General features: G+C 38.6%; 2 protein-coding genes across 2 annotated transcripts in view; both read right to left on the bottom strand.

Annotated features, from left to right (window-relative positions):
- LMOD2 (leiomodin 2) overlaps positions 1-6,105 on the bottom strand; it is a gene marked incomplete at both ends in the record, with an annotated part of 8,184 nt that extends 2,079 nt beyond the window's left edge. The window contains 2 exons of the mRNA XM_080701789.1: positions 1-101; positions 5,833-6,105. The exon at positions 1-101 is cut by the window's left edge and continues 1,252 nt beyond it. Coding sequence (XP_080557915.1) covers positions 1-101; positions 5,833-6,105 — 374 coding nt within the window. The remainder of the gene's footprint in view (positions 102-5,832) is intronic.
- A 19,890-nt stretch (positions 6,106-25,995) lies between these two features.
- On the bottom strand, positions 25,996-53,590 carry ASB15 (ankyrin repeat and SOCS box containing 15; the record flags this gene model as incomplete). The annotated part of the gene is made up of 9 exons (XM_080701441.1): positions 53,466-53,590; positions 51,912-51,964; positions 51,695-51,826; positions 50,270-50,428; positions 36,086-36,331; positions 34,340-34,511; positions 32,273-32,843; positions 30,911-31,064; positions 25,996-26,168 (listed from the first exon to the last, which is right to left on the bottom strand). The coding sequence occupies exons 1-9, from the start codon at positions 53,570-53,572 to the stop codon at positions 25,996-25,998; spliced, it is 1,767 nt and encodes a 588-aa protein (XP_080557567.1). The 5' UTR covers positions 53,573-53,590.
- Between the last annotated feature and the right edge of the window lie 18,499 nt (positions 53,591-72,089).

Genomic DNA, 72,089 nt, shown 5'->3' with positions numbered 1-72,089 from the left:
TCCTCCTCCTCCTCTTCCGTGTACACCTCCTCCGAGACCTCGCTGTTACTCTCCGTGAAGATCAGCTCCTCCTCGCTCTCCTCTTTGTCCTCTTCTGCAACCTAAGGAGTTTTTAAGCACATTTTATTAATTTACAAAAGTAACACGTGGTAAGAGAAGTTGATCATGAAAAAAAGAGTTAACAATTCCCTGCGCCCGATTCTTCTTTTGGGGTGAACAAGGCTAACATTTAGTTGCATAACCGTCAATGGCTTTATCTATAAGCATTTCCTCTGTACAGAATACCCAGCATTCCGCTTATTGAGTGACCATGCATTATCATTTTGCCAATCTGAATAAATACGTTGGAACTTCAGCTTTGGAAACCCCCTGATAATTTATGTCATCTCTTGATTATGGATTTCCGAGCCACTTGACTCTTTGCCTATTTACAATGTAGTAATTCTAAGCTTCCTTTCTGAAATTAGTCTTTCTGTCTGTCTGTCTGTCTGTCTGTCTTCTTTCTCTCTTTCTCAGTGGGAATTGAACCCCAGGGACATTCTACCTCAGCATTACAATCTCAGCCCTTTTATTTTTTATTTTTAAATTAAAAAAAAAATTGTGCTGCTGGAGATTGAACCCAAGGGCATTCTACCTCTGAGCTACTCACCCAGCCCGATTTTTTTATTCTTTATTTTTTGAAACAGGGTCTCACTAAGTTGCAGAGGGCCTCACTAAGTAGCTGAAGCTGGCCGAGAACCCGGATCCTCCTGTCTTAGCCTCCAAAGTACTGGGATTACAAATGTGTGCCACCACACCTGGCTTATCATTATTATTTTTTATACAGAGTCTTTCTAAGTTGCAGGGGCTGGTCTCAAACCTGCAATCTTCTTGTCTCAGCCTCTCAAATACTGGGATTGCAGGCATATGCCACGGCTCCCAGTTTCCTCTGTCCTTTCTTATTTCTCCATCTCAAGCAATCAAATGATAATAAAATGTGCACCGTGGTAATACATTTCCTTTATCTAATATTCAAACCTTCCTTCCCAGATTTGCTGTCAAGAGCAGAAGCTACACACTCTGCCTGCTTATTTCAGCGTAGACAGGAGCGTTTGCTCCTGTAGACAGGGCGTCATTTGCCCCTCCACATTTCTCTGTGTCTGTCTAGAGCCTGGTCAGGGGGTCAGAGGCTCCACATCACCTGCAAACCACTGCTCAGAGCGATAGGAGGTCAAAACCAAGCTGTACGCAGAAAAGCATTCAGGTCATCTTTTCAGCAAATCAGTGAAACCTCCAGCTAGCTCCGGGTTAAATGAGACAGTCTGAAGAAGACCAGGTGGCAGGTTAATCACCCCAGCACTTCCTAGCTGCTAACCAGCAATGCGGATCAGCAGAGAACAGTAGAAAAGCCTCCAAGTCCTCACCCAGCCTGGTGGTTTTAAATTATTTGGCATGTATCAATTATGAAAGGCTTTCAGGTTAATACAATTTCATCCTGTCTTTGTCTTTCCTGTTTACAAGATTCACTGCACAAAGAAGCCCAAGTTACCTCTTCTTACTCTTTTTCTTGTTATCTTTTATGATTAAACGGGAGGGGGGAAAAAAGCCTGGAAAATGCTGACAGAGTCCAATTTCCCCTCCTGCTATCTTTTTAGTCCTTTATCTTTCCTGAAGCCCTTGAAACCTCCCCATCCCCAAAGCCCTGGTTCTCCCCTGGCCAATGGAAAGTTATTATTGTTTTATATTGCTCCAAGGAACTGCTGCTGCCTGAGGCATGTGGACAAGGCTTTGAAAAACATAACACTTGCCTTCAGGTTTGTTTGCCCAGTTGCTAGCACAAAATAGCTTCCAGTTATCCACTTGCTAGAGTGGCAGGCACCAAGTGACGGCCTGGGGAAGGGGTCAGGCTCCTGGGATGACTTGTCCACTCACTGGCTTCTCCAGGAGGGGGAGGGGCATGTGCCTGTGTGTGTGTGTGTGTGTGTGTGTGTGTGTGTGAGAGAGAGAGAGAGAGAGAGAGAGAGAGAGAGAGAGAGAGAGAGAGAGACCTGCAAGGCACACAAAAGAAAGAGCTGCTCTTGCTAAGACTCCCAGCCTGTTTGAGTAGAGAGGGGAGCCCTACAGTGGAGCAAATGGCTCAGCTGGAGGATGAAGAATTGTAGACAGAGTTCTTCTCACTAATACCCCAAGTACCTTTGGATATAGCCCATATCCGCAATGTATTTATAAGTGTGTGCTTTTTATGTTTTCTGTATTTTGGGGAAAGGAACCTGTCTCAAATTCCAAAGCATATTGGCTTTCACACAATCATTATATTTTATTCCCTTTGGTTTCTTTCCTTTCTTTCTTTCTTTCTTTCTTTCTTTCTTTCATTTTTTGCAGTATTGCAGATGGAACCCAGGGGGATTCTACCTTCAAGCTACACCCCCAATCCTGTTTTTTATTCTTTACTTTGAAACAGGGTCTCACTGAGTTGCAAAGGGCCTCACTAAGTAGCTGAGGCTGTCTGTGAACTGCGATCCTCCTGTCTCAGCCTCCCAAATGCTGGGAGTGCAAGCATGCGCCACCATGCCTGGCTCCCCTTTGGTTTTCTAAAGACCTTTAGGCTTCATGTGCAAAGGCTATTTTCCTCTGAAATGTACCTGGGGAGATAATATCAGAACCTGTGTATCTAGCATTGTGAATTGTCACGTAACACCTGAATGACACCTCTTCTAGAAATCCTTCTATGATTCCCTCCCAAGTATCCTCCACAGCATTTTACTTCCCACAATAAACTGCCTATCACACTTCATTTAATTTTCTTGTGTGTCATTTTTCCCAATACATTGTTATGTGGGTGAAAGCAGGGACCACGTTGGTTTTGCTCACTTAGCACAGAGTTTAGCAGGTAGTAGAGACTGGACAAATACTTGCTTACTGAACAGATCTAAGATGATATTGGCTAACAGCTGCCCTCAGTCAGAGAAGACCTAGGAGAAAGTACTGATCCAGCCAGGTGGAGATCAGAGGCCAACTGTTCCTCTTCATTTGCCTGAGCCCGAGGGTTTTCCAGGAACTTTAGTTCTAAAATCTAGATAGTCTTGGGCAATCTGAGAGGGTTGGTCATCCCTGGTGGGGAATACCTGGAAGAACTTCATAGAGGAGCAGAAGATCTAGAGAAAAGAGGCAGGGGGCGTAATAACCAAACTTAGCCTCAATAACTAAACTCGGGCTCTGTTCTAAATAATTCAGTCAGTGGAGGAGGGGCACATAGATCTCCTATATCCTATGGCTTTGGAGTTAACCCGGATCCTTTGGGGGAGTGGAGGTGGGAAGGTGGGAGTGAGGTGGTGAGGGGCTGTATATGGAGAAGTTGAATACTTGTACATTTAGAAAATAAAGCAATGAGAAGGAGGTATTGGCCGCCATGTCTCCTGACTCCTTCCCTGGGACCATAAATAACATGAACAAGGAGGCAAGAGGCTTAGTTTTCAGTTCTGGTTCTCTTTACGCCTGGTTGACTTTACATGAGCCACTAAACTTCTCTGGGTCTCAAAGAAACTACAGAAGAGTAGTGATTCTTGGTGTTGTAATTTTGGCACGGGATAGCCACCGGGAAGTCTTGCTAGACGACAAACCACTGGGCCTTTTCCCCAGAGTTTCTTATTCAGAAGATATAGGAGAGCCCTAGAATTCACAGCTCTGTGAAGTTCCCAGGTGCTGCCTGTCAGGCATCCGCAATTTTGAGATCTTTGGGCCAATGGAGCTTAATTTGAATTCCATTGCTACTTATAAGCTGTTAATCTCAAATAAGTTTCTTAACCTGTCCTAGTCTCAGTTCTTACATGCAGAAAGGTAAGAGTGAAATGAGATAATGTGCGAAAATTCACTGGAACCTGTGCTGAAATCAGGCTGCTGCTCGAGCTAGGGGAGCTGGGCAATTGCATATCCCAGGCCCTGGAGCTCTCAAACAGCACACAACTATGTGAACCCAGAGGGACAGGGGTCCGCTGTTGCACAGCAGTTTCACAAGTTCTTACAGACCCAATAACTCAGTCCCTAAGACCCCAGCTCCTCTTGGTCCCCACCACATAGCGCTTTGCTTATGCAGCTGCCGGTTCCCCCAACCCCCTGAGTTGGGCGGAGTCTCTCCCTGTGGTGGGAATGGATTTACACCCTCCATCAGCAAGCTTCTGCTCAGCACTCCTTGTGAGGAGAGAGACAGCTGGCCAGAGGGAAAAGCGGGGTGGGAGAAAAGTTAACTAGCCGAGAAAGGAATCAAAGTTCATAAACAAGACAGCCTCTCTAATTGGGCTGATAAGCCACTGGCAGGGATCAGCAAAACCCTTGGCAGGATGCGATGGGCTTCGTCAACAGCTGACAGCAGGCTTTGCCCTTCGGTTCCCACCATTGTCATGACATTATGACATTAAAATGCCTTTGTCAGGTTATTGCTGTAGTTGGCTGCATGTCCTGGACATTGGGAGATAACAGTAATCTTTTTATGAGAGGAATTTTTTAATGACTATAATAACATGCCATTTTTACTTTATTAGACTTTTTAACACTCATTTCCACATGAAAAATGATGATCATCGGGGAAGAGACTGGCCCAAATTCTGGCTCGTCATCTGTGTTCCTTCTCATTTCCCTTCTAGTTTCTTAATACAGGTGGCCACAGTGGCCTTGGCAGACCCTACCCTGGTCCCAGGGGCCCTTCCTGCAATGATTGACATGAACAAAGCTCACACACATATATATATCTTGCTGCAATGTGGCCCCACACCTATCATCACGATCATCTAATGGCACCCGGATTAGTCCTGGGGGAAGGCTTGGTGTTGGCTTGAAGCCATTTGGATTTTAGATTATTTCACTGGAGTTCAGGCTTTTCAAACTGTTGCTCCTAACCTGTATTATTCCACAAATCCAGGAATTTCTTTTTATATTAACATGTTTTTCCTGTAAAGACTGTTCCAGAGCATAGTCTTCTGAATTTCTTTCTGATAATGACTCACTGGCAAATTCCAAGTAACTATTTACTGGGCAGAACACCAGGGCTTAACAGACCTGAGCTCTCTGATACGAGCACATTTCCTGGCCTCAGAATCACCATCGTAAAGTAGGAAGGACTCAGATATCATTGGCGCAAGCCTACTCAACCAAGGTCCTTGCATGGGTTTTGTTGTTTTGAAATTGTATGCAAAAGTGTGTGTATGTTTTTGCATGCATATGTACACATTCTTGAAGAGAAGATCTGGAACTTGTCAAAATCATAAAGAGGTTCTTGATTCACAAAAGAAACACTATATGGAGTTCTCTCCATGGACAGATGGAAAGAGAATTTTGAAGAAATTCAAAATTTAGATAGATTTTATCTAAATAAAGTCTAAGAGTAGAGAAACAGGGCAGGACTGGAAATATGTCCCTGACGCAGTCCTAGGTACTTCCCACCGCTTGGGGCTGGAAACAGAACTATTCTTACTATAGCCATTACTGCAATCAAAGCAAAATAAAATAAATGTATTTAACTGAACAGATTATATCAGAAGTAATTATTACATTACCTCACCAACTTATAGCTCAGATAAAACTTATATCTGAAAAAATACTTAAACCCATACCTTGGTTGTGAATTATTTTACTCTTGAGGTTCCCATGTTTAGTTAATACATAATAAAAATAATAAAAATCTAAGAATTTTACCTATTGGGTCACAGAAGTTATAGGATTATTTTAGCCTAGGACATGTTTAGTAGCTGGCAAGAAAGTTAGAGTAATGAGGACTAAGAAGGTGGGGGTCTGAGTTTGGGGTGGAGGAATTCCAAGTAGCCAAGTGGAAATAGCCAAGGAAAGACCCCAGAAGCCTACCTTTCCACACTCCCCCAGCCTCTCCTTCTCCAGGAGCTTTTGGGATTCCTTTTCCCAATAGGCCATCAGGGCCTCTCTGCTGAAGTTCCCTGTGGGGGTCTTCTCGGTCAGGCTCTTTTGCCTGAGCCCCACAGGAAGGTTTCGATCTGGTTCGATGTCTTCCAGTTCCCTCTCTAGCTCCTTCAGCTCCTCAGCTGACAGGGAGGCCAGGAGCTCATCCTCATCGATGGATTCATATTTACTAAGTCCTCTTCTGTAGCCAAAGGTAGACATGGTCCCCACTTCGTCAGACCCCCAAGGAGCTGGAAGAAGCAGGCATTCAGGGTGGCTGGAGGCAGGCGGGGAGGCAAGTGGGCAGGCTGGGCGGCAACTGGAGCTAGGAATGGCTGCAGTAGCCTTTTAAGAGTGGTGATACAGGGCTGTGACAATGTGGAGAGGGTGAAAGCATGGGCTGTTTTAAGCATCAGACGTCAGCTAGACATTTGAACACAAAGAATGTCACATCGGTGGTGGATGGAGGTCTCAGACCCAGCCGGGATTATTAACATAGTGGCCAGGGCCATATTTAGCTGAGCCTGATAGCTCATGAGGACAGGGAGAGAGAGAGCAAGAACGAGAGAGGGAGAGAGAGAGAGAGAGGGAGAGAGAGAGAGAGAGAGAGAGAGAGAGAGAGAGAGAGAGAGAGAGAGAGAGAGAGAGAGAGATTGTTCCAGATAGACAGTGACACATTTCTTCTCACTTTGTGTTTAAGCAAGGGAATAACATTTATTTTGAAAATGTCTCGCCACTACCACCATGACCATAACAAGATTCTTTCATTTTAATCTTGGTCTCTGAGAAATGGATTCCACAATACCCCATGAGCAGTTACTCTAGTTTCCTATAAACATGCTGTGGGTGGTGTGGATGGAACAGAGGCCGTGATCATAGAGTGCTTTACAGTCTTATTGTGCTTTGTAACTTACAAAGCATGTTCATGTAGCTATCCTAGTCAATAGTCCTATGAGATGATTAACATGATCCTCATTTACAGATTTTGGCAACAGAGACTCTGAGAGATTAAGTGAAAAATTTAGAGCCAGACAGCTGGGAGGGCAGAAGAAACTTTCTCCACTGCACCAAATGGCTTCCTTCCCTTCCCCAGGAGTGTTGGTAAAAAACTAGATCTTCAAATAAAACACCTAAACAAGAAATAAGAACACTGGGTGTGATGTATTCAGAATTGACATGGTGCCAGCTCAGTCCTGAGCATTTACGTATTTTGTCTCACTTAATCTCACAACCCATTGTCTATTCTTGCCCATAATTTACCAATATAAACCCAGAACAGTTAAGTAACTGGTTTGGGAGAACAGAACTAAGAAGTGGAAGAGCTAGAATTTGTACTCAGATTTGCTAATTACACACACACACACACACACACACACACACACACACATACATGCTTTTGTGAATGTGTTAAAATACATACATTGTTTATAAGAATTCATATTAACAATGCCATTTAGCATAGAGAAGTATGAGAATCTATTAAATAAAGTTTCATAAACAGAAGCTATAGAAATAGTAGCCATAGACATAAATAATATAGAAATAAATAGCAGAAATAAATAATAGCCATAGAAATATACATTTTAATACGTTTATAATATATATTTCAATTATATATATTTAACAGTTGGTGAATATTTGGGTCGTTAATAGATTTAAGTTACACATAATGCTTCCATGAACTTTTGGACATACAAGTCTTCAAGTGGTCATTAGTTTTTATTTCTCATGGGTAGCTACGTAGGAGTAGAATTACTGGGTTATAGGGTAAGTTCACTTTTTAAGAAACTGCAAAGGTTATTTTTCAAAATAGCGGCATCAGCTGACATTCCCATTAGCAATGGAGGATATTTCTAGTTTCTCTACATCTTTACTCGTTATTATTTAGTCATTTTAGTGGGTAAAGTGGTAGTTTCAAGTTTTTTACAAAAATTTCTGGTGACTAAGAATGCTAAGCATCATCTCATGTATTTATTGGCCAGCTTATATCTTCTTCAGTAAAATATTCAAGTTTTATGTTTTTTTTTTAATTGAGTTTTCTTATTATTGAGTCATATATTATTTCTGTATTCTGGACACAAAATTTTATCAGATAAATGATTTGTATATATTTTGTCCCATTTTGTGATTTATGTTTTAATGTCCTTTAAAAAAAACAAATGTTTAGCTGGGTGTGATGGCACAAGCTGGCAATCCTAGTATTTGGGAGGCTGAGACAGGAGGATCCAAAGGTTTACAGCTAGCCACAGCTATTTAATAATGCCATCCTCAATTTAGTTAGACCTTGTTTCAGAATACAGAATAAAAAATCGGGCCAGGCGTGGTGGCGCAGGCTTGTAATCCCCACGCTTGGGAGACAGAGACAGGAGGATCGCGCAGGTTCAAAGCCAGCCGCGCGCGCTGGCTTAGGAGACCCTGTTTCCAAATTAAAATGTAAAAATAGGTCTGGGAGTGTAGCCCAGAGGTAGAAGGGCTTCCAGGAACCCCAGTACCACAAAAAAAAAAAAAAATGGGCTGAGGGTGTAGCCCAGAGGTAGAATCCCCAGTACTGAAAATAAAAACTTTTAATTTTGGTTGAGTCTAGTGTACCATTTTTTTTCTTCTATTGTTTGTGTTTTGGTGTTGTAGTTAAATAATTTCCTAGGCAGGCACAGGGATGGGATGTCTCTAATCCTAGTTATTTAGGATTATAAGACAGGAGAATCACAAATATGAGGCCAGCCTGGGCAACTTAACTAGACCTGCATCAACATTAAATATTTAAAAGGCCAAGGACCTACCTCCTGGGTTCAATTCTTATTACCACAAATATAACCTATTGCCTAGCCCAAGGCCACAGATGTTTGTTTACTCCTGTTTTTCTTTTATAAGAGTTTCATATTATTGATTTTTTATATTTAGGCTCATAACCTATTTTGACTGAATTTTTAGTATGTGTTAGGTGAAGGTATAAGTTATTTTCTGCAAGCAGATATACAGTCATCGTAGCACTATTTATTGAAGTGACCACCTTTTCTCCTATTGAGTTTTCTTGTATTTTGTGGGAAAACAATTGACCATAAATATCAGGATTTTTCTGGATAGTTATTTCTGTTCTACTGATGTATATGTCAATCCTTCTGTCAATGCCATATGGTTTTAATGGCTATAGATTTGTAGTATGTTTTTAAATAAGGAAATGTCACTCCTCAAAAAAATTTTTGCAGCAATGTTTTAGCTAAGTATTTTGACTTTAACATGATATTCTGCTTCTAAAAAATATAATGATGCTACAGAGAGAGAGATAAAAATGAAATAAGAATGAGTTCATTTTTTAAATCATGTTTTTTGTTTATTTAAGAAAAAATTTATGAAGTACAATGTGATATTTTGATTCATTTATACATTGGTAATGATCAAATCAGGGTAATGAGCACGTTGTTTTTTTTAACTTTTAATTTTTTTTTTTTTTTTTTAGTTTGTAGCTTCAGTGGAGACAAAACATTTTTTATTTGAAAATGGGTTCTTGACAATCACATCAAGGCAGGACTGCTGAATCCAACAAATAAAATGAGCTATTCAGCTTTTAATGGCATTTTAGATACAAATAATGAATACAGTTATGTAAAAAATAACCTTTGGAAAAAGAGAAGAAAGCACACATAAAAGATAGCACAAATTCATTCTTTCAATTATGTATTAGGCACAAAGATTATGTTGACCACTGTACACGTTTGGGGCTATATGCATTAAAATAGTGAAATTGTGTTTTACCCTCTCTCTCATGTTTGTAATATATAATACATATCTATATATAATATATATAATTTAATATATATATAATATATATATAATAAAATATATAATACATATCTATACACCTATGGTTAATTTTTATTTTACAGCTTACTACACACTACCTGCCAGGTTGTGTGTGTGTGTGTGTGTGTGTGTGTGTGTGTGTGTGTGTGGTACTTACTGGGGATTGAACCCAGGGGCATTCTACTTCTGAGCTAGCCCTATGCTCTATTTTATTTTGTATTTTGAAACAGTGTCTCACTAAGTTGGTAAGGGCCTCACTAAATTGCTGAGGCTGGCCAAAACCTGCTATTCTCCTGTCTCAGCCTCTTAAGAATGGTGATTACAAGCATACCTCACCATGCTCAGCTCAGATTCTCATTAACTGGCTGGAGTTAGAGCAGGGAACAACACTAACAAAGTTCCTTCCTTCATGGCACTTATATTCTTGTTAGGAGAGACAGACAATATATAAATATACATGCAGATACAGAACATATTAGATAGAAATTCTCTGGAGAAAAACAAAATAGATGAAGGGGGCAGCAAGAAGATTGTGGGAGTCATATTTCATACAGAAAGATTTCTGCAATATGGCAGCATTTGAAAGCAGACTTGGACAAGTAAGGATTTGATGCATGAAGAGTTTACTACATATATAATACATATGGTCACATTGAGTGAATATAAAACAATGCTCAGATATTCTTGGAATCACAAACTCTCAGATCTCAAAGGACCTCTGAAACACATCAATCCCCTCTTGATCACTTCTATAAGTCATGGTCTACTGTTTGAACATTGTTAGTGAAAACAGCACATCCCAAATATTCACTCTTTTGTTGAATGGCTCAAATCTGTAGTAAAGCTTTCTTTATATTGTGTTGAAACTTAATGGAAAATCAGTCTATATATTTTTAGTTTTCTCATTGGAACAACCCAAAATAAATACAATGACATATGGCCAGGCGTCGGGGAACACATTTGTAATCTCAGTACTTGGGAGGCTGAGACTGGAGGATCACAAGTTTAAGGCCTGTGCACAGTGATTTAGCAAGACCTTGTTTCAAAATAAAACATAAGCCGGGCATGGTGGCGCATGCTTGTAATCCCCAAGGTTGGGAGGCGGAGACAGGAGGATCGTGCAGGTTCGAAGCCACCCCTGTTTAAAAAATTAAAAAAAAAATATATATGGTCTGAGAGTGTATCCTGAAGGTAGAAGGGTTTCCAGGAACCCCAGTACCATCAAAATAAAACAAAATAAAATAAAAAGGTCTGAGGGGAGAACATAGCTCAGAGGAGAATGCTTCTGGTTTAATCCCCAGTTCCACAAAAAAATATAGTGACATGTGAGTTTCTTCTGACAAATACTGGATGTCCATTGAATGATTCTGAAAGGGACTCCAGGAAAGGAGGCATTCAAGGGTTTCACTGAGTAGCCACATCTCACACACACACACACACACACACACACACACACACACACACACACACACAATGCTTCCCAAGAACACTACCTTGAGAGCAATGGTTATTTGGAGATCATAATATATTTGTTATAAATCACTCTGATCAGGATAATAATCACAATGGACACACAATGCTGGTTCACGGGATCTTCTTTTTAAGATCTATTAGATTTAAATAAAAATCTGGCCAAGTGACCAAACACTGCCATCTGACCCTGGCTAGATTTAAATCTGATGAGTAATTTTGATTTCCTGAGAACCTCTACATCAAGAAAAAAAATCAATCGTTATATATCTCATGCATCAGCATTTTATATTTTGGGATTTTTACTTGGTCACACTTTTTTTTTTAACCTAGAATTGTTTTTAGTGTTGGTGACTGTAAGCCTTCAAAAATTATCATCTTTCATTAAAAAAAAAACATTATCTTGGGGAGAATTTTTTATAGTTCTTGATTCTCAATTAGATACACTTAGGTACACATTCTCAATATATTGGTAATTTCCTTTTTAAGGAAAAATTAAACTTTCAATTTCAACCTGATTTTTTCTTTTAATTTCCTCTTGAATATTGTTTGTTTGTTTAACACACATTTTCCAGCTACTTGCTATGGGCTAGGTCTGTGTTGGAAGCTAGGATTACAAACCCAAACAGAACCCGATCCAGCCACTGCCCTCAAGAAGTTCATACTCGTGTGTGTGAGAGTGCAGACAGCTGATCTCTGCACAGTGCTGAGCCACCTCCAGCCAGGCACCCTGGAGAGGGGAAGAGAGCCCTGCCAGCACCCGAGAAGGTGATGGGAGTGGAGTCCAAGAAGGTGCAGAAGCAGGCAAAGAGTTTTAAGGCAGCAAAAAGGCCTCTTAGCAAATACAAAACAGTGCAAAAACAAAAGCAAAACCTGGACTTTGTTTGGCCTAGGAGTGAGAAAGTAGATGGAGATGCGGCAGAAACTGGCCCTGATTCATTTTGGTACCTTACCCCCAGCTCTATTTAATAGCTACCAACAGTATGGCCTGCACATGCTAAGTGTGTGCAATGATGGATATTTGACGTGACAGGATCTCTAGGTCATGTTGAGGAGTTTGAGGCTTTATTATCATCTAGGTGGTTATCTCTAACGCTACCTCCTAGTTGCCATCTGTAGGCATGGCTTGCCACAGTTGACTAACAGGCATCTGTTTGCCCTAGCAAGTGTCATGGCACTAATGGAGACTCCAGGAGACAGTGAGCAAAACTCAGGACACCCCAACCTGCAAGACCAGCCCTGTGAGCAGGCAGGCACTGCAGTGAGTAGTGCTGAAGGGCAGTAGTCAGAGACCCCCCAGCCACTTGGGTACACTGCACCCAATTCAGGTTAACACGTAACATGGAGGGAAAGCCTGCTTCCTAAAAATTAACAACTTTGCTTATGGTTAATTTATTTTTGGACAGTTAATATTTAGGAGTGTTAAGAGACCCTACTAATTATTTCTTTGTTTTCTTCTGTTAACAACTCCCAAATTTCAGGTAAAATTTGGTAAATGTATTTCCAGACTATCTGCATCAAGCTGGACCTTGGTGGTGTGTGACTGCGATCCCAGTACTCAGCTGGAGGATCACAGGTTGGAGGACAGCCTCAGCAAAGTAACAAGACTCACAACAGCCTAGCAAGAATGTGTTTCAAAACAAAAAACAAAAAATAAATAAATAAAAAAAATAAAAAGAGCTGGTACCTCAGAGGTAGAATGCCCCTTAGTTGGTAGAATGCCCCTTAGTTAAATAAGTAAATAAGTAAATTGAGTTTAATTTTAAATTATATTTAATAGTAATTTGTTGTATAAAATTGTATATATAATATTTTATTTTTATACCTTTATTGGTGTGCTATCTACAGTCTCACATTATAAGTAAGATTTTATTTCAAACTTCATTTCTATAGATCATCTGCTTTATTATACCGTTTTTGTTCTTAGACTTAATATACCATATTTAGTTATTTAGTTTTAGGGATTTTTAAGAAATCTAAAGCCAACACTTACTGTGAGTGTCATTTTACCCAGCTCAAACTTATATCCTTAAGCTCAAGAATGTTTCATGAAACTACACAGAAAATCCCTACCTGAGTGCCCCAGTAGCACCGAAACTCAACCCGCCCTAAACCAGCATCTTACGTTTTCTCCGTTCAGCTTCCTCGTTCAGGCTTCCACACGTCAAAGAATGGCATCCTCATCCCACAGTTGCTGGAGCCTGTGTGTTTTCTTTGGCTTCTTCTCACGCAGCATCACCGCATTCAATCAGAAGGCCCTGGCTCCATGTGTTAACACCTCTTGAACTCCGACCTCATTTCTGGCTAGTTCCCTTGTCTCAGCTTGATCTTAACAGCTGTCCTCATGTTCTTGGCTGATGTAACAATGGACCAGCAGTCATCTCCCCGTCTCCCCGAGGCTTTGTGGCTTAATTCTTCCCCCTCTTCCACTGTATAGCCAGAGTCACCTCTTAAAAACACACATTGCATCAGGTCATTCTCTGCCTAAACCCCTTGCAAGGCTTCCATTGTTCTTCAGACAGAACCTTTAGTGGGGTATCTTGCTCCTCAGGATGGGGCCCTGCTCATCGATTCAGCTTCAGCTTGGGCCACCTCCCCTGCCTTTCACACTTGAACCACCCTGGGCAGAACTTGAGCTGTCCTGGTCCCCCTTTCCACACCTGCTTCACCTCTTATCCCTGCCCAGCCGGGCCAGTGACTTCTTCTACAGTGCTCACACCTGCATTTTTTTGGTCACAAAATATTTAATTTTAGGAAAAATATAAACACTTTTTTTTTATAAGTTCAATTAATGTTAATTCACCAAATGGGAAATTGGGGAAGAGATATATGTTTTCTTATTATTAAATATTATTATTTATTTCTTATTATATAAATATTATTTCTCATTATTAGATATATGTTTTCTTATCATTAAAATATATGACAGGATAGATAATGTCATTATAAAGTCATCAACAATGTCACACACCTAGGCAATGGTTTAAATAAATACATTTTTTCTTCAAAAAATTTCATTTCTTACATTTTATAGTAATTATCTTCTTATTTTTCCTAACGGTTTGACCTCATACTCCCCTTTAATTTTCTTTAAAATTTTTTTTTTATTGGTGCATTGTAGACATACATCTTAATGGGATAAAAGACTTGTGGAGCGTGGATGTGGTGGCACACGCTTGTAATCCCCGCGCTTGGGAAGCAGAGACAGGAGGATCACGCAGGTTCAAAGCCAGCCGCACTGGCTTAAGAGACCCTGTTTCCAAATAATATAAAAAAAAATAGGTCTGGGAGTGTAGCCTGGAGGTAGAAAGGCTTCCAGGAACCCCAGTACCACACACACACACACACACACACACACACACACACACACACACACACACAAACTAGCATAATTAAGTGTTCAGGAAGTAATTAAGAAAAAACAAAATAGAGGAGTTGGAATGCAGACAGGAATAGATCCGAGCCGAGAGATGATTGGGAACCTCTTTAAGAATAATACTACAGCCGGGCATGGTGGTGCACACTTGTAATCCCTGCACTTGGGAGACTGAGACAGGAGGGTCGTGCAGGTTCAAAGCCAGCCTTAGCAACTTAGCGAGACTGTTTCCAAATAAAATATAAAATACGTCTGGGAGTGTAGCCCAGAGTTAGAAGGCCCCTGGGTTCCATCTCCAGTACCACCAAAAAAAAAAAAAAGAAAAGAATAATACTACAAAATTATAAACATAACATTAGTTATGGAAGGAAAAAATGTATTTGAAACAATAACAGAATTCATGACAAATGAATGGGCCTTAGGTGATTGGGGATTCTTTCTTCTTAGATCTTATTATTCTTAGATATTATTATTTTTTTAAACTGAGGCCTCACATGTGCTAGGCAACTGTTTTCCAACTGAAACACACCCTAGCCCTGAGATCTTAAAGTGTTCACAAGAAATGCTTTCATAGAAAGTCTCCCTAATTGTAACTAACTCAGCTTCTCCTGTCTCCTGAAAATTCTCTACTACTTCTGAATTTCGCAGTACTTGACAGAGGCCTGGAATCTCATGCCTTTTGGTTAGTCTGTCTCTGAGTGTGATCCCCAAACTAACATACCAACCGAACTGGCCACTAAGCATTTCAATTTCACCGTGGAGTTTGTGTTCATTTCATGGACTCCTGTGTCGTTTGAATTGTTCTCAGCTTACTGAAGCAATGTGGAAATCACACTATTGCCATTAGCAAAGTTAGGAAACAAGAAATGCTTTTATTCTTACAAATGTCAAGGATCGATCAACTGTTAACAAGCTATTCCTGACTTTCCCCTCTCTCATTTTTTCAAGTTGTTTCTATTCTCCCTCACTGTCCAGGTGCAAGGTTCTGCTCTGAAACAGAGCTAACATGCTTCTCACTTACATAGAAGGGCTTGGGTTTTCAACATTTCTTACAGATGGTTTGGAAGGAGCTGCTGAGCAAATGTACTGGCTCTGAAGGAAGTTAAGCTTCCGACTTTACTCGGCTTGTTTGCTGGGGCTTCTCAGATCGCTAGGGAGAGGCTCCCAGGGGAGAATGTCAGGCAAAGGTCAGGCTCTGGACAACAACAACCTAACAGGCCACGGGGATCAGAGGAGAACTGGCAATTCCCTTATCAAGTCTTCTCTCTCTCGGGCTTGGCAGCCAAGCAAATCTCTCAGCTATGCCAGCTTGTGGTAGAGAGCATGAGTCAAATTTAAAATTATTAGAGCTATTTATAATCACAACTCACAATTGTATAACATTTATAGGTTACAAAATACTTTTTGAGCCAGTCTGCATGGCAGGCAGTATACTATAATAACCAGCTTCATTTAATAATTGTGTATACTATCACCTACTCTGAGTGTAGCAATACTGGCTGAAATAAATACTATTAACTCCATTTTACAAAGGACACAAACAGGTCAGGGGAGGTTAAAACGTCTCTTTACAGAAAGCCAACTAGTAAGTGGTTGAATAGTTGGGTCCCATAAGCCCAAGATGGTTCTCACATTGAAGTCTGCTCGTTTGTCATTTACAAATGTATTAAGATGAAAGAAAGACGTGATGAAAGAGAGATTTAGACCTTAGCATCCAATGGTTGGTCATGTGTATGGTAGGTCCAGCGATCATCTGTTGATCTGATTCCAAACATGTAGAAAGGAATCCTACACACGTGAAATGATGAGTTGATGATATTAAAGCTATAAAGAAAAAAGTAGGATTTCCAAGAAAAAAAAAATCCAAAAATGGGAGAGAAAAAACTGACTTTCATCTGTGAAGCCTTTCATCTTTTACAATAGATGATGAGTGTAGAATTCTACTTATGAGATAGGAAACAGGTTTCTCATACATCACCTGAAGTTCTAATAAAGGAAATATTACATGGGGTGGAAGGCAGGATCTTCCTTCTTTTCAGCAGCTAGTTTATCTTCACCCCCTAAGTACTGTTATCACTATTTTGGATTAATTTTCTCAGTCTGGTATTAGGAAGAATGATGTGAAGAGTGGGCACCCCATGCATGGATTTTTCTTTTTTGGGGGATGGCTCACTCCTCATGTTCATGACAACTTGGAGCTAGAGAACTCCAAGTTCTGCGGGGAAATGATACCTTAAAGGAGAAGAGCTGAGTTCCTGCAGTGAGGAGGGGTAGAAAGGCCAAGTCTATGTCAAAGAACAGGAATATTGAGACTCAGTGTGCCCAGTAAGGGGGCACTTAGTGGTTAAAAGCTGGCAAGGGTTTTTGAACATTTTCAACTGCAAAGGCAGTGTCTTTTCCTGCAGACTCACAGCTCCTAGTGATCTTTGTGTCCGTCTGAGGTTCTCCTGTGCCCTTGAGAGCCACATTTGCATGTTGGCCTTCTCTGGTTTTCTCCAGATGCTTATTTCTGCAGTTCTGCCTTTCTTCTTCTTCTTCTTCTTTTTTTCCCTGCAACTGGTTTTCAAGGATGTGACCAAAGATCCATCTTGCTGGCATCATGATCCTGTGCTGTTTGATGCCCTTCACAGGACAGGAAACTTTCACGTATAGCTCTTCAATTCATATGATTTAGTGCATTTTTTAACTTAAAAAAAGGAAAAAAGTGCAAAAGTCACATCAGAACCAGTGTGGAAATGTCTGAGGCTGGCAGAATGAGCTGTGTGAGTCTGTGTCCGAGGCCCATGAGACTGGTGGAAGGAGCAAGCACCGTGCAGCTCTGGGAGACTGTCATTTTCTGCTTTCAATGGTCGTACTTATTAGCAAACCCAGTAAGTCTCCTGCTGCCAGCACAAGAACCAAGTGCTTTTCTCCAGCCAGAAAATGCTGCTGTTTAGCTGGGCTACCTTATGAGGCTGTAAATACAGCATTGCCTGGCAGAGATGTGCTTTTTTTTTTTTTTAGACTTGTTCTATGGCACACTCCTGTAATCTCAGCTACTTGGGAAGCTGAGGCAAGAGGATTGCAGGTTCAAAGCCAGCCTGAGCAACTTAATGAGACACTGTCTGAAAAGTAAAATAAAAAACCAGGTATGGTGGCACACCCTTGTAATCCCAGAAAATAGGAGGCTGAGACAGGAGGATAGCAGCCAGCCTCAGCAACTTAGTGAGCCCCTGTTTCAAAAGAAAGAATAAAAAATTAGGGCTGGTGCCAGGCATGTTGGTGCATGCTTGTAATCCCAGCATTTGGGAGGCAGAAAACTCACGGTTCGCAGGTAGCCTCTGCTACTTAGTGAGGCCCTTTGCAACTCAGTGGGAAAAAGAAAGTAGGGCTGGTGGCATAGCTCAGAGGTAGAATTCGGAGGTAGAATGCCCCTGGGTTCAATCTCCAGTAGTGCAAAAGAAAAAAAAAAGTAAAATAAAAAAGGCTAGAGATGTGTTGCTCAGTGGTTGATCACCTGCTTAGCATGCTTGAGGCCCTGGTTTCAATTCCCAGCACCACAAACAACAACTAAAGGGATACTTTGAGGTGTGATTTATATAGTATAAAATTCACCTACCAGAAGCATAATGTTCAATTTTATTTTTTAATAAACTCACCAAGTTGTGCCACCATCACCAATAACCGGTTTTAGAACACTTCGATTGCCCTCAAAAGATCTCTTGCCATTGACCCTCGTTCCCAAGCTCTAGCCCCAAACAACCACTAATCTTCTTTTTATCTATCTGCTATCCTTGTGCGAGTATGGTAAAGAAACTGGGATCATTTGGTTTGTGGTCGTTTATGCCTGGCTTCTTTCACTTAACCTAGTGTGTCTCAAGTCCATGCATGTTGTGGCATGTTCATTCATCATATTTTATCGCAAGGCTATGCCACACTGGCTTATCCTAATGGATGGGTATTTCTTTCTTTTTTTCCCCTAGTATGTATGTTACTGCCCTGAACTAAAAATAATGAGACTTTTGGAAAGAGTTTGGGACTCACTGCCTTACTTAGTTTTAAGTTTTATTTTCTTGTATAGAGAGTGGTGATAATAAATCCCTTCTCTTCTCTGCTCCCAGAGTAGTTATAAGAAAAAAGTGAGGTTATATATTAGTTAGCTTTTTTGTTGCTGTGACAAAAATACCTGACACAAACAACTTCAAGAAGAAAAAGGTTATTTGAGCTCATGGTTTCAAAGGTACAGTCCATGGTTGGCCCACTTCAAGGCAGAAATGTCAAAGGTGGGGCAGCTGAATGTGGCTTAAGAAAGCTACTCAGGGCACAAAGCATCTGGGAAGGGGTGGGGAGGGAGGGAGGGAGGAAGGAAGGGAGAGAGAGGGGGGGAGGAAAGAAGAAGAAGAAGAAGAAGAAGAAGAAGAAGAAGAAGAAGAAGAAGAGGAGGAGGAGGAGGAGGAGGAGGAGGAGGAGGAGGAGGAGGAGGAGGAGAAGGGAAGAGAAGAGAGTGCACACAGGGACAGATATGGTCCCCAAGGCTATACCCCAGTGACTTACCTCCCCCAGCCGTGCTCCACCTGCCTACAATTACCACCCAGTAAATCCACTCAAATCATGAATCCATCAATGGGCTTATCCACTGATGAGGGTAGAACCCTAATTCAGTCATTTCTCCTCTAGACATTTCTGCATTGTTAACACTTGAGCTTTTCTGAAGGACATCCCATAATCACACCATAACAGATGATATATAGAAAGCTCTTGGTAGATTGTAACATGCAGGACAAATGAATGGCCTTGCTACTGAATAAAGTGGTTTCCTACATATGTTGAAACAAACTATTTATTTATTTTTATTTTTTGGTGGTACTGGGGTTCCTGGAAACCCTTCTACCTCTGAGCTGCTTTCCCAGACACCTATTTTTTATATTTTTATTTGGAAACAGGGTCTCTTAAGCCAGTGAGGCTGGCTTTGAACCTGTGAGATCCTCCTGTCTCCATCTCCCAAGGGCGGGGATTACAAGCGTGCACCATCACACCCGGCCTCAAACCATTTATTTTTTATTCTACGTTCATGGAGCAAGTGATGAAACTTTCAGGCTGTAGGAAATAACTTACACTTTTGTGTGTGTGTGTGTGAACTTTGGGTCCTCACTATTTTATTTTCCCTTTATCAGAGCCTGTTATTTAGAAAGGTTTCAATATCATTCTGCCTCTCTTTACAATTATTTCATATATATTTTGTGTGTGTGTGTGTGTGTGTGTGTGTGTGTGTGTGTGTGTGTGTGGTACTGGGGTTCCTGGAAGCCCTTATACCTCTGGGCTACATTCCCAGACCTATTTTATATTTTTTGAAACAGAGTCTCTTAAGCCAGCGCGGCTGGCTTTGAAACAGCGCGATCCTCCTGTCTCCGCCTCCCAAGTGCGGGGAATACAAGCGTGCGCCACCACGCCTGGCTACAATTATTTGTTTTTTAAACATTATTATCAAATGGAAAGCATCATTTCCTATTGAACAGAGGGTTGCAGTCAGATACCTGAGAAGCCATTTGAAAGGTATACAACTTAGTATAGTTGGCCTACAGGTTGAATCAGGGCATCCCCAATGCACAGATTCCATTTATCCTCTTGGCTACCTCCAGTGAGGGGAAGAATGCAGGTTAAGAGGTTATAGTGAGTCATGGCAAAGCCTAAACCACATTCTTTAGTCAAAGGTGATTGAAATTCTTGCTTCCCTAAAACTATATTAAATCAATTGAATAATGTCTTTATGAATTTTCAGATATTTAAGAATATATACTGTTGATCCCTGTAAAGCTATTTATTTGATTACCACAAAGCATAAAAATTAGCTTCCTTAAAAATTCAGGGTAGGCAGGCATGGTAGCACATGCTTGTAATCCCAGTACCTGGAAGGCTGAGACAGGAGGATCACAGGTTTGTAGCCAGTCTCAGCTACTTAGTGAGGCCCTCCTAAATCTCCTCTCCTAAGTTAGGGTCTAATTTAGTGAGACCCTGTTTCAAAATAAAGAATAAAAAATAGGGCTGGGATCTAGCTCAGTAGAATGCCTCTGGGCTCTATCTCCAGTGCTGGAAAAAAAAAAAATCAGTATAGACGTTGCATCTCATACTTCCTGGACCCAGCATCGTACGTTGCTTCTGAGAAATTTCAGCTTGAATCTCATTGGCAGATCTGGTTGTGAAGACTTATGGGTGAGAGCAGTGTCTGTCCGTTCATGGAGTCTGAAGCACAGAATGTTAGTCCTGTCCTGTGCCTCCCAGTGGAATCACTGGCCAGTCCAGTGTCAGAACTCAGGCACTCCCAGTGCCCAGATTCAAATTACTAGACTGTCCTTTTTCAAAAACAGCAAATCTCCCAGACATCTCCAGCATGCTCTGACATTATACAACACAGGCCACTGAGGTCAAAGAAGTCTACTCTCTCTACACATCCTTTGTTTGAGCAGTCCTTTGTATCCTCTTGTCAATAACAGAATACTGGGGCTTTACAAAGCAAAACCCCCTATAGGGATTTTATAGGCTAGGGGCAGTTCTCTGCTAAATTTTCATCCTGTGAATGATGCCAAAGAATATAGAGAAGATAGAGGCCATATACATCCCGAATATCATTTTCATCTTCACTGAGACAGTGGTGACAATTTGCACCTAGTAACAGAGGACCAAGGCCCTTAACTTCTCAGCTCCATTCCTGGAATGGCCATCCTATAGTAATAAGTAGAGCTTGAGTTTCACATGCACTTACTGTGTGTTGGATATAAGCGTATTGCATTCTTGAATCTTGTTTGAAATGAAGGAGCTAATAATTTGCAGAGCTTAGTTCAAACTCGTTCAAAGTATGTCCAATGGTAAGACTTGTTTGCATGTTTCATTTAAGACACTAGAAAGGAAATTAGTATATCGTGTATTTTTATGTTTTTAATTGATAAGACATTTGTCTACGGTTTAGAGTACAATACTTTGAAATGTGTCTACATTATGAAATGGCTAATTTGAGTGAATTAACATATGTATTACCTCATGTACTTATTTTTATATGATGGTACACCTAAAAGCTGTTATCCAGGCCAGGCATGGTGGTGCACACTTGTAATCCCAGCATTCAGAAGGCAGAGACCAGAGTATCCTGGTTGGTGGACAGTCTCAGTTACTTAGTGAGGCCCTTTGCAACTCAGTGAGACCTGTTTCAAAAAATATAAAGACTAAAAAACAGGACTGGGGGTGTATCTCATAGGTAGAAATCCCCTGAGTTCCATCCCCAGTACTGCAAAAAAAAATAAAATAAAATAAAAACAAAGTCTGCTATATGTGATTTTCACCTATACAATGCAGTAACTAACTGAAGTCACCATGTTACATAAGAGGTCTCCAAAACTTATTCTTCTTGTTTAGCTAATAGTTTTATTCCTTTGATCAATATTTCATCAATTCTCCACACCATCCCACCTCCCATTCCCTGGTAATCATCTTTCTACTTTCTGCTTCTGAGTGTGCTTTTATTTTAGATTCTACATATAAGTGAGATCACATGGTAGTTTGTGATTTATTTCACTTACTGGAATGTCTCTTTGAGTATAAAGTACATGTCCTTGCCTACTGGGTTACATATGGCACTGTAATTAAACACTATACTGCAATATACATGTATATGTATGTGTGCACTGTATTAATGTACTTGTGTATATTTGTGTGCATATACATATGCATAATGTTCACTTTAGTAAACAATTTGAAGCATCCTTGAATTGTTAAATGTCCTACATAATTTCTGACTTGGAGAGTACCTACATATGTAAGAGAAATGTGACTTGAAACCAAATTTGGACAGTAATTTCTGCTAAAAATTCAGTGACAATAAAAATACTTAAATGTATTATTTGTACCGAGAGATCTATCTTGTAGTTTCCAGGCTGCCTGGTCCCTATGTACTGATTTTTCAAAATCCTGCATCAAAAGGGTGTCACCTATGAATATCTACTGCAAATTTATTTACTTGTTTCCCTGTTTTCTGCACCATCACCCTATCGCTTAGAAATTTGTCCTGCAACTAATTAAAATTGTTAAACTATACTCTTCAGGAAGCACTTGGTTTTAATCTGTTTCTCAAACACACACACACACACACACACACACACACACACACACACACACACACAATTTCTTAGCCAGAAAATATATATATCTTAGCCAGACCTGGATGTACTATTTGATGTTGGCCTACATAAAAGCTAAACAAAACATGCGTGAGAGCCCAGATCTGCTCTTTTGCACTCAGGCTCGCTGTGTGATACAAAACAAACCCCACGATGACTATGACCGCCACAGACATCTTGGCAGCCGGGGAAGTTGGCATCCAGACTCCACTGCGTCAGCCCACAGGGGTTAAACTGGCACCACTTGGAATGTTTGGCCTGTCCTAAGGGCTGGCTGGGAGGAGCAGCTGTTGCCCTCTTCCAGATAGAGTGACATGCTCTAGGAGAAACAAAGTCCTAATTAGATAGGGATTAATTCCTTTTTCTATCCAGTCCTCTCAAAAACAAAAACAAAAAGGCAACAAAAAAAGTGCAGAACAAGTTGAAAAAAGATCAATCCCTTTTGACTAGAGCAATTACCTTAGTTTCTTCATTGACAATTTTTCTCCTGCTTTGAAGATGCCAAAATGTCCACTTTCAACACCTCTAGCAGGTGCAGTTAATTCATGTCTTTATATTCAAGTATTACTTGGATATACTTACCCAAAAATACAGTACAGAAAGAATCAAAGTTTTGGTGAAGTAGAGTTTAATATTTGAAGCATCAAACGACAGACATATTATCAGCATTATTTTTTATTTGCTTAGAACAATATTTATGGGTAACAATACATTTTGACCACAACTAAAAAATCAACACACAAATCATGAAATTCTATACACGGGACATTACAGTTCCAATGAAATACATTAAGGTTTAATTTATATAAAAGTATATCCTTTTGGAAATACAAGATAAAACTATAGCCCTGTTTATACAATTATTCTACTTATTTATCTTTTGAAGATAACTGAAGAAAACGTAACTTGAAAAATTTACAAACCAGTGAAGTACTACTATTGAAAGAATATAGTCATTTTTAAGATAAAAATAAACATAAGAAAAATACATTATTAAAATCTAAGTATAATAAACTTAAATAATTACATTACTAAGCTTACACAACCAGTTCAGAAACTCAAAACTATCATTTTACCATGAGATCACTGATTATTTTTGTCTGGGTCTTGCATAACATTCATGCTTTAGGGAATGTGTTTGCCCTGAGGAAACAGGAGGAAACAACAGATACAAAGCCTGCCCTCACAGAGCTTCCAGTCTAGTATGGAGGACAGACAAAAACTTAGGCTCCTACAATACAGCGTGACACATTCTGGGCAGGAGCCTCCTGACCTAGAAGAAGCAACCTCTCAGCTGCGATCCATAGGGTAAGGGTGAGTTAATCGGGAGAAGAGGGTCAGTAGGTAGAAAGAGGGGTCCAGGTAGAGGGAGAAGAAAATGCAAAGACTAAGATGAGACAGAAAGCATGTTCTATTCTACAGCAGTGATTCCCATACAAAGGTTCTCAGATACTTCTTGGGCCACCATGAAATTTTCACCCATCAGTGGGGAAATGAGGACAGCTTTCAATTTTAATGACTAAGCTTATGACCATCTTATTTTCTGGCATCCCAAAGAAATGATGGTGATAATAGATGGTATATTTAAAAAAAATAACCCCCCCATAAAAAATAGATGACCTTATATTTTAAGTTAATGAAACAAAACTATTAGCATATAAAAATTTAAAGCATGGGTGTCACTGCTCAATGAATAAACTTCTAGAAGGCATTTAATGCCATTAAAGGGGGGGAAGGGAGACATTAAGAGATAAGGCTGAAGAAAAAGGATGGAGAAGTAAGATTGTGAGGAGCCACGTGAAAACTGAACTTTGAGTAATGGGAACGATTTTAAATGGGGGAGTGAAACTGCTTGGATTTATTTGTTTTGTTTTGGGTTTTGTGGTACTGGGGATGGAATCCAGGGGCATTCTACCTGAAAGCTACGACCCCAGCCAGATTTTTATTCTTTTATTTTGAAACAAGGTCTCACTAAGTTGCCAAGGGCCTTACTAAGTAGCTGAGGCTTGCCACAAACCTGTGATTCTCCTGTGGTTGCTTTCTAAGTACTGGGAAAACAAGTGTGCTATATCACGTCCAGAAACTACTCGAATTTATACAAGCTCATCCTGGGCTGCTATGTGTTGAATATGTGAGGGATGGGGAAAGATAGCAGGCTGGCAAGTAGCACTGTATAATCCAAGGAAAAAGGAGATCAGAGCCAGGCTCAGGGCCCACTTAGTGGAATGGAGAGGGAAAAACATGAGTTTATTCAGAGATAAACTGAATAGGATTTGGTGATTTGCTATACCTGGTGAAGAAATGGAGTAGTCAAGGCTGATGCCATTTTTTTTCCCCCCTTGGAAACTGAATTGATCCTTGTATTACATATTAAACTGGAGAATGTCAGAGAAAGAAACGTGTGTGTGTGTGTGTGTGTGTGTGTGTGTGTGTTGTGTGTTGTGTGTGTAAGGAGGTAGTGAATTCATCTGGGGACATGGTGAGTTTGAGACGTCTTTGTTTTTAATGTCCATTTGGCTAATTGTCTACATAGGTATCAAGCACAGGAGAGAAAGAGCTGAGCTTGGGCTATAAATTTTGTGGTCACCAGAAAAATGATTGCAATCATGGGAGTAGATGAAACTACCCAGAGAAGACATATTACTAACGAGCTGGTAGGAGATGAGCAATACAGAAAGAGGCCAGAGACAGAGAGGTTCAGGAGGTGAAAGGAGAGGCCAGAGAACAAGGTCCCCATGTAGTGAAAATAAAGAAAGAGATAATCACTTCAGAGAGGAAGCGGGCAGCGGTGTTAGGTGCAACAGGAACCAGCTGGAGAAGGACTTAAAGGTGCTCACTGAGTTGGTTAATAACTTTGAGGGAGCTGAGCAGGAGGCAGTAGATGCCAGGTTACACTGTGTGAGGCTGCAGCTGGGGAGGAGCTCTTTTAGAGTGAGGCTGTCAAAGAGAGCAGAGAAACAGACCAGCAATGGTGGGGTATGCGAGTTTCAGGAGGTGGTTACTCGCTCTAAAAACACAGAGACTTGATTGTGGATATTGTAGGAGCCACTTGAAAGGGAGCATCTGAAGACCTGTAGCAACCAAAGATAATCAATAGAAATGCAAATACAAAGTATTGATTATCCAAAAACAATGTACAGGTCTTTTAACGATATACAATATGGTGTTCCCATATTGTATATGGGGATACAATACCCATAATAGAATTTTTGTTGGCTTTAAGTACACGTAAGAATGTAAAATGATCCCAATAAATTCTCTGATGGAATCACATTTTAAAATATTTAAAAAATCGCATTTAAAAGTATTATTTTTAAGTTATGGTAATTTGAGCGCTTGTCCGTAGAGATCATACTCCTTAAATAATATGTATCTTTGAATAGCTGCTGGTAGAGGAAGCTTCTCCACAGAGGCTGGCTGGCAGAGCCGCTGGAGTCCCATAAGTCTTCGGATTTTTAACCGACAGAGGTGCTTTAACGAACAAGGATTCTCTGAAATGAGTGAGGAGAAGAAGCAAAAATTAAAAACAATTGATTGGCTCATAAGATACACATTTTTCCAGAAAAACATGAATAATTTCATTCTGAAAAATGTACGCACAACTCAGTAACTGGTGAATTTACGTAACATTCACATTGTAATGAAATATTCTAGACCACTCCACTCGAGTATAAACTCAACTAAACAGAGATTTCGTCTGTATCTCTGCCAAGAACATAGTCTGGCTCATAGTCAATGTCCAACTTAGAATTTGCCAAATTCTAAATTGCATGGACTTTATTTTAAAAAGCAACTGCTCACCTCTCCCTCAATTTATTTTTTAAGAACTGAGGATTACAAAGATATATTTCTTTCTTTCCTTTACCTCTCCTTCAATCTTTCTGATGAATAACTATCCAAGAAACCACCAAACAAATGACTGTAAAAATCCCTCATTATTTGAGGTGAGGTTTGTTTCCAGTGTCTGATGCCTAAATATTTTATATTTTCATGAGAAATACACTAACAGCATTAAAATTTCTGTTAGCCTTCACTTTCAATTTTTACTTGATCTATATTATAATTAAAATACTGATATGATTACAGTGACATGAAGTACTGAAAGGACAATGTAGGCTTAGCTGTGTGGGTTTTGGTTTCAGCTGGCTTGTATTAGAATCCTGACTCAATTACTTAGTATAATGTGTGACTGTGGGAAAAGTATTTCACCTCTGTGATTTTGAACATTAAACAAATTAATTCATATAAAGTATTAGAGAAGTTCTTAGTACATTGTAACCAATTAATAAATGTTTATCATTCATTTCACTAATCAAAAAAGCACATTTCTGTTAACATTTAAAATTATCAACTTGCAGAGTATCTTTTAAAAGAAAATTTAAAGCAACATCTTCTAAAAATTGTAGAGACAAAATTATTGTTACCAAAATAGAGAGAAAAAATTTATGTTTAAAAAAATTGCATTTTTTCTCCCACTGCTTTCTGTATACCTGGAGGAATCCTGACACCCAGTGGTTGAGCACTTTCATAGCAATCAGTTGGCTGACTAGTATTGTGTGGCTGAAAAGACAAACTTCCTGGTTTATGCTAACTTAGATTGCCTTTTTTTAAAGACATTAGAAGTGGCAATTTTTTCCCAATCAAGTATATGAACCATTAATTCCCATTTAGAAGCAAAATCTGTGCTGTCTACAACAAGAAGTACAGTGGTATTATAGAAAAAGTCTGAGTTTTAAGAGTTCAGGTTTCTCCTGTTATTTCTCTCCCTCCTCCCCTTTCCCTCCTTTCTTTTTCAAGGAATCCTGTGTATTGTTCATATGTTGACTCATCACTGCCTGTGTTCAATATTTCTAGTCTTCCAAATCTTTTTTTATCTATTGCGTTACCATTTGATTTTATAAAATTTTATTTTATCTCGTATGACTCTTAAGGTATTAACTACATGTTATTAGTTTGTTTTTCCAGTTCAGTCTTCATATTTGAAGTTATGATTTTCTTGGCAGGTGTGGGGGAGCACGCCTGTAATCCTACTATTTAGGAGGTTGAGACAGGAGGATCACAGGTTTGAGACCAACCTCAACAATTTAGTGAGACCCTGTATCCAAATAAAAAGAAAAAAATAGAGCCGGGTGTGGTGGCACATGCTTGTCACCCATCACTTGGGAGGCTGAGACAGGAGGATCACAGGTTTGAGGATAGCCTCATCAAGTAATGAGACTCATTAGCCTAGCAAGATCCTGTTTCAAAATAAAATAATAAATAAATAAATTAATTAATTAATAGGGTTGGATGATTTAACTTGGAAGTAGAATGGCCCTGGATTCAATCTCTGGTACAATTAAAAATAAATAAATGGGCTGAGAGTGTAGCTCAGAGGTAGAAGGCCTTTGGGTTCTACCCCTAGTACCAAAAAAGAGAAACTATTATTTTCATTTTATTTCTAATACCTCCCTGAGTTCTGTTACTTCATTTCTGAACTTTATTAATCTTGACTTAGGTTGTTCTTTTATGTTTTAATCATTTTCCTATGGCTTTGGGTCTTTTTGGAATTGAAAGTTTCAATTATTTTGTGTGTGTGTGTGTGTGTGTGTGTGTGTGTGTGTGTGGTACTGGGGGTGGAACCCAGAGGCTTTCTAGCTCCGGGCTATCCTCCCAGACCTTTTTTTACATTTTATTTGGAAACAGGGTCTCACCAAGTTGCTGAGAGCCTCACTAAATAGCTGAGGCTGGCTTCGAACCTGTGTGATCCTCCTGTCTCAGCCTCCCAAGCGCGGGGATTACAAGCATGCGCCACTAAGACCGGCTATGTAAGTTTGATTTTTAAAAAATTTTTAGAAGAATGCCTCATTCGAGATAACTCTTTTGCCCGGTGTAGTGGCGCACGCTTGTAATCCCTATGCTTGGGAGGCGGAGACAGAAGGATCGCGCAGGTTCCAAGCCAGCCTCGCTTGCTTAAGAGACCTGGTTTCTAAATAAAATATTAAATAGGTCTGGGAGTGTAGCCCGGAGGTAGAGGGGTTCCATCCCCAGTACCACCACCAAACAAAACAAAACAAAACAAAACAAAAAAACCCTTTTAAATTTATAGAACTTTCTATCCTGTTATTTTCTTACAATGATCCCAAATCTGTTGGCCCTGAGGTCTCCTGCTCCTCCTGTTTGCTGCTCCACATTTATATGTACGCTCTCATCCTTGCACTTCTCCATGGGCTTTATACCAGAAAGGGATCTCTGAGATGTCAAAGGATCCATAGGTTCTATACTATTTTATAATTCCCCTTAGCCTTATCTTTTAATTTATAAAAAAAAGCATAATCATATTTTATATTTCATGACATACTTTACATGTGTGTTTTATTTCAGATACTACCCATAAACTTACTGTGTATTAAAAAATATAAAATACTAATAACTTAGTTTTTGAAAATAACTAAATTTTTTTATTTTTAATCTAATAGATACTATGTTAAGCACCTTACATGCATGTGCCTGTTCTCTGTCTCTCTGTGTCTCTGTTTCTCTCTCTTCTGTCTGTCTGTCTGTCTGTCTCTCCTTCTCCCCTCTTATGCTGGGGGACCAAATCTAGTAACTTGCTAAGCAAGTGATCTACCACTGAGTTATATTCTTAGTCTCATGTATTATCTCTTTGAATCCCCATAACAACCTTTTGAGATTAATACTACCTCAGCCCCATTTTATAAAACAGATTTCAAAATCTAGGTGTAAAAAGTGTAAGTACATTGTTCAAAGACACACAGCTAGTATGACCGTCTTGGTATTTCTTATGGGAAGTTAAAAAATCCTCCTCCATTTAGAATAAAAAGAAGATACACTAAATCATTGCTTGTTTCCATGAAGACATCAAACCCAAATCACATATGGACAAAATGTCCCGGCAACCATACTCCTAGGCAAGGGTAGAATTCCATCCCGCCTGTTCCCAGGTCTACCTGACCTCAGAGCTCAACACCCAGGCTCCCACTACTGCAGCATTCCTCAGACTCTAAAACTCGTGTCTTACTTGCCACAGTCTCTTCTATCACACAATTAATTCCAGGAGAAGCCTGATTTAGGTACATTAAGAGTGCCAGATTATTTAAATGTCATATAAGTTCTATGATGCTTTTTTTAAAGCTCCATGAAATTGATATTCAAAGTAAGTTTTAAGAGTTCATTTTCTCAAAGTCGTGTGTGTGTGTGTGTGTGTGTGTGTGTGTGTGTGTGTGTGTGCAGTACTAGGGATTAGAGTCAGGTCATTCTACCTCTCAGCTATATCTCCAACTCTATTTTATTTTTTACTTTGAAACAGGGCCTACGTTGCTGAAGGCCTTGCTTTAGCTGAAGCTGGCCTTGAACATGGGATTCTCCTGTTTCAGTCTCTCAAGTACTGGGATTATAGTTGTGCATCACCATGCCCAGCTTCAAACTCATAATTTGAAAGAGAAAGCCTCTCCAAAGATCTCTTCCTAGTTTCTGTTTGTATTTGAAGTGTTTAAACTATGCCTTCCTTGACACTGTTCTGAGTCACGTTTGTGATTATAATTAAATATGCTCTGAGAGAATACAAAATGGCCTGCCTGTAACACAAATCTATCATCAAAGACCCGAGAGAAAGTGCATCATAAAGAATAATTCTGATTTCTTCCATCCCATTTACTACATAAGTATTAAGTACTTGCCACTCCCTAGACACTATGCTGAGAATACAAAAGACCCAAGTGATACCCCCACTTGGAGATTGTTATTTACATGTTATATGTATATGTTAATTTTCAAAAATTGATTTCTAGTCAGAATATTAATATAAATTGTAAAAATAAAGAGTTGGAAAATATCATGCAAACCCCCAGATTTGTTTCTTATAACAGGAAGTGTTACTGATGATTTGTGTGTGTGTGTGTGTGTGTGTGTGTGTGTGGTACTGGGGATGGAATCCAGGGGCATTCCACCTCTGAGCCACACCCCCAGTCCTATTTTTTATTCTTTATTTTGAAACAGGGTCTCACTAAGTAGCTGAGGCTGACTGTGAACCGCGATCCTCCTGTCTCAGCCTTGCAAGTACTGGGATTAAAAGCATGTGCCACCTGCCTGGCTAATGATGATTTTTTAGAAAAAAAAAAAAAAATAACCTACATATAGAGTAAAGAAGCACTGAAAAAAACCAAAGGCGTTAATAAATTTTCCTCGTAAACTTTTCAATTTAAAAATTGTAGGCAAAATGTTTTCTTTTTACCTAGTATTTGGCGGATTTCTGGCCATTCTCTCTGTACCTCTAGCGCAGCCTTCAGTTTCGCACACAGAGGGACGTAATCCATGTAATCTATCAGTATACGAACAACGCCTCCTACCAGGTGCTTCATCCAGGGAACTGTAATAAACTCACAGAACTGAGAGAATTGATAAAATTTAATTTAGTAGTACTTTCACTGTACCATAAACAAACACTCAATTTAGTACAGAAAAGTTACTCTTTGTGTTTTTACAGGAAATAAAAGAGCCCTCCTTGTAATAAAAAATAAATAAAAATAAATTGTTTGCTTTTGTGAACCAATAACCTTGAAAACATATGTATGGTTCTGATGGAACTGTAGTTAACACAGCAGAGAAAATTCATGCATTTGTCCACCATCCAGCCCCAATTTTCCACCAAATAAGCATAAGAGATTGCTTGCATAAATTTTACATTCATCTATATTCTGTTTCCAATTTTAAAAAATGCTGCATCTTTTTTGTGAGTAATTTTATGCTTACACTCTAGCATTATCGAAAACAAAAACAGAAAATAATCAAGAATAAGAAACACAAAAAAACTTAAATTGTAGGTGTGGTGGCACATGCTTGTGATCCCAGTGCTTGGGAGTACAAGAGTGCAGGTTCGTTGCCAGCCTCAGCTACTTAGTGAGGTCCTCTGCAACTTAGTGAGACCTTGTTTCAAAAAAAGGAATAAAAAATTAGGACTGATGGTGTCACTTGAAGGTAGAATGCCCCTGGGTTCTATTCCCAGTAGTGAAAAAAAATAATTTTTCTTTTCTTGTAAAACCCTTAAATGAATGAAAGTCTATGGTTTAGGCTACAGAACATATTTTCATCTTAACCTCTCCAAGACAGACCATATGTTAGACAACAAAACAAGCCTTAATAAATTGAAGAAGAGCCAAATAGTTTCAATTATTTTTTTTTTTGTGACCACAATGATATAAAACTAGAAATCAACAACAGGAGGGATTTCAGAAATGTTACAAATACTTTGAGACTGAACAGCATGCTCCCAAACAACCAACGTGTTGATGAAGAAATCAAAAGGGGAAAATTATAAATTAAAGTATTATTATTTATTTTTGGTATTGAATATGGGACCCAGGGACATTCTATCTCTGAGCTATACCTTCAGCCCCTTTTATTTTTTATTTTGAAACAGGGTCTCCCTAAGCCCCCAAGGCTGGCCTCAAGCCTGTGATCCTATCTCAGCCTCTCAAGTACTGGGATTATAGGTGTGTACCACCACACCTATCTGTATTAAATATTTAAGTTTCTTGAGACAACTGTAAGGGTTTGGATGATGAAACAATATGAAGAAGAAAAATATGTAACTCACTGGGTTATCTTTTATTATGCAAGATGTCCATCCTGGAAGTACCTCTTCCTCTATCTCTGACCACACGAACGAATTTCCAAAGATGTCCCCGTGCATGCAGTCAAAGCACATCTCCACTTGATAGCCATTATTCAGTAACAGCCTCATCATGGCCTCATCATTTAGAGCGTACTGAATGGCACTGGGGAACCGAGTGTCATTCACATGCATAAAATAACAATTTACATTTGCTCCGTGGGAAAGAAGCAGCCGGACGATTTCGTGATTGTTGGCCCTCACTGCCACAAGGAGACAGTTGAGGGGATCTAGGTTCGGGTCTGCACCTGCAGCCAGAAGGACTTCTGTGCAACGGATATCATTGTTAGAAACGGTGAAATAGAGCGCAGTCTTCCGCTCATCATCGTAGCTCTGCGAGATGTGGTCAGCAAGAAGGGCGTTGACATCAAAACCATTCTCGATGAGCAGTTCCAGGCACTGTGCATTTTGTCCATCTGCTGCCGAGTGAATGGGCGTTAGTCCGCTTTTCCTAATAGCATTTTTGGATGTTACTGGGATTAGATATTTCAGTGCACTGAAACAAACAACAACGACAACAAAACCCTCAAAGTCTCCACAGCATAATGAAAGTCAAGAAATTAAACAAGCTAGACAAGTGAACGTAGTTTGTGTAGTTCTCTTTACTATCCCTAGATAACGTTATACTGACACATTTAACTTTTGTCCATATTGCTAATACGACTTAGTTTAGTGTGATATAGTTCAGGTTTCTTTTATCTTTCTATTCTAAGTGTTCCAGGGAAACATGCTAAATCTTTTGTTTCATCCTAGATGTGATTCCTTAGGATCCATTCCCACCTTCCGGTTCTTCTCAGAATAATATTATTTGTATGAGCAAGCAATGCTATTTAATAAAAAAAAAAAGAAAGTTAAGTGCCCTGGGTGGCATAAAAGACAGATCTATAATCTTGACCATGAGAATAATGGAGTCATAGGAACTGAGGATTGGAAGTAACCTTTAAAAGAACAGTAAGAAGTAGCTTTAATCCCTTTAGAAGAACAGTAAGAAGTAGCTTTAATCTCTTTAGAAGAACAGTAAGTAGCTAGAAGGAGATTGACTTGTCCATGATCACACAATTGCAGGTACAGAAAGGACTAGAAATTTGACCTTTTGAGTTCTCAGTAAGCATTCCTCTTTCACTGATTTCTAAGCAATCTATCCTTTAATATTGGCAACACATATCCTGTCTCCTTCCAAAACTTGTAATTGAATTACTAGCCGAAAGAAGTCTTTACTATACATCAGTCCAACTGAAAGTCTTTGCCACAGCTTATGTTTCAAAGTACATGTGATAAATAGTTGTGAATTTCACACTTGACTAACCAAGTAGACATGCATGAGAGCCACTAGCAGGGAAAACTTGATCTCTTGTGCCTAATTCAGAGCTACGATGTGTGAATTTATGAACACTGGGAGTCAGTCCAGGTGAACTTTAACATGTCACTTCTCATCAGTTATGCGTCACTGGACCCTTACTTAGCCAGTGTGGCCACCCCAAGTGATAAAGCCTAACTACTTTACAGTTTTCAAACTTATGAAATATATGCAATTACCTAAAACCATTTTCTCATGGTGGAGAGTTCAATACAGTGCTTCTAGACTTCTATTGATATGTTGATTATAACACATTTTGTGATTTTAAAATGTATTCAATCAACCATTTGTATGAAAAAAGGAAATTTATATTTCTAATAAAAATATACTTACCATTGTATTAAAATATCATGGTGAAACAAGGAAATAATTGGAGTAACATAGTATTAAAAAGAAAATGAGCATTTATTTTCACTATTAAAATAGTACAAATTCATTTTGTGCAAGTACAAAGATATAAAAGAAAAAGGGAAAATCAAATGAGTTCTAAGCATTTAAATATAAAACTTGTGAACAGTTCACTACTTATTTTTGGATTTTGGGGAGTATTATATAGAGAAAAGCTTGAGATTGTTACTGTATATACAATTTTGCATATTTAAATTAAAGTGATCACCCCATAGTATATCACTCACAGATAATGTCCCTCATAGGCAGCACGGTGTATAGGAAGGTGCCCTGCTCTGTTGGGGACATTTCCACTTCCTCCATATTCCAGCAGGAGGGCAATGCAATCAGGATTCCCCCCTCCTGCTGCCTCGAACAGCACTGATGCCCCGTCATCCGCTAAAGCAAACACATCACCTCCTGGAAAAAGATGGCATAACCATGACTGAACAGCATCACTGAGGTAGCACCTTGAAAAATAATCTGTGCTTTTCTCTTCTGATTAGAACTTAAAGTATAGCATTTAGATCATCTGTGTTTTCAACATTTTCAATAAGCAGTTATGCAACATGCTTCATTGTATTAGAAAATCTTTGGGTCACAAGACCATGAAAGACACCAACCTGTCAATTTCTGTAATGGACAAATATTTACAGGAAAATGGTATCATTAAGCTTTTTAATTTAATGTCAATAATATACATTCCTTATTTCCACTCAACAAATATTTATTGACTACCTTCCCCATGCAAATACTATATGTGATTCTAAGTTGAATAGTTCTGACTATCTTAAGGAGCTTAAAGGCAAAACCAAACAAGATACCATCATAAAATATAAACTGCATGGCCTTTGAGCAACATGATTCCTAGGAAACATAGTCTAGGGACAAGAGGGTTGTATTTGAATATGGTTCTCCTGCTTACTTTGAGAGATGGGGCAGGCTACTTCTAAATTCTTTTCCATCTTTGCATCTGTGAACTGGAATACTACAGTTTATTTTACAGAGATTATTAGATAATTAAATGAGGTTATGTTTGGAGACAAAAAAATTTAGATTTTTTCGCCCCATAGAGGATCCTTTGAGATCATGTTTTAGCTTTAATTTACAGACGAGAAAACTAAAGACCAGTTGCTTAAGTAGGCAAGGGTCTCACAAGGAGTAGGTAGCAGAAGTGAGTTTAGCAGTTAGATTTCTTAACTCCAGGTTGTATAGTTATAGAAAGCACTTTGAGGGCTTAGAGTGGTGGCAAGGTCACAATCTCTTGGAGAATAGTGAAAGAAATTAGGGAGGGGCTGTCTCAAAAGATGGACTTTGTGCTGGAAAATATCCCAGAGTAGAGCAAAGGTCAGACCCAGACACTGTAGAGGGACCACCACTGGTCTACTTGGCTGGAGTGTAGGATACAAGATAGGAATATTGAGATATAAGCCTGGAAAAACAATTCAAGTTGCCTCTATAAAGATTTCTGAACAGTTGATGGTGTTGTAGATGTCCTTTAGGGAGAGGAACCACATTACTAGAAACCAGGAGACTGTTTAAGAAATGACTTCACTGGTTGAGGAAAGATGGGAAAAGTGTGACCAAGATGGCAAATGGACAGGAGGTGAGGACCAGGGAGACACTATAGGACCTCACAGCTGATCAGATTTGGGAAAGAAGATGATGGGGGAATTCGATAAACCTAACTTTTCAGTCCTGGCTGAGAAAAAAAAATGATTGTATCAGGAAGTAGGAAAAGAGGAATTCAGTTTAGAAGATGAGGCTGAGACTCTGCTGAGCCATCTCTATGAAAATCAGGCTGTTGTTAGAGAGAGTCATCAGAGCTGGGGAGATAGATCTGTAGGTCACAATGTATGGGGCTTCCCTGAATTGTGGAACAGGGGCTTGGGTCTAAAAGCCTTGTGCCCAGTTACTTTTGAGGAAGAGGAGCCCATGAGGAATGTAGAAGAGTCTAAGAAGAAGTCAGAAAAACATAACTCTTTTTCACATACCTTTGTGGATTAGATGCTCTAACACATCACAGTGACCATATTCAGCAGCAACCCCTAAAGGTGTGACTCCAAATCCATCTCTCAGGTGGACATTGCCTCCGTGGTGTAGGAGCAGAGCTATGATATCTTTTCGGCCTTGCTTGGCTGCTTCATGCATCGCGGACCATCTCTTGACACAGGGTTGATCAAGGCTGGTGTCGTATTCAATCAGAATTGATACCATGTCATAGGAGCCCTGTTTTACAGCTTGAAAATTATTTAAAAAAAGAAGATCCAACAGTAGGCATATTAACATGAATGCTTTATGTGGTGTTAAACTAATTACCAAATTTAATTTCCAAAGAGATATTAGCTATTCCTTTTTCTTCTACCAAGGAACATTGTATTTCTCATGCGCCTTCCATTTCTCATATCCAAATTTCTCAATTTAAACTGTAAGTAGACAAGATGGTACTGTCTTTTCTTTAAGATTCAAAGGAAGGTGAGTTTCCTAGAATATGCACATTACAAGGATAGTATGCTGTGTGTACCCTTTTTCAACTTCAGCCTTTTCACCAACAAAAGAGAATCGCATCTGCTGTCAGGTTGCATAAATTAGATATGCATGTAAAATTATTAGTATAGTACCCAGTATTTAATAGGAGCTCAATATTATTACTATTATTCTATCTCTCTCAGGACCTTGGAGCCTCATATGCCAATATTTGTGAAGTTCCCCCATTGAAACAAGTCTCTTTTTTTTCTACCAATGAGAGCAGTAATTATTAAGTGAACTTTTTTTCTTATATGTTCCTTAGAAGTTAACAGTAAGACTGTATATAATTTGGGTGGGCCAGCTGGTCTAAACTAACAAAGTATGTGACAGCTAATAAAGTCAATCTTCAGGTCCCTAAATCAAAATCAGGTTTCTCTCTGTCCTACTTCTTGTCTCTATTGACTGGAATTATAATGTTGAAAGTTGTTTTATTCCTTCTTCCTTCTTGTATAATTAGGAGGCTATTACTGTTAATATGTAAATACTTCTGAAAGATGTAATACATTTTCTTGATAATAAAATCATCATTAAAAACAGATCAGTTAGGTTCACTCATCCATTTATTCATCATTCATTTATTCAGTTCCTGCTAGTTGTATGAAAGCTCTGTGTTGAGTACAGTGGACTGTTTAGAGAAAAAGCTTATGCTGTCTTCTATTTGAAGAGAGACTCCAAGTTTGGAACTTTGTTTGGAAAGGCAGAAGGAGATGTGAGGCTGCACAGAATATTCTGGGCAGGAAGGAGGCAGAATGCAGAAAGGATCTAAGGCATAGCAGAGACTCCATTGGAGCGACGAAGGGATTTGGGGAAGGAGGGAGGAGGATAGAGACGTAAGAATGGTAACAGTTTAAATAATGCTATGTAGCCGGGCGTGGTGCCACACACTTGTAATCCCCGCGCTTGGGAGGCAGAGACAGGAGGATGGCGCTGGTTCGAAGCCAGCTTCGCTGGCTTAAGAGACCCTGTTTCTAAATAAAACTATAAAATAGGTCTGGGAGTGTAGCCCGGAGGTAGAAGGGCCTCCAGGATCCCCAGTACCACACACACAAAAATAATAATGCTATGTATGTGGATGAAATTCTTGATACCAAGCTCAGTGACACGCATGAGCAGTGGAGGGAAACACACAAGTGTTCTGAGCCCTTATGTTCCTATCGCTCTTTACCTCATTATGATGTCTTATTTACAATGCACCAATAAAAGTATTTAAGTAAAAAAAAATAGATCTAAGGCCAAGAGGAGGGAAATGGCTTGAAATGGTGCAGCAAGAGCATAAAGACAAACTTTGCCTACTTTCTCTGGAGGCAGGTTTCAATTTTTCTCCTCTACTTGTCTAAAGTAGAATCTGTTGACAAATGCCTCTCTCCGAGTTGCCCATCTGCCATCGGCAGCTCTAAGCGCAGCAAATTCTCTTACCCTGGCTGGTGGCAGTGCAGAGCAGACAGCAGAAAGCCAAATGAGCTAGAAGTGTGTCCTTATTTATCTTCTTGGCTCTATTGCATTTTTATTTTAAATTAATTAATTAATTAATTAATTTTGCAGTACTAGGGATTGAATCCCGGGACATTCTATCTCTGAGCTACACGCTCAGCCCTATTTTTACTCTTAATTTTGAAACAGGGTCTCATTAAGTTGTGGAGGGTCTCACTAGCCGAGGCTGGCTGCAAACCTGTGATCCTCCTTTCTCAGCCTCCCAAGTACTGAGGTTACAAGCGTGCACCACCACAGCTGGCTCCTATTTCTTCTTTTCTTCTTCTTTGTTTTTTTAATTGGGGGGAAAGCATTAAAACAATGGTACTTTTAATCATGATCTAATTTGCTTTTGTTTCACTGAGAGACCATATTGATCAGTGATATTATTCTTTAAGAAAATAACACATATATAGTCCATCTTCAACTTAAAATAATTAAAAAAATTAAACTTCAGCTGGGTGTGGTGCACATGTTTGTAGTCCCAGGATTTGGGAGTCTAAGACAGGAGCATTTCAGGCTTGAGGCCAGCCTCAAGCAATTTAGGAATGGCTTAGGAAACCTAGTGAGACTTTGTTTCAAAGTAAAAAATAAAATAGGGACTTCCGGGAAGATGGCGACAGAGGAAAGCGGCACTTACAAGTCCCACTAACAATTGAACTCTATTACCACAAAACCAGTGCCTTTCAGAGCCAGAAAACACCACCAGCAAAGAAATAAAAACTGTAAATACAAGGGACAGAGAAAAAGAGGGCTGGAAAAACAAGACACCAGAAAGAAACCAGCCCGAAGTGCCATGGCCGCCGCAGTGTGGAGCAGCCGAAGCCGCAGTGTGAAGTGGCCTACATCTTCCCTAGCAGCACCAGGCTCTAGAGAGAAGGGAAACTCAGAATGGAGCTCAAATCCAGAGAGGAGGTACGCTGGCCTCGCAGCCTAGGACTCAGCAGTAGAGCCTTACTGCTGGCGGCAGCGACGAGTTCACCGGACAGCTCTAGACCAACGCACTCAACCAGCCACCAGGTGTCAGAGAGGAGGGGTGGACAGCGAGCCGAGGTGAGCCGCTGCTGAACAGCCGGGTGGCAGTCAGCAGTTTTTTCGGCACAAGGAGTGTCTAAAGCTCCCAAGGGCCGGGATCAGCACACCCCGCAGGGACTCAGTGGAGCTCAAAACCAGAGAAGAACTACGCCAACCTCATGGCCAAGGACGCGACAGCAGCGCCTTACTGCAGGCAGCAGCGGTGAGTTCACCGGAAGGCTGAAGACCAACGCACTCACTCAACCAGCCACCAGGCTCCAGAGAGGAGGGGTGGACAGTGAGCCGAGGTGAGCAGGGGCTGAACAGCTGGGCGACAGTCAGCAGTTTTTTTTTTTTTTTTGGTGGTACTAGGGTTCCTGGAAGCCCTTCTTCCTCCGGGCTACACTCCCAGACCTATTTTATATTTTTGAAACGGGATCTTTTACGCCAGCGCGGCTGGCTTCGAACCTGCGCGATCCTCCTGTCTCCGCCTCCCAAGCGCGGGGATTACAAGCGTGCGCCACCATGCCCGGCGACAGTCAGCAGTTTTGTTGGCGCAGTGAACATCTAAAGCTCCCAAGGGCCGAGCACAGCACACCTGGCAGGGACTCAGAGCGGAGCTCAAAAACAGAGAAGAAATACGCCGCATCACGGCCGAGGGCGTGGCAGTGGTTCCATATTGCCAGTGGTGGCAGCAACGAATCCACCGAGTTCACTACAGCTCCATCAGCGCACTCAACAACTGTGAGTCAAATTGCGGCCCCTAGGGGAGAAATCCCAGTACTGTACTCCCAGGGACTTGTGCAGATAGTCTCCCTGGGTCAGAGATTTTAGCAGTGCAACCCAGTGGGGGAGTGGCGGTGGCAGAGATATCACACCATAGTCACAACTCCCCGCTGGAGAACGCCCAACGCGGCACCCCCCACAGTCTGGGCAGCCTCGATTGATTCCCTGGGTCTGAGACTTTGTGATACAACCCAGTAAAGGAGTAGTGGTGACTGAGATACCACAAACTCGAGATCCAGAGCATCTTAAGAGAACTCATAGTGACTCAGGGAAGAACCCAGAGAAGGCACAAACTTCCAAAATCATGGGAAAGAGAAATAACAATGGAGCAGTGAATGTCCACAACCCCACAACATCAGAATCTGATAACACAGAAATCCAAAGATCTCTAGAAGATCAAATCAGGAAAATAACTTTAGAAATAATAGAGGACTTTCAAAAAGAATTCAGAGAGAGTCAAAAAGAGATAAAGGATGCAATCATTGAAATAAAGGCCTCAATTCAAAGTATAAACAACAGATTAGACCACACGGAGAATAGAATCTCGCTTCTTGAAGATGATCATTCCAAAAATGAATGCATAGTTTCTAATTTAGAAAAAAAAATCTGACAGCAGGAATCTGACATTGAAAAAATATGGGATCATTTTAAGAGAACTAACCTAAGAATAATTGGAATAGAGGAGGGAAAAGAAGGTGACACCAAAGGGATCAATAATCTCTTCAAGGAAGTAATAGCAGAAAATTTTCCAAACATAGAGCAAGAGGTCAATACACAGGTCCAGGAAACTTGTAGAACTCCCTTTAGACAGGATCGGAGAAGAGGATACCCACACCACATAATTGTCAAAATGACTAATGTGGAAGCCAAGGAGAGAATCTTAAAGGCAACAAAAACAAAAGGCCACATGACATACCGAGGCAAACCAATTAGAATCACTCCAGACCTCCCAAACCAAGTTATGAAAGCCAGAAGGGCATGGAGTAACATATTCCAAACTCTGAAAGAAAACAACTTCCAGCCAAAAATTTCCTACCCAGCAAAACTATCCATCAAATTAGATGGGGAAATAAGAAGCTTCCATGACAAACAGGAACTGAAGGAATTTATGTCTTCAAAACCAGCGCTAAAGAAAATATACAAGGAGATAAACTGCAAAGAGGAAATGGGTAATACACGCCAGAACCAAAGAAACAAGAATTCCCATCCAGCAGACAACTAAGCAAAGAAGAATAAACAGTATCTCAAACAGAAATAAGATCTTAACATGTTGGGAATTAAAAATTATCTCTCTATAATCACACTGAATGTAAACGGCCTCAACTCCCCAATAAAAAGACATAAAGTAGCAAAATGGATTAAAAGCCAGAATCCATCCATCTGCTGCTTACAAGAAACACACCTTACAAGTAAAGATAGGAACAAACTCAAGGTAAAGGGCTGGAGCAAAGTAATCCATGCTAATGGTACTCGAAGACAAGCAGGAGTAGCAACTATGATATCAGACAAGTTAGACTTCAAACCCAAACTTATTAGAAGAGACAAAGAAGGTCACATTTTACTGGTAAAAGGAATAGTCCAGCAAGAGGAAATAACAATAATCAACATCTATGCCCCCAACATAGGGGCAGCTACTTTCATAAATCAAACTCTTTGTGATATGAAGTCACACATAAATCCCAACACAATAATACTGGGAGACTTCAACACACCTCTCACAATACTAGACCGACCTTCCAGACAAAGGGTCAGTAAAGATGTCTCAGAACTAAAGAACACCATTAACCAAATGGACTTGTTGGACACATATAGAATATTTCACCCAACTACAGTGGAGTTTACATTTTTCTCAGTTGCTCATGGAACCTTCTCCAAAATAGATCACATCCTGGGACACAAAATGAGCACTAGCAAATTTAAAAAATGTTACATACTTCCCTGTGTCATTTCAGACCATAATGGAATGAAACTAGAAATCAACTATAAGAAAACCCAGAGAAACAACATAAACATGTGGAGACTGAACACCACACTTCTGAATGAAGAATGGGTCATAGAAGATGTAAGAGGTGAAATCAAGAAATTTTCTAGAAACAAATGAAAATAAAGATACAACATACCAAAACCTCTGGAACACTTTGAAGGCAGTAATAAGAGAAAAATTTATAGCACTGAGTGCTCACATAAGAAAAACAGAAAATCTTCAAATAGCCTAAAAACACACCTTAAAGCTCTTGAAAAGCAGGAACAATTGAACCCCAAAGCCAGCAGAAGACAGGAAATTATTAAAATTAGAGCAGAAATTAATGAAACAGAGAATAAAAAAACAATACAGAAAATCAACAAAACCAAAAGCTGGTTTCTTGAAAAAATTAACAAGATTGATAAACCACTAGCCAACCTAACTAAAAAAAAAAGAGAGAATCAACCCAAATTATGAAGATAAGGGATGAAAAAGGAGACATTACTACTGACAGCATAGAAATCCAGAGGATTATCAGAAACTACTTTGAAAACCTATACTCCAACAAAATGGAAAATCTGGAGGAAATCGACAACTTCCTAGATAAATACAACCTTCCTAAACTGAGTCAAAGTGATATAGAACACTTAAACCAACCAATAACAATCAAAGAGATTGAAACAGCAATAAAGAGCTTACCATCAAAGAAAAGCCCAAGACCAGATGGTTTCCCAAGTGAATTCTATAAAACCTTTATAGAAGAGCTAACCCCAATACTACTCAAACTTTTTCTGGAAATAGAAAAAACTGGGACTCTCCCAAATACATTCTATGAAGCCAACATCACACTAATAACCCAAACCGAATAAAGACAGTTCAAGGAAGGAAAACTATAGGCCTATATCTCTGATGAACTTGGATGCAAAACTATTAAACAAAATACTAGCAACACGTATTCAAAACCACATCAAGAAAATCATTCACCATGAGCAGGTAGGGTTCATCCCAGGGATGCAAGGCTGGTTCAATATACGAAAATCAATCCATGTAATTCATCATATAAACAGAATCAAAGACAAAAACCACATGATCATCTCAATAGACACTGAAAAAGCATTTGATAAAATTCAACATCCATTTATGATAAAAACACTGCAGAGAATTGGAATAGAAGGAACATATCTCAACATTATTAAGGTAATATACAATAAGCCTACTGCCAACATCATATTAAATGGGGAAAAACTTCAAGAATTCCCTCTAAAAACTGGAACGAGACAAGGATGTCCACTATTAACACTTCTCTTCAATATAGTACTAGAGACTCTAGCCAGCGCAATAAGGCAAGAAAAGGAAATCAAAGGAGTACAAATAGGAAAAGAAAAACTTAAGCTTTCACTATTTGCAGATGACATGATACTATATTTAGAAAACCCAACAAACTTAACCAAAAGGCTTATCGAACTGATCAACAAATTCATCAAAGTATCTGGATACAAAATCAATCTTAAAATATCAGAAGCTTTCCTGTACACCAACCATAAATCCACTGAAAAAGAAATTCAGAAAACACTTCCACTCAGGATCTCCCACAAGAAAATAAAATACCTAGGAATAAACTTGACCAAGGAGGTAAAAGATCTCTACAAAGAAAATTATAAAACATTGAAAAAAGAAATCGAAGAAGATCTTAGAAGATGGAAAGACCTTCCATGTTCATGGATTGGAAGAATAAATATCATTAAAATGGCCATGCTCCCAAAAGTGATCTACAGATTTAATGCAATGCCCATTAAACTACCAAGATCATTCCTTGCAAACATAGAAAAATCAGTCCTTAAATTTATCTGGAATAACAAAAAGCCATTGTAATAAAAACAGCATGGTATTGGCAAAAGAACAGATATATAGACCAATGGAGCAGAATAGAAGACCCAGAAACAAGTCCACACACTTTCAGCCAATTGATTTTTGACAAAGGGGCCAAAAACATACACTGGAAAAAAGATAGCCTCTTCAACAAATGGTGTTGGCAAAACTGGTTAACCATATGCAGAAAATTGGATATTAATCCCACTTTTTCACCCTGTACAAAAGTCAACTCACTATGGATCAAAGACTTGGAAATTAAACCAGAAACCTTGAAGCTCCTTGAAGAGGTCATAGGTACAACACTACAACACATAGGTACAGACAAACATTTCCTCAACAAGACCCCAAAGGCACAACAAATTAAAAGGAGAATCAATACATGGGATTGCATGAAACTGAAGAGCTTCTGCTCAGCAAAGGGAACTATCAAGAACCTCAATCGAGAGCCAACAGAATGGAAGAAGATTTATGCCGCCTACCCCTCCAATAGAGGACTAATATCTAGAATATACAGAGAACTCAAGAAACTCAACACTAAGAAAACAAAGCATCCAATAACAAAATGAGCAAGTGAACTAAATAAACACTTCACAAAAGAAGAAATTCAAATGGCCAATAAATGCATGAAAAAATGCTCAACATCACTGGCAATCAGAGAGATGCAAATCAAAACTACACTGAGATTTCACCTAACGCCAACTAGAATGGCAATCATTCAAAACACAAACAATAACAGATGCTGGTAAGGATGTGAAGTGGGAACTCTAAGACATTGTTGGTGGGATTGCAAATTAGTGCAACCACTTTGGAAAACAGAATGGAGAATCCTCAGAAGAATGGGAACAAATCTACCATTTGATCCAGCAATACCACTGTTGGGTATCTACCCAAAAGAAAAGAAACCAAACTACCAAACTAATGCATGTGTATCTATGTTCATAGCTGCACAATTCACCATAGCCAAACTATGGAACCAGCCAAGATGTCCATCAACAGATGAATGGATTACAAAACTATGGGATATGTACACAATGGAATTTTACTCAGCCATCAAAAAAACTCAATTACATCATTTTCAGGGAAATGGATGGAACTGGAGGACATTATGCTAAGTGAGATTAGTCAGTCAAAAAAATAAGAAATCAGATGCTTTCCCTAATATGTGAGAGTTAGGGAGAAATGGGTCATAGGAGGAACTCTTGAAAGAGGAAATCCTATAGAGGAGCAAACAAGACAACCTAAAGGAGGATAAAGGAGGGGGGAAAGAGGAAAATCTCTAAAACACACAATATACTTAAACATATCGAAGTCAATCACTAAGCCAAGCAAGGGAGGGAGGGACAGGGAGGGAATGGGGTGGGAATTGGGTAGGGGTTAAATCAGAGATGAGTACATGTTTGTACACACAGTTTTTACCCCAATATGTTGTATGAATATAATGTACCAATAAAAAAATTTAAAATAAAATAAAATAAAAATAAAATAGGGCTGGAGGTGTAGCTCAGAGGTAGACTGTCCCTGGGCTTAATCTTCAGTAACACACACACACACACACACACACACACACACACACACACACATTTCAACTTTATTTCCAATTTATATTTTGGAACTAACAATATATTTTTGTAGAAATATTAATGCAAATGGTGGGAAACTCCTCCCAAGCTAACCCACAAAGACATTTTTAACCAGTAACTGAAATAATGAAAACTCATAAGGTATTTATTGAAATAACAACTGAATAAGCAAAATAAAACATATTAAAGTTATAGTTCTATATATGTTATATAATTTTAATTATTTAAATTTAAAATTACAAAATTTAAAATTGTTTATTACTCTTCAGAATATTTTTTGAATTTAAAAAATTCTTTTAGTTTTTAAAAATCTTATGTCTCCAATACTTAAAGAAAACCTAGCTTAAATTGAGGAATTTAGGAATTTAGATGAAAAATTTTACCCAAAGTTCAGGTACTTTTGAATATTTATAGTGTGTTGGCTTTTCTTTTTATTTAAATGTTATTTTATTTCTTTTCCTGGATATTTGTATTTGGGTACTATAACTTACATATCAGCTGTCAGTGATTTTTCTGACTTATAAGACACAGAAAGAAGAGAGACTTCTGAGCTATCCGGTTGAGGACTGGAAGGTTGAAAGAGGAGATGGTGTAAATAGGGTGGATATTGATTTGAGACAAAGAAAATAAGAGAAGTGAACTGATGTGCAAATAACAGGGGATGGATAATAGAAGGCATTGCGCCAAACCATCCCTGAGCTTCCTCCTACCCTGGGCTCCACCTGCCAGGATAAGCTTGTTGCTATCCAGCTGAGGAAAGGTGACACCGAGTGGACAGAGAGTGAGTCCCAAACCCCCCTACTAAGTGTCAGATCATCACAAATCAGATATCTACCACTCAGCAAGTAACCCTGTAACCTGACCGTGATACATCACAGGGCCATAAGCCCAAGCCAGATGGCTGACTGGAAGGGCCCTGGAGGGACCGAAAGTCACTTTATCTTATTTTTGCAACATAAGGATATTCTATGAATAGAAACAAAAATGATGTTATCAGACTAAGAAAATGCTGAACACAAAATTATACAAAAAAGAGCAAAACTTTTTTTCCCCTCCTATCTCTCCTTCTCAAGTTAATGGATGGCAAGCAGAAAATTTCAAAGCAGCCCATAGATTCAAGAAAAAAACTGAGGCTGGGCATGGTGGTGCACACTTGTAATCCCAGCATTTGGGAGGCTGAGACTGGAGGATCACGGTTCATGGCCAGCCTCAGCTACTTAGTGAGGCTCTTTGTAACTTAGTGAGAGCCTGTTTCGAAATCAAGAATAAAAAATATGTGAAAGCTAAGGAGAAATGGGTCATAGGAGGAACTCTAGATAAAAAAGGAAATCCTATAGAGGAGCAAACAAGACAACCTAAATGAAGGGATGGAAGGGGGAAAGAAGGAAATTCTCTAAAACACACAAAGTACTTAAAACATATCAAAGTCAATCACTAAGCCAAGCATGGGAAGGAGAGATGGGGAGGGAATGGTGTGGGAATTGGGTAGGAGCTAAATGGGCAATGTGTACATGCATGTCCACACAAGTTTTTTACCCCAATATGATGTATGAATATAATGCACCAATAAAAAATTAAAAAAAAAATAGCTGGGTGTGGTGGTGCACACTTGTAATCCCTGTGCTTGGGAGGCAGAGACAGGAGGATCGCACAGGTTCGAAGCCAGCCGCGCTGGCTTAAGAGACCCTGTTCCCAAATAAAAATATAAAAAATAGGTCTGGGAGTGTAGCCCGGATATAGAAGGGCTTCTAGGAACCCCAGTACCACCCAAAATAAATAAATAAATAAATAAATAAATAAATAAATAAATAAAATAATTTTGTATTATAAAAAATTAGGGCTGGTGGTGTATCTCGGAGGTAGAATACCCCTGGGTTCTATTCCCCGTACTGAAAAAAAAAAAAAAAAAGAGAACAAAACTGAGAAAGTCCCATGAATGATTCATTTTTTTTTTTATCAAGCCTAAAAGACTTGACATGGGCTCCACAACAAAGGTCCCAGAGAAGGCCACTGAGAAAAGTTTCTCTTCTCCATATGTGTGGACGACGGGGACATAAGGGAATACCTCCGGAATATTTCATTCACTTCTTCCATGGAGATATTTGTCCTTACTTTGACACTGCCACTGGGTTTTAAAAAGACATTTTCACATTTTTATTCTATTTTTTCTGATAGCACTATTTATTAATTGATTGGTGCACTGCAGTCATATTTTAATGGGGTACAAGGTGGTAGAGTCACACCTACACACATCACTTACTCATTTAGCCCTTTCAGTTCCCACCCCATTCCCTCCCCGCTCCCTTCTTCCCATGTTTGGCGTAGTGACTGACTTCGATATGTTTGTGAATGTACATCATGTACATTAGGGAATTTCCCTCTTCCCCTTTCCCATCTCCCTCAGTTAGGTCCCCTTATTTGCTCATCTATAGTTTTTCCTACTTTGTCTAGAGTTCCTCCTATGATGCTTTTTCTCCCTAGATCATCCAGTTTTTTACTTTTTGTGACTAATCTCACTTAGCGTAATGTTCTCCAGTTCCTACACTTGAGATATTGCTAGAGGATTAAACCTACATGCAGAACAGTGAAGTAATGCGAATGCTTAATGATTGCTGTGAGCATTAAGCCTGAAAGAGCCATTTACATGAAGCAAAAGCAAAACAAATGAGTGATAATTATGATTTGGTAGTCCTTTAAAAAGTAACTGGAGTGTGGAGAGCAAATGGAGATTATTTTTATATTTTCAAAGTGAAGAAGCAGCATATAACTATTAAAAGTCATCTTTCCCCCCCTAGAAATCACAGGTTATCTATAGAAACAACAACCATTTAATGAATGTTATTGAAAATGCTTCATGGTATATATTGACCTTTGAAAAATGAGACAGATCACATAAAACATGGTAAAGCAATGTTCAAGATGAATGTTCAATTCAGTGTCTGTAAAACCTGTTCAGAGAGTTCTGGTTTATTTATTGAAAACACTGTTACTGTGACACAGAGGCTGGTTAACATATATGCGCAGACTGTTATTTGCTCCTCAATATTTGTGCTTGCCTTTCTCCTTTTAGTAATTGAAGCCCCAGGTGTTAGTAGGTCATAAGCCAATCAGATAGGGACTAAATCTAACCTTCCCTTCACCTAGGTGTTGCTATGTGATAAAATCTGAACTAATGAAATATGCAGGGACTTGCCCTCTGCAATGTCTAGGTCATCTTCTCAAATCGAGGATGTTTCCCAGGGCTTCTTTTCTCTTTCCTGCTGCCTGGGAGATGGTGACATCTGAACCAACTTTGGAAGTTCTTTGCAATGGTGGCAAAGTCCCTGGGTCAATCCTGAGCTCTCTACCTCTGACACGTAGTTTGAGAAATGATGTGTTTAAATTCATTTTTATTTGATTGCTTTGTGTTTCTGGTTTTTTTTAAATAATAAAAGCTTTGCCAGCATCATAGCTATCACAATTTGATAGTCTGGTCTAATCTGAAAGTGGGAAGGCTAGAAGCTCTGACATGAAGCAAGAGTAAGGAGAAATCAGGCTAGAATGAGCCATCCTGTGGCTATGTCTCTTTGTATGTCCCTGGCCTCTATATCCTCCAAGGTTCTTTAAAGAGTGGAGGCTCTTTGAAATCTTTGCAGATTTACTGCTTTTTATTATTCTCCTAGTTTATTTTGAATACACACTTTTAATATAGCATTTATAACACTACTATTTCTTCTTAAAATTTTTCCTTTCCTTAAATATTAACTACTTCTACACCACTTTTTCATTTAAATCATACCTAGCTCGCCTACTAGACTGTTTAAGAGGAGGAAGATTAATTATTTCTCTTTACAGGCAGGCCACCCAGCACAGCATCAGGTTTAATGTGACTTCTCAATTCATTTTTTTTATCTCGATGTTGCTGATCATGCCATCAAATGAAAATATTCTGCTAATGTCATGACATTTCTGAGTCTTCTTTCAATAATATTCAGGTAGATTTTAAAAAGCAGTGACCCTTCTGTGAAAAGGAGCTGTGGTGGTGCTAATGACCCATGACTGTAGCTTGTGTTGCATTACTCACTTTCTATGGTGGCTGCTAAATAATCTTAGAGTCTCCTCTTCCTACTGCTCATGGAAAAGTCCATAAAGGTTCTCCTCTTCTGAGTGTCTATTACATGTGAGGAGTTTTATTTATATTTTCTCTAGTTTTATAACAGTTTGGTGTGGTGGATGTGGTATTTTTATTTTACACATAAAGAAACTGAGGTCTGTGGTTAAGAACCTAGCCTCATGGTAGGTTCTTAATTCATGAATCTCAGGTACCAACATCCAAATTTTTACTCCATCATTCCACAGTTCCTAAGAGAAAAGATATGTCACCTCTGGTCATCTGTAGTTAATTTCACCTCTTTTTACTTCTACGAATAGTCCTGACAATTTGTTATAATTCAACCATTAGCAGGATCCACAAAGCTGAGAACAGGCTGATAAGGACACTTAGATTTGCAATTCTTTCTTTGTCTTGTCACTGTTCCTTAGGATCTTCTGGCTCCACTTCCTTCCAGTTTGCTCAGATTGTTCTGATGTGGACCTGATGTCTTTCTGTTTGTTATCTCTTTTCTACCTTTTTCTTCTGGTTGCGTATTGCACACACAACCCTCCTTACAACTGGACTCTACTTAGAGAGTCTTTCTTTAGACTTCACCTCTGGCCTCATAAAACTAGTTCAGATCCTTTCTGGTTAGTCACTCTTTATAACTGGATGCTGAAGAATGTAGTCACATTTCACATTTGAACTCTTGGTGGGATGCAAAAATAAAATCACCGGATGAGTGAAATGGGGGTGAAAGCAGGGACGTGGGGTATATAAAAAAAAGTTGAAGTTACGTAACTTGGCTAATATGCAGTGGTTTCTAATAAATATTACTATTTATTTATTATTTGTTTAAAACTATGAAATTTCTAGGGAAAAGGTCACTTACCAATCAGAAGGGGCGTCTCTCCTTTGTCATTTTTGGTGTTGGGCCATACTCCTTTTTCTAGTAAGGTTCTTACATTTTCCACTAGACCAGCTTTGATGGCCAAGGTCAAGGGTGTTTCTCCATCACGGGTCTTGAATTCCCAGAGTGTCTTATAGGAGGCTAAGATATGAAAGCATTATGTTGAAAAGTTAAAAATATTTACTTATGGGATATATATATGTGAGATTGGAGATTGAGCCCAGGGATGTTATATCTCTGAGCTATACCCCCAGTCCTATCTTATTTTTTTTTGAATCAGGATCTCACTAGGTTGATGAAAGTTTGACTACTTGCTGAGGTTTCTTCCAACCTCCTGTCTCAGCCTCCAAAGTACTGAGATTAAAGGTGTGTGCCACCACTCACAGTGTGAATAATCCAAAATTATATACATCAGATTTAATAAAGTCAATTAATGGTAAAGGGAAGGCTAAAAGCAGATATGATAAAAATTTACCAAACGAAGGTGAGGAAACCTAGATGCACGTGGACTTGCTAATCAAACTGACAGCTAGAAATCCAACCTCTGTTTCAGGTTGCTCTTTTGAAAACTGGTTGCTTATTCTCATTTCTTGAAACATTATGTAAAGCATCCCTCCAGTCCTTCATTTTATTATTTAAATTTCACATAAACTATTTTTTGCCAAGTGAAGTGTTTGTGGGAATGAGAATATATTCCCACAATGAATAAACATATCATTGTGTCAGAATATGTTAAAAAAGAAATATTATTCTTAATGTTATCTACATCTATGTATCTAGCTGTCTAGTTATATAGTTGGCAGGCTAGCTGGTTATCAAGTACTTCTTATAACCTCCAAAACTAGTGAGCAACACCAAGTTAATAGAGTACTCTCAAAATGTTCTATAAAATGCTGACATGTAAAAAATGCTGTTTTAGAACATAAAGATTACTATAAATGCTTAATAACAAGATGGTTTATCACAATAGTTGTTAAAGCTATGGATAAAATAATGTAGAGACAAATATATTAAGTACTACTTGTCACAATATACTAATAGTCTTTTGAAATTTTATGTTGTTAAGTAGTTCAAGGTGAAAAGTTAAAAATTGGCTTCCAAAAGGAAAAGGCTTTATATTTTATATCAATGAAGTTATAATGTAGAAAAACATATTACTCATAGCTGATTACCATAATTTCCCATAAATCCATGTCACATTCTTAGAGGATGGGAAGGATGAACCACAAACACCATGAAATATGCTTCTTTTTCTTTTTCTGTTTCTAAGTTCAAAACAGGTACTGCACTTTTGATTCCAAGTAATCTCTCAGTCTTCTTTTCATTTTTGCTTGTTATTTTCACTGGGAACAATCATAACTTCTACATTTTTGTTCTATTTGTCAGAAGGGTGTTACATTCTCTTACCATCGAGAACAATCTCAAGTATTTGTTGAAAGGGTTGAACGACAGCTTCATGCAATGGAAACCATCCTTTTTCATCAGCTTCATCCAGCGCATGTTTATATTTTGCATACTCCTGAAGCTCAAGAATGTGACCTAAATTAAACATGTGGACTGATAACACATCTTTGCCTTTGCAAATTGGGATTTCCAATCCATCCCATAACAGTATACCATTTACCTTGTTTTATAGCCTCCACAAGTTTCCTGTTTTGATCGCTTAAAGGTACAAATCTATCAAGAAAGAAAGAAAGAAAAAATAAACCATATTTATACTAGGGAAATGCTTTAAAAAAACAAAAAAGTTTAATTTCTAGTAAGTTTTTGTAATAACCGAAATCTACAGAATACACACACAATTGATTTTATCTACTTTAAAATTTAAGTGACTAGGAGTCAGATATAGAATATGTTTATAACATCACACTTAGGAACACCAGTGACATGGCAAAATACAAGGTTATGATGTTATCTTTGAGGTTTCTCTAAGCAATGAAGAAAGAGAAAACAATTGGAGTCAGAGTCAGCAGGGCTGGGTCCAGGTTGAAGTCTGATTTTTTTGATCATGCGGGAGCCTATTTGCCTCTCTGGGTGTTAGTTTCTTCATCTGTAAAATGATGGGATTAAATAGAAAGATCTCTAAGGCTTTTTCCCAACTTTAGAAACTCTATTCTCAATAGACATTTATTACCTGGAACTTAGTAAATTTGAATAGACACTTACTTGGGAGCTTATGAGTCACACTGCATGCTAGAGTCTTTCATCAACTGATTTCACAAGAGAAAAGAGGCAAAACACTTGTTGAACAAACACCTGCTCACTGGCCCAGCAGGTTATGATTTAAACCCTCATGGAAATTCTCTGGTGTGCGTGTTTATTAAATGGAAACAACATGTTTTAAAACAAATTTACTTAATTCTATTAAACAGAAACATCTACTAACACTCTAGGCTTGGGAATGCCTTCCAGGGACTTCTAGAGCTCTAAAGTCTGTTGGAGATAACGGAAAAATTTTAAGGACTAAAAATTTAAATGTAATTCGTCCACTATTAGAAGCACACAAACACCAAGCGCTGTGTGCGTGCATGTTTTTTTTTAAATCAACTCTGAACCTCACTCTGATATATGATTGCAATGTATTAAAATAGTTTAAAAAGCTCAAGAGCAATAAATGTATAACACTGAACTGATTCAAAAGTACTACCATATTTCAGAATATAAGATTCTAAATACTATCATAGAATATAAAGGTAAAATAATCCATATTTCTGTGAGAAGTATGTATGTTGTTAAGATAGAAGTTTACTTTTGCAGTTTTAGACTCTCTTACCTAATACATCACTTTTATGTATGTTTTAATTTATTAACTCAGAAAAGTTAGCTGGGATAGTAGCAGAATGTGCTATAGGATATACAGACTTTGGTCTACCTGTCTGTACATGAACTGTACTTGCAAATTTGTTCAATCTACTCATTGTTCTTTTTGACTACTTAATAATTAAGAAAATATACAATCCTGTTTTATAGCCAGGTAATTTCTATTTTTCAATGAAGGTGGTGATTTGTGGAAGATCAGATTATTAACATCTGTGCACAGAAGCTTTGAAGGTTCCCTACCAGACAATAAGGTAAGCATTTTCCTAGAGGAGGAGTCAGGAAATAGCATTCAATTTATCTTACAACAAAATGAATACCCTAAAGGAACTTCACTGAAGACAGTTGATTGGAATGCTACCTTTCAGGATGAAATACCATCTGGCTGGCTTCAATGGATTCTTGAATACTGAGCTGAACATCATAACTTGTTAGATGGTCTTCATCAGGGTCATCAGTAGTATCCATATCTAGACACAATTTTGAAAGAGGAAAGTTCTTATTACCAACATATGATATAGAACAGCAAGTAGAATATAGTAAATGCAAAATGAAAAATTGAAATGTATTTACTTTCTCTACACAACAAATACAAATGAGATTAACATTTAAACACATACATATGTGGTTCATTTTATTAACATAAGATTATCAAACTGTTGAAACCACTAGTACTTACCTGTTCTTTGGTCATCTTCATTTTTTTAACTTTGACTTTCTTTTCACTAATGTCTGTTGTTGGGCTTATATGAATTCTCTATTTTCAAGCTTCTGATGTGCACTAATTTTGACCCATCAGACTAAATGGCACACAGAAGCTTAACTCAACTCAAGGAGAAGTGAGTCAGTGGCAATAATAGAGAACAAGTGATCCTTTTATATTCTCTAAGAATCAGCAGAGGTCAGTTATAAGGTTTTACTGATTTCGTACATCATTTAAACAGCTGAGATAAAGACCATCTTAACTCCATCCATAAATCAGAGACGAACTCTTCTGTAACTCTCTTATCTCTTCCCTACCCAGATTTATCTATTCATTACAAGTCACTGATCACTGATCCATCTATCCAGAGTATAATATGTAAAAATGTAAATTATTCCTCATTGGCTTATTTCTTCTAAGTATCAAATTAGAAGAGTGAATATCTTTGTTTGCTGTTTGATCAATTATATTATTTGCAGAGAAAGTTTAGTAAATGTAGAAAAAAAGTTCAACTGACTAACATGAAATTATATTTAATAACAGTATTTAATAATATACTTTTTATTAGAGATAAAACTATATTTTATTATTAAATATAATTTATTAAATAAAGTATTAATATTTAATAATATACTTTTAAAGCCCAAATATATTATCTATATAAACTTTTACATCATAATTAAATATATTTTCCAAGAGAAAATCAAAACAGTGTTCTGCAGGCAATTTCCCAAAACACAATGGATATGTGCTTTACCTCTTGTCATTCTTTAAGATTCAATAATCTTAAACTCTGGCAATAGTCCTAAAAATGCTGACCTCTGGAGAGACTACACACAAAGTCAGTATCATCACCAGTATTTTAGTGTTCATTGTTCTCTACTGGTGGCTTTGCTACCACATCAGAACAAAAAAGACAGAACAGCAGCAGTGTTTGGGACCGCACCTGTGATGGTAGAGCACTCCACTAAGCATGCCCTCTCACCCCGTGACATCTCAGTACCTCCAAAGGCCAGCATGTGCCCCAGGGAGCCTCTTCACCAGATAGATCCAAATGGTACTTTACTTTTTATTGATTCATGATTGGCTGATTTTCTCTACTCCCTCTAATATAAGTACAAAAGAGCAGGGGGTTAGTCTGCAACTTCAGTGCCTAGAGATGCACTGTCACACAGTTTGTGGTTTCTCCGTGTGTGTTGGAGGAATGAATGAATTAGTTAATAAAAGAACACTGTAAAATAATCCAGGTTCTACTTTGTTCTTACATTTCTCTCAGGTGTGGAGTCTTCTAACTAAGTGCATTCAGTTGTGTACTCTGTGCTTGGCTTCATTTTTCTCACATCTGTATGTTTACATCGACTTTCTCTTCATTCCTAAGGCTCCAGCATCTCTCCCACACACATGGCCCACACTGCCTCCTGCCTGGCTCAGGTCCATCTTCCTACAGAAGCACTCTCTGGAATCTTCCATTTCCTCTCTTGTTTCCTTTACCTATGGCTATCTCCTCTTATATAAGGTTTTCTAGCATTTGAATTTACACTCGTTCTGTATTTGTTTCTCAAGTTCTTCACACAATTGAGTTTTGCGTTTTCACTGGGACTATTCATTTCTTTAAGAGAAAAGACAGTCTTTTTGTTCTACTAGAAATCTAGAACCTAAGCTGGGCGTGGTGGCACAAGATTGTAATCCCAGCATTCAGGAAGCTGAGATCGGAGGATCGCGGTTCGCGGACAGCTTCCGCTGCTTAGTGAGGCCCTCTGCAACTTAGTGAGACCCTGTTTCAAAATAAAGAATAAAAAACAGGGCAGGGATGTAGCTCTGAGGTTGAATGCCTCTGGGTTCCATCCCCAGACCCGCAAAAAAAAAAAAAAAAAAAAAAAAAAACCAAAAAAGAAATATAGAGCCTCATACATGCTAGGCCAGTACTCTCCCATTGAGCCACACCCCATCCCAACTTTCTTTTCCCTTTAATGCTTTTCTGTCTTTTAGACAACCATAGCTAATGGATTCTCAGTGGTTACTGGGAAAAAGTGGTTTGACTCATTACCAGCGAACCAACACTAAGTCTCTCACAGAACACAATCAGATGACAAAGTTAAGCCTGAGACATTGCCGATTGCCTTCTCACTAATATTCCTGTGGTGACAGAGGGATTGAATGGCTCTGGGATTAGTAATGGGACACAGAGCCTTTTGCCTATTTAAATAATTGGCTTTGATCTAACCCTGATTAATATTTGAGCTTCCTGCACATGGGACACCACAATACAAATTTTACTCTGAAATCAGAAAAGCTCATACATAACAATTCTAGTTCTATTGTTATTTAATTTGTCCATTTCATATGCCAACTTTGGTATATATAATATTTATTAGAAATTATTACTTATAAGGGTGTGGCATGACAAAGAGGGAAACTTAGCAAGCCAAAAGTTCTAAGGCATGCACCTCATAATAATGTCTTATTAATTATCAGCTTTTATTTTTGTAACATGAAAGTTTCCTAATATTCAAAAGTTAGCTTTACTTTTGTACCTTTAAGATATACATTTACCTTTATCTATGTCTTTTTTTTTTTGTAGTACTGGGGATTGAGCCCAGGGGCATTATGCCTCTGAGCTATGCCCCTAGATCTATTTTTATTCTTTATTTTAAAATGGTCTCACTAAGTTGCCATGGACCTCACTAAGTAGCTAAGGCTGGCCAGGAACCTACGATCCTTGTGTTTTAACTTCTCCTCAAGTACTGGGATTATAGGTGTGTGCTACCACGCCTAGCTTATCCATGTCTTTATGAATAAACGTAATGTGTTTATTCCAAAAATAACTGGATTCATTCATGAATGGTTGTTTTTCTTTATTTAAAAAAATCTTTTTGCCTACCATCAAGAAGAAAATGATCTAGATTCTTAACTGTTTTATATCCCTATTTGTAGAAAGTTAGTAATAATGAGAAAACCTTATGGAACAACTCTAAACCAATGCAGGCATCTTCAGCCTTCTTTGGAAATCTTAGGATGAGGTGAAGCCCTGTGTGCAGGTACCAAGGTGTAAAACACAATATAGCATCATTGGAATGGGCTTAGAGACATCAAGATGCAGAGAGAAAGGCAAAAAGAGAGTCATGTCTCTATATCAAAATTTAAAATAATTAGGGCTTAAACCTATCTGAAGGCTAGCAAGTCCCTTGGGGATTAAATAAAATATTAAATAACACTCAGAATATGCAGAAAGATCAAATAATATTTTGACATCTTTTAAGACCTATTCACAAGTGTCTCACTTCTCAGTCTAGGAAAAGTAATTGAATATCTTAATAATTTTCCAGCTGACATTTTTGCTGTGTAGAAGCCCATCAGTGAGACACTTTATTCTCCATAAGTAGCTGATTCACAAAATAATTGGGACAATCATTGTACAATTAGCCTTTCTCTTTGCTGAGAGAGTCAGGAATACATTCGATGAGAGCTATGTATTAATTCTTTTTCTGGAGGGACACATTACCACTCAAAATTTTGTATATAATTTGAGGAAACTCATGAATTTTGTGAAGCTCTCTCATGTATCACTTTTAAAAAAAAGCTAAATTAAAGATTTCTAAATGCTAAGCTCCAAATGTATTATTCAGATATCAATAATTATTAATTTATTTTGTGAGACTTAATAAAATCACAAACCTAGTGGAAAGAGAAAGTTTAGCAATCATGTAAATTTTATAATATGTCTGGTAAGATTAAAAATGCTGATAGTAAATAAGAACTATTAATTACATAATTTTCCATTATGTAAGCACCTTGCAAAGCACTTATATGACTTTAAATGCTCACTCTAATTCTATGTAGGTTTTGTAGATCATTGTGGATAAGTGGAAGCGGACTTAAATGATTAAAAGGTCCACTCAATGTCACAGAGTTGAGGAGAGTCTGAATAAAGCAGGAAGGACCTTCACTTATAAGGACTTTCAGAAGCTGCAGGAAAACATCTCACAGCCAACTGCCTTTAAATAAAAACACTTTGATCTTGCTCTTAACAGCCAACTCTGATGACAATAACTTCCAAAAATAAAAAAAATCTTCCAAACACACATAAATCTTTTTCTTTGGCTTTACACAATATGGTTTTGTGTTGCTTTGGGTGGTCTGAAGTATCCTAAGCTTGTCTTCATTCTGTACCTTCTGTTTTGAAGTCTAAACATCACTGTCCAAAAAACAAGATCAACATACCAGCTGGTGACTGACTGTAGTGGTCAGGAGGTGGGGACGATGTTGCAAGGCTTGATGCAGGAGGAAACATGAGTACGTGACACCTCCTTGCATCAGATTCTCTATAAACCAACTGCAATCTCTCGGTGCTAATGCTTTTCTGTGAAGGTGGTTGATGAGTTGGTGACACTCTTCAGAGTGTTCTTTGAAACATGGTAGTTCCTAGAGCAAGAATTCACAGTTCTCCTCCCACCACCACCAGAAAACACAAAAAGAACTGTGTTTCTAATGAATTGTTTAGTTGGCCCACTCCTGATTATAGCCAAGGGCATCACTCCACCTACCCTAACGTGCTTTCTTGGGCATAACAATATTAGTAACATCTCCATGAATCCATAATAGGGTTGGACTTGAGAGCAGGCTGGTGTGGGAAAGGACTCCATGTCCATAAATATCACTGTCCACAGCACCTGTCACCCCAGTGTCACGTTGTTACATCAGTGAGAGATTCTGTCCCTTGGGGCATATTGTTCTGTCATATAAGTGTTCCTTTTAAAATCCCAGTAGCAGTGCACTGGCCTTCAGTGTAGAGCTAGGGCATCCTGGAAGAATTACTGGAGCTGGTAAGATGGCAGAACGGTCGAATGCTGAGCTTTAGTGGGAGGTGATAACAGAGTCTCAGAAAAGGGAAATATAGTAAAATTTGGTTTTCTTCATGATTTTATACAAATCCTGTTCAAATGTAAACCTCAAGTTTCTGTCATGTGGGATGCAGGACCTTGGTCCACACAGGATTTTTTCTTTTACCTTGAATGGTTCTTGATGAATAAGTTCATCTACGGGAAGTCCCAGGGAGTCACCAGGATTTATTCTATTAGAGAAAGAACAAGACTTATATAACGACACTTTCATTCTTGGCTTTGTTAAAAAAATACAGTTATTCTATGCTGAATAATGTTCATTCCTATTTTCTGCACGTTGATGCTTGTATATGCAATTTTAAAGTTATAGTGAAATTACTGTGCATACATGTTTGTTATAACTTAGGTGTCTATTTTCTTTTTTCAGAGTCTTGTGGCACCAAATGGCATGTCAGCTAAACAGCTTCATTTGACTGATACAGCAACAGAACAATCTAGCCAGGAGAGTTTCCAGAGGGAGGCATAATCCTTCTGTCAGAACTGGAACCCCACAGTCACCAATAACTTTTACCCACAAGGGATACATTACTGTTACCGCAATTCCTTCTTCATGGCACTTGTCTTTCTCACTATAGAACTAGCCTGAGGACAATGAGCATAACTGTACTGGGGAGCCTTAGATTGCTTTCCACCGCAACCTTTCTAAACAGCACAATATGTTCTGCTGATGCATTTAGCTCACACACACACACACACACACACACACACACACACACACACACTGTGCATATACATGTGCATATACAATGTTAGTCCAGAGAACAAATGTTGCTTTTATGTTGCCTCAAAGAGGTAATACTTGACATTTTAGAAAAAATATAAAACTGAGAGAGACCCTGTTTCAAAATAACAAAATGAAATAGAGCCGGGATCATAGCTCAGAGGTACAATACCCTGGGTTCAATTCCCAGTACCAAAAAGAAAAAGACATATAAAACCAAAATGGACCAATTCATCACTAGACACTAAGTATGATATCTGGCTTGTGATAACAATTTAGGAAGCACTGGTTGAGTGAATGAATAATAGCATGATTAAATCTACACTGCTCTCAAACTTACCTACAGATAGAGGAACTTGAGGTTTAACTTAGGTCAGACATATTTGCTAAACTCACTTCATTCCTGGGGCTACACTGATTAATGCTTAACTTCTACATAAATACACTAATGATGGAACCTGTCATACTAGTTTTGCTTATCTCTAGTTACCTATTGCAAAAGTAGAAATTTTTACCCTTTAGTATAGATTTCCAAGTCAAATTCAACTGAGACAGAAACATAGAAAAATGAATGTTAGCTTTTGAAAATTACACAGCAGTGTAAGGAGGAGCTTTAGTTCACACAAAAAAATAAATTTCAGAGGATATAACCTTATGGAATTGAAAAGAATAGAGTAAGAATGATGTGTGGGAGGCAGACTGTTAATAGATGTGCCCTTATCACAAGCGAGCATGAGAACATTTTTAAAAAAGTCCCATCCTCCAGATAATGGAGGGGAAACCTCAGCAAAGCTAGAATGGAAGGATAAGAGAAAAAGAAGACTGAGGTTGATAAATGGAGGAGCTACATCCGAATATGTGTAAAAGTATGAAAATTGCATGGTCAACCTGGACACTCATTGTTGGGAGTAGTACCCCAGAGAGGGGAGAGAGGGCACCAAGCACAGTCTGAATGTATGACATATTTAATATGTTCAACATAAAAATAAAAAATAAAAAATCTCATCCTTTGTGTTTAATTCTATACCTTGGGATCTATTTTATAAAAAAGATCAGAGACGTAGGAAAAGATTTGCGAATGATGATGCTTATTTGAGCCATGCTTGAATAGCTAAAATCTTAGAAACAACCTATATGCCTAGTGATAGGAAGTGTATTTAAGACATGATTTGGTACACAAGAAATTATATATGTGTATATATATACATATATATATAATACAGTTCTTAATATACATAAAGAATACATATTTCATGAGTAAAATGTCACATTTAAGACTGATATTCATTTAACTTGATATGACTAGGCATATTTATGGGACTAAAAAGACTAAAAAATAAGGCTGGGGGTGTAGCTCCGAGGTAGAATGCCCCTGGGTTCCATCCCCAGTACCACAACAAATAAATAAATAAATAGCTATATATATTTAAGGTGTGCAACTTGATCATTTGACATATGTATGTAGGTTAAATTAAAGCAAAAATCAAGCTAATTAAAATGTCTTATCAATTCACATAATTATCTTTTTTGGGGGTATAGCCATTATGAAGCCACAACAGAAGTTCTCTTAAAAATAAAACTGCTTTATGACTCAGCAATCCCATTTGTGGGTGTATTTTCAAAGGAACTTTCCTCCCTGTCCATTACCTCATTATTTACAATAACCAAAATATAGAATCAACCGAAATAGCCATTGACGGATGAAAGGATAAAGCAAATGTGCTAGATATTTACAACAGAATGTCAGTAAGCCTTAAAAAGGAAGAAAACCCTGTCATTTGTGACAACCGGATAAACCTGGAGCACATGACATAAAATAAGTCAGACACAGGAAGACGAATATTGCAAGATCTCATGTCTATGTGAAATCTAAAAATGCTGAATTCATAGAAACAGAGTTGAATGATAATTGCCAGGGGCTGGGAGGAGGGAAGGAGCTTGTTGCTGAGTGGGTACAGTGTTTCAGTTGTGCAGAATGAATACATTCTGGTGACATCCTGTACAGCAATGTGACAATAATCAACAATAGTGTATGTATTCTTGAAATATACTAGGAAGGTAGGTCTTAAGAGTTTTAACCACCAACAATAAAAAAAAGAAGGAAACTAAGATTGACTTTGTGGAGATGAAGTTGACCAGCCTTCGGTGAAAACTGTTTTGCATCTATCTCTCAGGATAGATGGGGAAACCTGAGGAAAGAGAAATTGCTCAACTTTGGGTTTGCTCTACTGAGTCTGGGGAGAATAATTCACTTTACATGAATTCGTTACAAAAACAGTAAAAGATGATCTGTATGTAGACCTTAAAGAAGGAGTATTTACATACAAATCCATCTTCTCTTTTAAGGAGGGAGGAGGGAAAATGGGGTGGGAATTTGGTAAGGGCTAACTGGGTGATGTGTACATGTATGCTTCCACTACTTGTACTCCATTGAGATGTATGACTACAATGCACCAATAAAAGAATTTAAAAAATAAAAAATTTGTTCCTTGGCATGGAATAGTCTATAGGACATTAAGAAAAGCTCCTGTTTGGTGCTCAACTCAAAACTTTTTCCAAAAAAATAAAAGGCTCCACGGGCCTTGCCTATCTTCCCACACATCCCTCACCTTTGGCCAGGTCAACAAGTTGGAAAAACACATTGAAATTGAATCCATATATTGACCATTGGGTGACATTCCTAGCTCTTTTTTTCTCAGAACCACACCTAGACATTTTTCTGGGACATGAAAAACCCTCTTATTATCTTCCGGGAAGGCTTTCAGGTCTTGTCTCCACTGAGCCTTCTTCCTCCCAGGCTGAACAATTATTTTTCCTATGACATGGCTGAACCTCCTTCATTGTCTCGATTGCTTTTCTGTAGACACACTCATTTAACCATCTACAAGTGGTTCTGGACCACAGAATCTGCATGCAGCCCAGATGGTGTGGCCATGTAAAGTATAATTCTATGAGCTGTATTCTTCCTACTTGTTTTTTGTGCAATCTCCCGTAGGACTCTATTCCTATTGCTTTTCACCTTTTCTAGATTTGACCTTTCTTCCCATCTACTAAGATTGAATGCATTTTCTATCTTTCCAAGTACTGTTCTATTTGGAGACTCCATAATCATGTCTTCTAAGTTCCTATGCTCCATTTACAATGATAAATGTTGAACAAGAATTGGCACTGGACCAAGACCTCCAGGTTGACAGTGATTTGTTATTTAGCACCCTTCGAGAAAAGCTGTTTATCCAGTCACAAATCCTCTTAAAGACACCACCATCTAGTATTGGTGTCTCCTTTTTGATAACCAGACCATTATTGAGAGACACTGTCAAATACCTTGTTGAAATATGTGCATAGTATTTACTCTGTTCCCTGCTTGATTAGTAAAAAAAAAAAGAAAGAAAAAGACACACCAGTTCTCCAATTCTTCTAATTATTTTTCTCTATCAGGATTTTCAGGTCATTTGCACTCATCCATTCAAAGCATATTCAGTGTCTGCTATGTTTCAGGCTCAGTGACAAACACAGCTATATAGAATCCATGCTCTCAGGGGGGTTGCTGACTTTAAACAACACATTCTAGATTTCTTTCCCAAACATTGCCGATCTCTTCCCTCCCTTTCAAGGTTTAACATAGAGTCAAGTACATAGCAGATCTCCAGTAAATGTCTACTATAGTAAATTAAGTAATTATTATAATCAGCATCTTGAGGAATCATAACTATGGGCAGTGTGTGTGTGTGTGTGTGTGTGTGTGTGTGTGTGTGTTTTACTGGGGATGAACCTAGGGGTATTCTGCTTCTGAGTTTCACCCCCAGTCCTATTTATTTATTTTTTTTAAAGAGTCTCCCTAAGTTGTTATTGCCCACTGGCCTTGAACCTGAGATCATCTTGCCTCAGTTTCTTAAACACTGGGTTTACAGGCATGGGCCACCACACCTGCTCTACATCATTTAATTTTTACAACACACTTTCTTCCCACTTTATAGATGCAGAAACTGAAGCATAATGTGAGTAGGGGTTTACCCGATTCGTACATCTAGTGGATAGTGGAGTTGCAGGATATGAACGCAGTCATTTGTTCATGGAGGCCACACACACAGGCTTAGTCATTGTGCTGTAGCTGGGGACCTTACTACTCAGATGGAATCAGTGATGAGTCTCATTTTGTAACCTACAAATTCATAAGCCTCAGAAAAAAATTTTTGAAAAGAATTTAAGCAAATGACCCACAAACTCATCCAACATCACTGGAAATATAAAAATCAGAGGCAAGTTTTCATTTGAAAAAAAAGTAATATAAAAACAACCCAAACTAGATTATTAAAAGTTTAATATAAGCCGGGCGTGGTGGCGCATGCTTGTAATCCCAGCATTCGGGAGGCTGAGACTGGAGGATCGTCGTGGTTCGCGGTCAGCCTCAGCTACTTAGTGAGGCCCTCTGGAACTTAGTGAGACCCTGTTTCAAAATAAAGAATAAAAAAGAGGGCAGGGGATGTAGCTTGGAGGTCAAATGCCTCTGGATTCTATCTCCAGACCCGCCCCCCCAAAAGTTTAATATATATTTTATTTAACCTAATATATTAAAAGCATTTCAATATGAAATCAAATATAAAATTGCAACAAAATATTTTACATTGTATTTACATTATATCTCTGAAATAGATGATGTAGGGATGAAAAAGGGTATGTAGCCACATTTCAAGTGTTCATTATTACATTTGGCTAGATGCCACTATTTGAGATATCAAAGATCTGGAAATCCAAATTAAGAATATACCACCATGGCTGGGAGTGGTGGCACATGCCTGCAATTCTGCTACTTGGGAGGCTGAGACGGGGATTGCCCATTGGAGGACAGTTTCAGCAACTTAGCAAGGCAGGGATGGGACTTCTCTAGCTCATATCACCACTATTTCTTGAAAACAGAAACATTTTAGATGTAGAAGGTGCCTTAGAAGTTGTTCAATTAAGAAACATAGGATTGAGCTGGGCGTGGTGGCACACGCTTGTAATCCCAGCGCTTGGGAGGCTGAGACAGGAGGATCGCACAGGTTTGAAGCCAGCCTCAGCTACTTAGTAAGGCTCTCAGCAACTCAGTGAGATCCTGTTTCCAAATAAAATATAAAATAGATGTAGGAATATAGCCTAGAGGTAGAAAAGCCTCTGGGTTCCACCCCCAGTACAAAGAAAGAAAAAGAAAGAAAGAAAGAAAGAAAGCAAGAAAGAAAGAAAGGAGAGAAACAGAGGAGTGATGGTATCAAATACTTAAAGTACTTCCTAGCCTTGAGACTGTCATACAATTTGCAGGTAGAAGTTTCCAATTCCATTCAGTTCAGTTTTTTCCATCTTAAAGACTTTTTAAAAATCTGAACATAGAACATCTGTTTTCTGAAACAACTGATGAAAAATTTTTTCCTTGATAAAAAGAAAGAAAAAGAAGAAAAGAAAAAAAGAAGAAAAAAAGAAAAAGGAGAAAAAGAAAGAAAAAGAAAGAAAGAAAGCAAGAAAGAAAGGAGAGAAACAGAGGAGTGATGGTATCAAATACTTAAAGCACTTCCTAGCCTTGAGACTGTCTTACAATTTGCGGTAGAAATTTCCAATTCCATTCAGTTCAGCTTTTTCCATCTTAAAGACTTTTTAAAAATCTGAACATAGAACATCTATTTTCTGAAACAACTGATGAAAAATTTTTTCCTTGATAGAAATGTATTTTAATTACTCACAAAAATCATTTAATTTTTCCTTTTAGAAACCATGAGACCAAGCCAGGTGTGGTGGTACACTCCTATAATCCCAGTACTTGGGAGGCTGAGACAGGAGGATCACAGGTTCCAGGACAGCCTCAGCAAGTAGTGAGACTCTCATCAATCTAGCAAGAACTTGTTTTTAAATAAAAAAAAATATGGCAGGGGATGTAGCTAAGAGATAGAATGCCCCTAGGTTCTATCCCCCCTCCCACACACGAAACCAGGGGGTCAGTTAAGACCTTTCTGGGATCCCGTAGTATGGACAAGAACACTTCCCATTAGCATATTCATTCTTGATTTGTTTTTCTCATGGTATGATTTCTGGCTATGCCTCATAATTACACAGTTGAGTTGATATTCTATAAATAATAATACTAGCCTTATTCTATAATTAAAAAGGCCCTAGATAGTCCAGCCCACATGTGAACAGTCGGAAAAAGTAAGGAGGAAGTGCCACAGTCTGTATTTGCATCTGTTACAAATATTTCCAACACTGAACTAGTCCATAAGCTAGCCAGCAACAGGTACAGATTAACTATTTCATAATCTCACCTTTTGGAATGTTCATCTCGTCATTCTTACCCAGGGACTTGCCTTCCCAAACCAGAGGAAGTGCCCCAGAGCCAATGTGTTCCTCTGTGTATCTAAAATTAAGCGTCCAGTTGGTGGTTAAATTAAGATCTGACCTTGTACAACTGAAACACAAGCGGTCCCTGGCAAACCGTAAAGTCTTACCCATGACTTCTCTAGACTCTCATCAAAAGAAACACAAACCCACAAAGGTGTAATAAGATTATCTGTGTCCTGATTGGTTCAAAGAGCTTTCACGAAAACAAATAACCTGCCAACTCCGCTGTGGCCGGGGCTCCTGATGAAGCAACAAAACCGAATCACTTAAATACAGTGAAATGATATTTTACATTTATTTACCCAAGAGACAACTGTGATTGTGTGTGTGTGTGTGTGTGTGTGTGTGTGTGTGTGTGTGTCTGCAGACCCTAATCTACTTTGGGCAAATTTTAACACTCATGATTTCTCATTCTTTATCTTTTAGACTGAGGTCAAATCTTATTAAATACAATCTTTTTATACTAGTGTCTTCTCTTTAATTTGAACTTAATAACTGTCAATATGGCACAGAGATGGGGATAGGGTTCTTAGTGACCTTCCTTCCTCCCTCCCTCCTTTCTTTCATTGTTTCTTTCTTTCTTTCTTTCTCTCATTTTTGTAGTGCTGAAGACTGAAGCCAGGAGTATTCTATCTTGGAGCTATGCCCCAGTATACTGCAAGGCCTTTTAAACTTTTTTTTTTTTAACAGAATCTAGCTAGGTTGCTGAGAGTCTCACTAAGTTATTCAGGCTGGTCTCAAACCTGTGATCCTCTTGTCTCAGACTCCCAAATTCTGGGATTACAGGAGTGTGCCACCATGCCTGGCCCAGAGATGTCTATCTGATCAAGAGTGTTATGTTGCCGGGTGTGGTGGCTCACGCTTGTAATCTCCGCACTTGGGAGGCTGAAACAGGAGGATTGCACAGGTTCGAAGCCAGCGTCAGCTACTTAGTGAGGCTCTCAGCAACTTAGTGAGACCCTGTTTCCAAATAAAATATAAAATAGGGCTGGGTAATAGCCCGGAGGTAGAAAGCCCCTGGGTTCCATCCTCAGTACCACACACACACAAAAAGAGTGTTATGTCAAGTTATTGAGCTTTATAGAGTCTAAAACAATAAGTAGCAGATGTAAAACAAACAAAAAAATAAGAATTTTAGTTAAGGAAGGATGTTTGTTTTCTAAAACAATGACAATAACAACAAAAACAATGGAGTCTAATGTCTTACTGATTTTCTAATCAAAGTAATCTGCCTTAAGTTTGTTTTGGCATGGCTATCCCTGGGTTAACCTGGGCTACCATCAACATTCACAAAGCCATCTGTCTTCTGTTCCCTCTACTTCTTGAAAGTCTTTGGCCTCCTGTGTTCTGAGGTTGATGGACAACCTTCATTTCTCACTTTGCAGGTCCTCTGTTGGAAATGTTGCCATTGATTCCTCCCCTTTCTCTAAATTTCTATACTCTCTGAATTGGTTTATCTTCTCAACATTTTGACCTTTTTTTTTGGTGTGTGTGCGTGTGTGTGTGTGTTTGATATTAATGAATAAATATGCAGATTACAGTGAATTTAACAGTTTTATTTTAAAATTTGGAAAGACATAATTGTGAAATGAGAGGTCCTGTGAATTCTGTATTTTTTTAAAATACTTTTATTGGTGCATGGTAATTATGAATCATAGTGAGGTTAAAAGTGATAGCAACACACATGCACGCATCACTTGGTGTGTTTCCTTTCACACTCCCCTCCCAGTCCTTTCCCCATCCTCATATGTGTCAGTGAGATTGGTAGGTTATCTTCATACAAGGGCATAACTGTTTCCTTCCTTAATCCTCCTTTTCCCCCACTCCCCTCTGTTCTCCAAACCCATTTCACTATTTTATTGTTCTTTCTCCTCATGTATCTGAAGTTACTTTTGTTTCCTATGTTGTCTCTAGCCTCCTTATATGATAGGAAGCATGTGACCTTTGACTTTCTGAGACTGGAGGGTCTCAGTATAATATTCTATAGTTCTCTTCATTTTCCTGAAAATGACATAAATTTGTTTTTTGGGAGTTTTATTCTTTTGTAAGGTTCTACTTGGTGTACAGACCATATATATTTTAACCATTCATCTATTGATGGAAGTCTAGTTTGGTCCAATAACTTGGCTATTGTGAATTGTGTTGCTATAAACATGGGTATCCAAGTATCCATATAGTATTATGACTTCTATTTTTTTTTTTTTTTTTTGTGGGTCTGGGGATGGAACCCAGGGGCATTTGACCTCTGAGCTACACTCCCTGCCCATTTTTTTTATTCTTTATTTTGAAACCAGATCTCACTGAGTTGCAGAGGGCCTCACTAAGTAGCTGAGGCTGTCCGCGAACCACGATCCTCCAGGTCTCAGCCTCCCGAATGCTGGGATTACAAGCATGCGCCACCACACCCGGCATGACTTCTATTTTTTTTTTTTTTTAATGATACTGAGGAATGATATAGCTGGGTTATATGGTGGGTCCATTCCTCGTATTTTCAGGAGCCTCCATAATGATCTCCAGAGTGTTTGTACTAATTTGCAATCCCATCAACAAGGTATAAAAGTTCTTCCTTTAACTGAGATGAAGAGCGTATGCTCCAGTCACCCCTAGAGTAAATTGTAATAAATATTTTGTATTTATGTCAGTTAATTGTGTATTGAAAGAGTCAAGAATAGATGTTAAAACACTGTGCATATTTTCTTTTCTTTTTTTTTTCTTTTCTTTTTTTTTTTTTTGCAGGTCTGGAGATGGAACCCAGGGGCATTAGACCTCCGAGCTCCAGCCCCTGTCCTATTTTTTATTCTTTATTTTGAAACCGGGTCTCACTGAGTTGCAGAGGGCCTCACTAAGTAGCTGAGGCTATCTGCGAACCGTGATCCTTTGGTCTCAGCCTCCCGAATGCTGGGATTACAAGTGTGCGCCACCACGCCCGGCTCATATTTTCTAATTAGTAATTTAATCTGAAAATTTTAAATAAGTTTCTTCTAAAAAACCACCAGCATTGTGAAATGCTTTAGTTTTATATGATATCTTTATACCTAGTAATTCAAATAAAGCTTTATAGTGTAATATAAATATATGAGAAAATGTGCAACAACACTTAAAAAGGTTGTCACATTTTAGTGACATTTTTGTTCCTAAATCAGTCATACACTGTTAAATATCATATATTTAATCTGTTCTTCTATATAATAGATATCACAAATCTTCCTGTATAATAAACTATTTAAAATATTGCTTAAAATGAAAGAACAAAAAAGGGAGAATTTGTGATAAAATTAATAAGAACATGTTATTGAAGGCATAGACCTATGAGTGAATTTTTCTTAACAATTTACTGTCTCTGTCACCTTCCATTCATTATTTAAATTTATGTTTTGTTTATTCATCTGTAATACGGGAACAAAAATAATATAAACACTGTGGCAACCCCATTTTATGAGGCCTGTCACTCAAGTGGTGACATTGATACACACATATAAAACATACTTGGACTAACTTAAATGTTTGAAAGAATAATTTGTTCCTAATGTTAATAATTACCTCCACATTCTTGGAAGTTGACTTTTCTTGTGGGTTTTCTCAAAGTAGAGATAAAATAACACAACACTTTTGAACAATGTGCCTCTGGTTTTTCTAGTGAGGCTGAGTTTCAGGGAGAGGTGTGATTTAACAGTGAAGGGCTCACTGAACACTACTATCAAGATGAAGCGACATATGATACTGGCATCCAAACACCCACCCCTTCTATATTTAGGAAGACGTGCATGTCACCTTGCAAGATGATAATTATAGCAAGAGATACTGAAGAGTCTTCAGTTAAAATGTTTGGAGCACAGTGTTAAAGGGACTGTCCTTTCACCCACCCATTTCTATTTGGGGAATAAAGGAATAAGAGGAACACTGTATGTGAATTTCCAGGAAACAATCTGGCGTCTTGGGATTCATGTTTAATGCACCTGTTGCTACTACTTTTTGGCCCACAGGTACTCTGTGTCCATGAAAACCAGCCCAGAGATGGGAGTGGTGGTGCATACTTGTAATCCAGTATTTGGGAGGCTGAGACAGAGAGGACTGCACATTTGCAGCCAGCCTCAGCTACTTAGTGAGGCCCTCTGCAACTTAGTGAGAGCTTGTTTAAAAAATAAAATATAAAAAATAGGGCTGAGGTTGTTGCTCAGAGGCAGAATCCCCCCGAGTTTAATCCCCAATACGGCAAAACAAACAAACAAACAAATAAACAAACAAAAACAAAAAGCCAGCCCAGAATTTGCAATTTTTGTGATTTAAAAATACAAATCTTGCTATAATTAGATTAGTTGTGCAATCATATCCACTCCCCAGGCCCTGTAGAGCCAATTATCATGTTTCTACTGACCCATCCTTTTTTTTTTATCAAGCCTCATCAGAAATGCAGTTTTATCTCTGTCTTCTGAGCAAAATGGTATTATTCAAAGACCTTGGGAAGAGAGTTCTACTCCACATTATTATATTACTTTGTTATTTAGGAAAGAGTACCTATCTATAGCTCGTGTGGCTCCATTTTTACTTTAATGCATTTCAGATTTTCTCTTTTTTTCCATTTTTTGCGATTGTTCATTATTTTGAGTTTGACGTCTATGACTTAAAACATGTACGCTGCCGGGCGTGGTGTCGCACGCTTGTAATTCCCGCGCTTGGGAGGCGGAGACAGGAGTATCGTACAGGTTCGAAGCCAGCCGCCCTGGCTTAAGCGACCCTGTTTCCAAATAAAAAATAGGTCTGGGAGTGTAGCCCAGAGGTAGAAGGGCTTCCAGGAACCCCAATACCACCACCAACAACAACAAAAAAAAAAAAAAAAAAAAAAAAAAAAACCCAACAAAAACATGTACGCTCAGCTGGGTGTGGTGGCACATGCTTATAATCCCAATATTTGGGAGACTGAGAAGGAGGAGGATCGCAGTTTCACGTCCAGCCTCAGCTACTTAGTAAGGCCCTCCACAACTTAGTGAGACCCTATTTCAAAGTAAAGAATAAAAATAGGGCTTTGTGTATAGCTTGGGCGTATAATGCCCCTGGGTTCAATCCCCAGTACTACAAAAAACAAAACAAAACAAAACAAAAACAACAAAAAAGTGTACACTCAATTTCAGCGGTGCATAAAACAGACTAGAAATATGAAGGGGAAGTTTCAGCTACTTAGTGAGGCCCTTTGCAACTCAGTGAGACCCGGTTTCAAAATAAAGAATAAAAAAATAGAGCTGGGAGTGCTGCTCGGAGGTAGAATGCCCCGACCTGGGTTCCATCCCCAGTACTGAAAAAAAAAAAAAAAAAAAAAAGAAAAAGAAAAAGAAATATGAAGGGGAGAAAAAAGAAACCCTTTCTTTGATAGTTGTGTTTGCTCAACTGAGCATTGTTTTCTGAACAAAAACTGAATCTGTAAGTCAAATGTATGAGCATCAAGCACCTCCAGGAGTGCTGATGTCCTAGGTCCTCTGAAGGAACCCTATTGCTGAAATCACCCTGGTCACTTAGTTGCCATGCAGCAGCACAAGACAATTAAGAAGAGTGTAGTTTACAGCAAGGTGCATCACTAAACCAGCAATGAGCAGAGAGAGTGTGGGACATGGTCTGTATGGGTCTCACTTACCCTTTACACTTTATCACCAGGGGCTGGCAAAGTGCTTGCCACCCACAAAGAACCCTTCACATATAACTTGAATGTCTTTGCCAAACACTGGAGATTTGTTTATATGAGTTAGCAACTATTTCCTGTATGATTTCACTAAAGTTTAGTTCAATTAAAACTGAGTCACAATTATTTTTTTAAAAGCTGGTTGATCTTTTCTCCTTTTAAGAACAAAGTTCTTAGTTTTCACAACTGTGAGGTGCATTTCAAGTGTATCTAAGAGAAACAACCATGGGTTAAAAGAAGGCAGGGACTGTGTATGTTAGTCTTAAGATTTGCCAGTGTTTTGTGAGTTAGGGCAAAGTTTTAAATGTATTTACTTTCTTTCTATGTGATAATAGCACTCTTGTTATTTCACATCATTTTTGTGAGAATAAAATAAGAGCATGATTTGTAAAATTATTTGAAAATATAACAATCCCTGTTATGGTTAGATACAGAATGTCCCTTGAAGAGTTCAGGTATTAAGTTCAGATTTGGCGTGATTAAGTCATAAGGGTGATAATATAATTAGTAGATAAATTCACTGTAATGACTTTACTGAGTGGTAACCTAGGCAGGTGGGTGTGGCTAGAGAAGTTGGGTCCCTGGCATGTGGCCTTAATGACTGCTTTTGTCCTTGAATCCCC

This window comes from Muscardinus avellanarius (assembly GCF_963383645.1).
Source record: "Muscardinus avellanarius genome assembly, chromosome: 9".
NCBI lineage: Eukaryota > Metazoa > Chordata > Mammalia > Rodentia > Gliridae > Muscardinus > Muscardinus avellanarius.
This window is presented reverse-complemented; position numbering and strand designations above follow the sequence as displayed.